The sequence below is a fragment of the Leuresthes tenuis genome, unplaced genomic scaffold, assembly GCF_036924035.1.
Source record: "Leuresthes tenuis unplaced genomic scaffold, fLeuTen1.0.hap1 SCAF_3, whole genome shotgun sequence".
Lineage (NCBI taxonomy): Eukaryota > Metazoa > Chordata > Actinopteri > Atheriniformes > Atherinopsidae > Leuresthes > Leuresthes tenuis.
Window position 1 is genome coordinate 40,814,334 of NW_027325357.1, and position 72,089 is coordinate 40,886,422.

Here is a 72,089-nt window from a genome sequence, read left to right on the forward strand (position 1 = left end):
TGACATGCTCAGGCCAGCTGCTGTCCTTGTTGTGTTCTTTGGATGTGATAAACAATGTGTGTATGTGTGAGTCCTGTTTTAGGTGTGGATCTAATGGACCAGACCTATCTGCCCTAATAGAGATGTTTTGTCTGACCCAGTTGTTTATGTCCTTCTAAGGTCTTGGACCATTTAAGGTCATCTGTTGTGCAGTATGAGCAGAGTGGAAAAGTACCAGCTAGGAACATAGGTTATTTAGGAAAATACAGAATATGAATTTATAATGTCTAAGATCAAAGCCAATTATAACACTTCCATGTAATACAAACTGGAATAAATCATCAACTGATCCATAACTAAGAATTAGAAAGCACTTACATTTCCTCAAGAATGCACACAAGGTATGAGAAACACACAGAAAGTCCATGCAGCTTCACGCAGTCTGGTCACTTGCTGGTCTGCTGCTTAGTGTGGCTGAACATGCCCTGACCTGTTCAGCCGCGTTAATGCTTTTCACCAGTAGATGGCGTTTCACCTATTGGCTGACCATAAGGGGAAGGGGCTGCCTGTTTTTTTTTTTTCAAATCAAAATGCAGAATTTTTCACTTCTGGCCTCACATCTCCTGAACACTTTGAGGTAGAGGGACATCTGAAGTACCATTGAAATCTGTCACGTTTTATGTTTTGATTCGTGTCTTGTCTCATCATTTCCTGTTTTTTTTTAGATATTAACTTCCCTCTCGTTTCAGGTATCTTGCTCTTCTTCTTGTGTCAAGCATCTGATTGTCTTCCCTGATTCCAAAGTGTTTCCACCTGTTCCCCATGGCTCCTCATGTGTTCAAATAGTCTGTGTCTCCCTCGTCTTGTGCCTGTGTGTTGTAACTTGTCACGTTCCTCACTCTAGCGGCTTGTACCACAGAATTCCCAGCCTTGAATCCTTGAGCCTGCAGTTGAGCGATCCTTCTGCAGAGCATTCCTTGTTTGTAACCTTTTTCATAGCTTTAGTTAGTTTGTGTAATTTCCATAGCCTGTTTTTGTTCCTCCCTATTGGAGTGATTTTTGGTTTCCTACTGTTTCACAGACAACCTCCGCTAGAGGAGCGTTGCATTCAGTAATTGGTTAAAATTGGTTCAAATCCCCTGCATGAAAGGTACTGCCTCCAGTAGGGGTCCTTAGGCAAGACCCCCTTACCCTATCTGCCTACCTGTAAGTCGCTTTGGATAAAAGCGTCTGCTAAATGCATAAACAATGTAAAGTTTCATAGTTCCTCCATTAGTGGAGAGATTTTGTGTTTTGGTTTTCAGATATCTTGTTACACCTCCGTTAAAGGAGTGCTTAGAGTTAATCTTTAAGTTCTATAGAGCCTCCCTTCGTGGAGTGATTTATGTTCTTGAGCGTTTGTGCCCCATTACCAGGACAACGTCCTTTGTTTAATTCCACCTCATCAGGAGAGCGTGTACGTTTATTTGTAATCATTTATAGCCCTTTCTGTTTTCCTCCTGGAGTGAAGAGAGTTTTTGGTTTTGATCATTTTCATAGCTGCACCCTCCTCAAATGTAGTTATTGAGGAGAGTGCTTCAGGTTTTTCACAGCTTCTTGTTTTTGCTCTGTCCTGGAGAAACACAAGTTGTTTATTCTAAATAAACATTCTGACTTTGAAAAGACCCTGCATCTGTGTCCTGTGTTCTGCCGGTCCATGACAAAATCGTGAAATAGAGGGCTATAAGCTGAACCTGTTTTTTAGGCGAGAGCAAAGCGTTGAACCTCAAAATTTTTATACAAAAGTCTCTTTTTCCCACACCCAAGTTGGATAGATAGAAACTTGGAAGCATTTGCATCACAATTACTCTGCACAGGAAGCACTTGGACAAATGGGACTTGGTTCTTCTGAAAGTTTATGATGAGCATATGAGCGTACTCAAAGTATATGGAAATAGCAAAAGCATAGTGAGAAATATGACTGTTCATTATGAGTCAGAAATAAGACACAATTTTCACATTGAATTTTGGAAACATATGTCCATCTCTACACATATTGGGGGCATTGTTGCGATCGGCAGATCGACGCCTACAAGTGTGTGCCATATAGAATAGAATAGAAAAATACTTTATTCATCCCTTTGGGGAAATTCAAATTGTCATGTTGCTCAATTAAAATATTCACAATGATTGTAAATTAGAACAATAATAACAATAACAAATAAATAAATTAAATAAGATGAATAAATAAATGTGAGAACAACATTTTAGCAGTCACTGTTAAAAAGCCTTATTGCTGTTCGGACAAAGGATCTCCTGAACCTCAAACTGAGGTGAGCCTGTCCCCCAGCAGACAATAGCATAGGACAGTGCACTCTCAATGATATTGTGATAAAGCAAGCATAAAGCATGGCATGGAGTTTTAGATCTCCGGAAATCCACCACCAGCTCCTTGGTCTTGGAGGTGTTCAGGAGAGGACCTCAGTGACCTCAGCAACCTGCAGTCTCATGCGACAGACAAGGAACTGCTCCAAAGTCTTCACTATGTGTGATGTCAAAGCCACCATTCTGTAGTTATTCAGCTCCACCAGTTGCCCTAATTTGGGCACCGGTATGAGACAGGAAGTCTTCCACAGCACTGGGACTTTTTCCATCTGAAGGCTCATATTGAAGAGCCTCTGAAGAGAGACTGCTAGTTGACCAGCACAGACCCTCAGAAGCCTTGGACAGACACCATCTGGGCCTGCAGCCCTCCCTGACTGAAGTCTCCTGAGCTCAGCTCCAACCTCTATAGTTAGACAAAGAGGGAGCCGCCCAGGTTGCAGCGGAGGGATGGCGACAAGAGTTTTTTTTTTTTTTTTGGTCTGTTTTTTTCATTTATTTTTTTTACGTACATCCCAATGACTTGGATTGTTAATGAGGAAAGGGGCAACTAAAAACATTTGCTATCTTACTGCTGATACAAGGCAGTGTTGAACTGACTCCAGATGTCTGGAACCAATTTTTTTTTCTCTGTATATATCTTTTGTCATGTCATAAATCATTTTTATGTTAATTGTTATATTGAACAGAATTAAATTAAAATATTGGCTTTGGCATCCTTAACCATGTCATTAAAAACTGTTAAAAGTTATTGTCTAATGGACAAGTCATTTCTAAAAGGATTACTAAAAGTGTTCAATTTTATGACATGATCGTTTAAAAGCATGGATATTGCCATTTAGAGGGACACATTAGTAGTCAGGACCAATCGAGATTTGAGCTCCATATGAGCAGATGTGTGTAAAATTAAGAGACAATTGTCATTGAAAGACTATAACAGCCTATCATTATTTTGATAGATTTAGTTAACTTTATATCATTAGTATTATAGATGGCAACGGGAAACTTTCCTGCTGATAAACGGTTGAGGATGTGAGTTTATTTCATGGCAACATGGTAAAAAAATTCCAAATTCAAAAACACATTAATTAAAACACAACGATGATCTGAAATTAAATTATCGTCAGGAGAATGGGTTCTTATTCTTCAAACAGACGGCCTTGATGAGCCAGACAGCCTTGTGGAGCGTGCAAAACAAAATGAACAATGAAAAAAAGAAAAGATTTACTGGAACTTCCTGTTTCTCAGAAAAGAAGACCAAGTCTCACAAGTACTGTAAACAAGATGAGACACAAGCAGAAGGCTAAATAAAATTTTCCATTACACCAGTAAGCCACATCACAACTCTCACACACTGCTTTTCATTCTGAATTCACAACACTCATCGACATCTCACCTACATCGTTTGCCTGGGAACTAACATGTCAGTAAAGTCTCTAGGGTCACTGTCATGTCACTGATAAAGATTCCTCTACTGGCAATCGGTATTAAAACTGACTGCTCTAACAGGCAGAAACTGAAGATATATATTATGGTTTTCATTTCTATCTTAATTAAGCTTTATTAAAAAGGGAGGTTTTCAGCCTAATCTTAAAGGTAGAAAGGGTGTCTGCTTCCTGAACCTGGACTGGCAGCTGGTTCCACAGAGAGGGGCTATTCCTCGAACCACAGACAAAGAAGGAGGAGTGGCAGCAAAGTTCTAATCAGAGTTACTAATCAGTCCTAGACCCAAGATTAGTTTGAGCTCTTTTGAATCTCTGATTCTCATTTTTTTTAGTTAGGGTCATGAGTACGCCCACAATTCTTTAATCAGCTCCGCCTCTGGCAAATCCCCTTTTGAATGTTAACTTGGATACCAACCACCATTATTTCCCTCTCAGGAACATGACTGGTTGTCAGTTTGGTTCAACATCATCTAAACCATTGTTGCAAAATCTGGAGAGAGCCCAGGACAGCTCTATTGAGTTCAGTTGAGAAATCCCAAGACTACGCCAACCATCATTTCTCACAGGAACCACCTAACTGTATTGGAAACAAGGTCCCTTTATCCAACTGTGCATAGACAGGAAAGTGGCCAGAGACAGTGGAGGAAAACATGAAGGAAAGCACCCCTGGCCAGGACTTTAACCTGGACTGGCTGCATTAAGGAACTACAGTCTCTGTACATAGGACATCTACTCAACCAGTCAAACTATACAATATTCTTTAAACTTTGTTGTTTATAAGTTGTGCCTCATAAATAAATTTGACCTTATGATGCTTTTAATGAGAATACAGAATGGAAACTTGTAATGTCTAACTGGAACCTGTACTAACCAAATGATTCATTCTTGTATCTTGTCACTTACAAGCCATATTTAGCTTTTTTGGACATTCATTTTTTTGCAAATAAAGTTTGTGCCTTTTGGCTGTGTGTAGTAGTTGATATAACTTGTAGACTATTTCAAAGTGGAGATTATATATCATATACCAAAGTCTACAACCCCTCCCCCAACCTGAACCAGTCTCCCTCAGATTCTTTAAATAGACCTCCCTGATCTGTGAACTGCAGCTGCTTGTGTGCTTGTGTTTGACCCAAATGAACCTTTAAAGGTTGGAGCCAACACTGATATTTATAGAATGAACAGCTGATCAAAAATATTTTACTCTAAGTTCATATATAAATTTACAAAATGCTAATATGTGCTAAAAGTCAACATCCAGCTTTCGGTGGCCCCAAAACATTTGCCTGTTCTTTTTATTATATTTTACAAAGTTTTCCCTGATCATACCAGGTAGATTGACCCAATAAAGCATCCAGCAGATTAATGACCAACTATGGATTTGTCTAACTAAATATTGTATTACTAGCCGTATTACATGAAGAAAAACTCTTCTCCTTTTACTTGCTCTCTCATTGGCTGCTCTTCTTCCACTCACCCCTGCTCTCTTTGCCATCCCTTCTCCCTCACTGAATGCTTCTGCTTATGTTTAGTCATTTCTGTAACAGGTCAGCTGTCCTTGGCATTTGTCTTTATCCAGTATCTTTTTTTAAAATCACTTCAAATTGTTCAACAGATTTTTTTTAAAGACTAATTCTTTAGAGTATTTTTTTCCCTTATGGCTGACAAAGGTCGTGTACTCATGAAAAGAAAGCAAAAAGAGGCTGAGGAAGAGACAGAGGAAATGAATAAAGAAGGAGATAAAGCAGGGGACAATGGAGAGGCTTCACCTGCTACCAACGGCACTGTGGCTAATGGTCAGAATGATGATTTTCAAGTTGAACCAATCGAACCTCCTCCATTTGAAATCATCACAGGGTAGGTCCCCATCATCAGATTCATGGAAAACAGTTGAATAGAGCAAAGGCTGTAGATAACAGTGACGTCATTATGATCATACAGTACATGTTTTGCATTTACACAATCTTTGTAATATCATGTCTTTCCTCCGAATAGGTTTATCTGGTCATACCAGTAAGTGGGTAATGATTCCACATTGTAAAATACAATCTATACTTAGAGAAAGCATCCAAACAAAGTGCTTTTAAAAATCTAATCGTAATAGAGATTTTACATTGAATTAAAAATTATTCATTAAATTCATTAAATCAAATTATTTAGTTTATTACTTAAACTAAACTCAAACTTTAGTTTAAGTAAAACAAACAAACAAAAAATATATATATTTTGGAGTACTCTTTAGTTTACTCCAGACACGCTCTTGACTTAGAACAACTCACTCAAAAATACCATTTCAAAAAGCTAACTATGCATGTTATGTTGGACTAACAATTGTGATATTCACTGCAACTTAAAGTGTACAATTTGTACTGATTTACTGGCTGCAGCCATGCAATCTGTTTCCCTACAACAAAAAAAAATCAAGTAGTTGTACCTCATGTAAGTCCAGTCTTTAAAATGTCTGGTAAACATATATCAATAATAGGTTTATTTGTCAAAATAAATTACATATATATATATCAAGGTGGAGAAACAGTTAGAATTTTGTTTGTCTGTATTTTTTCTATATTTGTCTTTCTTCAACAACAATGGATGTTCTCCTTTAACATTCTGATTAACATGATCAACAACAGTGAACCTCTTGAACCAATTTAAAGCTAAGCAAAATTGAATGTCTGTTTGATTCCAGGGGTGCTTAATTGAAACTGTGGAGGTGGTAGGAGATGCGTTCATGTGCCATTGTTTTTTATGATCAAAGGACAATGTTGCTTCATACAAGTGGACACTAGTTTCAGTCATTACACTTAAAAAGGCAAAAACACACATTCATGTCAAGTTAATCAATGCAAAATGCTAGTTTAAAATTGGATTATTGACCAACTGGCATACATTTTTTTTCTTTACACCACCCATTTTACAACTTAAAAGACAAGGCTAACTTAATCATGCAGCTCCTAACCAACAGGTAGAACAACTACAACAAAAAGAGACCATTCAATTTTCAATTTAATTTTATTTATATAGCGCCAGATTACAATTGTTATCTCAAGGCACTTAAGTAATATAGTCCAATTCAAGCCAATTGGAATTCAATTCATTGTAATCATAATCCAATTAATTCATATAGAGCCAATTCAAAAAATAATATCCTAGCTAAGGAAACCAACAGATTGCACTGAAACTTGTCTTCAGTCCAATCTCCCGTCCTGAGCCTGAGGGACTGTGGAAAGGAACGACTCCCTTTTAACAGGAAGAAACCTCTGGCAGAACCAGAACTAGGAAGAAACCTCTGGCAGAACCAGAACCGGGAAGAAACCTCTGGCAGAACCAGAACCAGGAAGGGTGGCCATCCGCCTCGACCAGCTGGGGTTTGAGAAGACAGAAAAGAGGGAAAAAAGGGGGGAAAAAAACCATAACGCCATTCAAAGGATACCTGTTGGAACAGGGAAACACAAGTTAATAACCACAATAATGTCACATGTACATAAAATCTATTGAGAAATTAAATAGGAGGAAAAAGAGAGCAAAGTGAGGAAAGGTGTGACAGATGAGGTCCTCAGGCAGTCTAAGCCTATAGCAGCTTAACTATGGGATGTTTCAGGATTACCTGAGCCATCCTTAACTATAAGCTTTATCAAAAAGGAAAGTTTTAAGCCTAATCTTAAAAGTGGAAAGGGTGTCTGCTTCCCGGACATTTACTGGCAGCTTATTCCACAAGAGAGGGGCCTGATAACTGAAGGCTCTACCTCCCATTCTACTTTTAGAAACTCTGGGAACAACAAGTAAACCTGCAGTTTGGGAGCGAAGTGCTCTGTTAGGAGAATATCTTACAATGAGATCTTTAAGATATGATGGAGCTCGGTCATTAAGAGCTTTATATGTGAGGAGAAGAATCTTAAATTCTATTCTAAATTTAACAGGGAGCCAATGAAGAGAAGCTAAAACTGGAGAAACATGATATCTGCTGCTAGTTCTCATCAGAACTCTGGCTGCAGCATTTTGGATCAGCTGGAGGCTTTTCAGAGAATATGTGGGACAGCCCAATAATAAGGAATTACAGTAGTCCAATCTTGAAATAACAAATGCATGAACTAGTTTCAGGATATTCCTGATTTTAGCAATATTACGAAGGTGAAAGAAGGCAGTCCTAGAAACCAGTTTTATATGTGCGTCAAATGATAATTTCTGGTCAAAAATAACTCCAAGGTTCCTCACTGTAGAACTAGAAGCCAAGGAAATACCATCTAGAGTAACTATATAACTAGACAATTTCTCCCTGAAGCGCTCAGGTCCAAAGAGAACAACTTCAGTTTTGTCTGAATTTAAAAGCAGACAGTTCTGAGTCATCCAGGTCTTTATGTCTTTAAGACAGGCTTGTAGTCTGACCAACCTCTTGGTTTCATCTGGTTTCATAGATAAGTACAGCTGAGTATCATCAGCATAACAATGGAAATTTATGCCATGCTGTCTGATAATGTTACCTAATAGAAGCATGTATAAAGTAAAAAGAATCGGTCCAAGCACAGAACCCTGAGGAACCCCATGACTTACTCCAATGTGTGAGGAAGATTCTTCATTTACAAGAACAAACTGGAATCTATCAGATAAATATGACGTAAACCAGCCTAATTTAGTTCCTTTAATCCCAATAACATGTTCAAGTCTCTGTAACAGAATGCTGTGATCGATTGTATCAAATGCAGCACTGAGATCCAACAGGACAAGCACAGAAACAAGTCCGCTATCAGAGGCTAAGAGGAGATCATTGGTAACTTTCACCAGTGCCGTTTCTGTGCTATGATGCACCCTGAATCCTGACTGAAACTCTTCAAACAGATTATTTCTATGTAAATGATCACAAAGTTGAACTGCAACTATTTTTTCAAGAACTTTAGACAAAAAAGGGAGATTGGATATAGGTCGATAATTAGCCAATACTTCTGAATCAAGAGTAGGTTTTTTAGGTAAAGGTTTAATTACAGCAACCTTAAAAGTCTGAGGTACATATCCTGTCAACAAAGACCGATTGATCAAATCCAATATGGAAGTGTCAATTAAGGGGAAAACCTCCTTGAACAGTCTGGTTGGGATTGGGTCTAACATACAAGTTGATGGTTTAGAAGAGACTATTGCTGTTGTTAGCTCAGAAAGATCAACTAGGCAGAAGCCGTCTAAATACAAATCAGGTTCTAAAGATACATCTAAAGCTGCTCTACTTGATGATACATCAGATATGATAGTGGGAAGGATTCCATTAATCTTCTCTCTAATAGAAACAATTTCATTGATGAAGAATCTCATGAAATCATCACTGCTGAGAGTTAAAGGAATACATGGCTCAACAGAGCTCGGACTCTTTGTCAGCCTGGCAACAGTGCTGAAAAGAAACCTGGGATTATTCTTATTCTCTTCTATCAATAATGAATAATAAGCAGTTCTAGCTTTACAAAGTGCTTTCTTATACGTTATTAAACTATCTTTCCAGACTAATTGAGACTCTTCTAAATTAGAGGAACGCCACTGTCTCTCCAGCTTTCTTGCAGTCTGCTTTAAAGCAGCTGTGAATTATACCAAGGAGCCAACCTGTTCTGACTGATTACCTTCCTTTTCAGAGGGGCAACATTGTCCAGTGTTGTACGCATTGAAGCTGTAGTGCTGTCAACAAGAGAGTCAAGTTCTACTGGAGTAAAGTTTAGGTAGCCGTCCTCTGTCATATCTGCACATGGCAGTGAAGAAAAGGATTATGAAATCAACTCTTTAAATCTGGTTACAGCATTCTCTGACAGACACCTTCTATACGTAGAATTCTTCTCAGAAGCCGTATAGTCAAGTAATGTAAATTCAAAAGTTATTAAAAAATGGTCAGACAAGACGGGTTTATGAGGGAACACTGTTAACTGTTCACTCTCAATGCCATAAGTCAGCACAAGGTCAAGGGTATGATTAAGGCAGTGAGTAAGTCTGCGAACATTTTGAGACAATCCAATAGAGTCACCCACTACAATGACTTTATCTGTACTCAGAACTAACTGTGATAAAAACTCTGAGAATTCAGACAGAAACTCAGAATAAGGGCCAGGTGGACGATACACAACAACAAACACAAGAGGTTTTTGTGATTTCCACTTTGGGAAAAACTGAGAATCAGAGATTCAAAAGAGCTAAAACTAATCTTGGGTCTAGGACTGATTAGTAACCCTGATCTGAAGATAGCTGCCACTCCTCCTCCTCTGCCTGTGGTTGGAGGAACATGAACATTTAAATAGTCAGAGGGAGTTGATTCATTAATGCTAACATGATCCTCCTGCTGCAGCCAGGTTTCTGTAAGACAAAATATATCAATATGATGATCACAGATCAAATCATTCACTAACAGATACTTCCAAAGGAGAGATCTAATATTCAGCAAACCACATTTAATAGTTTGATGTTTTTGTTCAGTTAAAGTTTTTGTTTTAAATTTTTTTTGCACAAGAGGATTTATATTTCTAGAAATGAGAGCCGCTCCTTCCAAAGTGGGATGGATGCCGTCTCTCCTCATCAGACCAGGTTTTCTCCAGAAAGATTGCCAATTGTCTATGTAGCCCACGTTGTTTGCTGGACACCATCGAGACAACCAGCAATTGAATGAGGACATGCGGCTAAACATGTCATCACTGGTCAGATTTGGCAGGGGTCCAGAGAAAACAGAGAGTCCGACATTGTTTTGGCAAAATTACACACCGATGCAACATTAATTTTAGTGACCTCCAATTGGTGTAACCGGGTGTCATTACCGCCGACGTGAGTAACTATTTTACCGTATTTACGTTTATCCTTAGCCAGCAGTTTTAAATAGGATTCTATGTCGCCCGCTCTGGCCCCTGGAATACATTTGACTGTGGTCGCTGGTGTCTCTAATGCCACGTTTCTGACTATAGAGCTGCCAATTACTAGGGTTTTGTCCTCAGCGGGTGTGTCGCTGAGTGGGAAAAATCTATTTGAAACGTGGACAGGTTGATGGTGAACCACGGGCTTGACTTTAGGACTATGACTCCTCTTCCTGACAGTCACCCAGCCACTCTTAAGTCCCGGCTGCTCGGGATCTGCTCGGGGACGACTAACAGAGCTAGCTACGCTAGGTGGCTCCGCACTGACTAAAGGGGCCTGGCCCGCTATCGGGTGGTTTTCAACAGTGCAGAGCCGAGCTTCCAATTCAGATAACCTTGCCTCCAAAACTACAAAAAGATAACATTTGTTACATGTACCATTACCACTAAAGGAGGCAGAGGAGTAACTAAACATCTGACACACGGAGCAGGTGAAAGCAGGAGATGGAGGAAGAGAACTGGTAGCCATGCTAAGCTAGAGAACCAGACACACCGCTAAAAAGTGAAAAATAAAAACTAAAGATCTGTAAGAGTGAGCGTTAGAATATAACAAGTATGCGATAGAGTTAACTATGCAAGATGTGCAAATTATATAGAAATAAGGTGATTATTAGTAGTTCAAGAGGAGCGAGAACTGTCACAGTGCACACACAATGCAACAGGAAGTGATGCAATACATCTTACCGCAAAGCAACCAGATACTAGCTAATTATCTCTTTTTACAAATGGAAAAAAAGTAAAATTTGGCACTTGAGTAATTAAGTAGACATGGATAGATGTTTTCAATGTTGTTTCTTTTTTCTTTATGAAAAAATAGACAAAAAAATTTAATTACCTTCAGAACAGCATTTTAAAACATATGATACTCTGCAAACTCAATGCAAAAAAGCTGATTTCTTAGAACCCATTTTATGATATGTGTCTTTTCAACTGTTCATCATCACACACAGCAAGCCCATACTCTTAGACTTGTAAGTTTGATGAAGGTGACCTGCTGAAGGTCAAATTGAGCATCAGATGGAAGAAAAAAGGCACACAATGAGGACTGGCAAATTAGAGAGTCAGAATTAGTTCTAAACCTTGGAGCTCCGTGTTAGACTGTATCTAATGCATGTAAACATTGTGAAGAAGCATGCATGTAAACAATTTCAACATAATCCAGCAAAGCATGAAAATAGCAGCCTCAAACCTCTTTTTGGCCTTGAATGGATGACATGACTTGATTCTGAAATAGAAAGATAACATTGCATTATGTTTTTGTACTATTTGCTAGATATGAGGCATTAAAGATTAATAATCTTCTATTACAATGACAAGGTATTTATGATGAGATAGAGGTAAAATAACAGAACCCTGAGAGGTGTTAATAGAGGGACTATTCAGTTGCTAACATAAACATACAAATTTCAAACCAAAGAATTTGTATTGAACTGCATTGAGGCAGGCACGGTGTATGAAGTGGGACGACGTGGCGCTGCTCTTGTGGCGATTTGTAGCAGGTGTTTATTGCTCTGCAACTCTCGTGTTTTTGTCTGTTTTAAGCGTATTATCTGAAACCCGCACATTCAGTGACTTGTTTTAAAAGAGTTCCTGCCGTAATGGAGATTTTCTACCTTTTATTTGCATTGTTTATTGTAACTTTACAATTGTTTATTGTTACTAGTACTCAAACAAGGCTCTCATGGGATTAAGATGGAGCTACCTTGTTGGGAGAGATCCTTCACATACTTGATTGGACAAAAACCTTTTTTAAGGATTTATCTTTTGAAACTCGGGAGAACTTTGGAAAGCCGCGCTGTCGGAAACGAGGAAGGAGAAGCGACGTGCGCCAGCGCATCAGGAGGCTTCAGAATAAGAACCGTATTCTTTTGGCATCTATTATTATGGCAAATGTCCAGTCTCTGAGAAATAAGACTGATGAACAACAGGCAAATGTTCTTCACCTACGGGAATTCAGGGATGCATGTGTCTTGGTGTTTACTGAGTCATGGCTCTCTGATTCGGACTGTGACTCTTCTCTGGAAATTAGCGGCTTTGTCACTGAGGCCGTTCTACATTCCATGGGAATGTACAACATTCGTCACAGTTGTATACATCCACCCCAAAGCTGACGTCAGATCTGCTACCTTTAAAGTTACGCACGATCTGGAATCTATTTCTCCTGATGCTCCCAATTTATTTTAGGTGATTTCAACCATTGCAATCTCAAGCTATCACAAAACAATTTCTGTCAGTACGTCACCTTATGGATCTATTAAATGTGCGTACAAATCCAAGGCAGGACCTCCTCTGGGCTCTTCAGATCACAACACTGTTCACCTCCTTCCCACGTATAGATCGGTGCTGAGCTGGGAAAAGCAGGTGAAAGTCTGGAGCAACAACAGCTCACTTGCTCTACAAGGGTGTTTTGATTGCACAGACTGGTCTTTATTCCAGGAGGACTGCTCTGATATTGATGAAGTTACTAACGTTGTGTGTAGCTACATCACATTTTGCAGAGACAATCCACGGCCTCTGTTGGGAATCCAGCCTTCATGCCACCAGGAGCACCTGAAAGCAGACAAGCAAAGAAAAAACAAACAAAAACAAGTACAAGTAGCGGCAATCGCATACAACACATATAGATGACCTGAAACCACAGGATAATACATCAACTGCTTAGCAAGCATGCTACTGGGCTAATGAATGTGTGTGTGTGTGTATGTGTTTGTGTGCGTTAACATGCAACACCCATGGCACAGGACCTACATGATAACTGTGCTTAGTTATGAGTGTATAAGTGTACAGAGCCACAATCCACAGTGCCCCCCAACAATCAGAAGCAGGCAGAGAGGGCCACAAGACCCAGGCCACCAGCAGCCCCCACGGAGCACAGAACCCAGGAAGCCCACCGCAGGGACAACCACGCATCCACCCAGAAGACCGCAGAGGAAGTCCCCGGAAATAGCCCCCATAAGCATAGGGCAAAGGCCCCCCGACCCCGCCAGGCCCCAGTCGCCCAGACATGGGCCACGCACCGCACCCAGGCCCCAGGAGCCCGAGTGCCCCACCAAATACCCAAGAGGGCCAAGCACCCCTGGCCAAGTGCCCCGGGAGTCAAGACGTGTTCACAGGAGGGGGAAGTCGCGAGCAGCGGGGAGAGGCAAACGCAGCAACCAGGAAACAGGGGTGTGGGAAGACCCCTCCCCTCACCCTTCTGGCTCTTCAATATTTTCTAATAGTGAGCGATTAAAATTGAGGGGCAGCCAACCTTGTAGAACTGGGCCGCCAACATACCCAAAGAGCCCCGCCCACCAGATGCCACTCAGTGCTACCACCCTCCAAGACCTAATGTGTGTGTGTGTGTATGCGTGTTTGATAAGTAGTAATGTCTAACGTGTAATTAAAATAGGGGCGGGGAACTGCAGAGTGCAGTCAAGGAGCCCACCTACGTGGCCCCATCCACTACACCCCACAGAACACACACGCCCCCAAAACCCTACATGTGTGAGTGTGTGCTGTTTACAGGAGCCAGAAGGGAAAGGGGTATGGGGATATAGACCAGGGGAGAGAAGCTCCCCCGGAGAGGGCAGCCAGAGACTGGCTGCAATAGGCACCCCGTTACCTGGGACCCGCCACAGGGCAGGAGGGCCTGATGTCCTCCAGGCTCGGGGCCTACAGCGACCGTATATGGGGAGCTACTGTACCCCCAGAAGGTACCCACCCACCCCTCCTTACCCCAGAGGACCTCTACAAAAAAAAAAAAAAAACAAACAACCAAACCATGCAGTCACACCGGTCGCAGTAGCCCGGGCCTGAGACCCACCATCACCCAGGCCCCCAATAGGGGAAAAGCACCGCCCCACCCCACCGCACGCCCCAACCCCCTAAAAAAACAACAACCTGCGGACACATCGGAGGTCCCAGAGCAACCAGCCCGGCACCAGGACCTGCACCAACCCATACTGTGGCGTGCCCAGGGCAAACCAGACCCGCCAGGCACAGGAGGGCCTCCCCCCCCTGGGCGCAAGGCAGCGCCCAAACAACAGGGCCCAGGCCCAGCACCACCACCCATGCCAGAGCGGCCCGGCCACCCGGCATAGAGCCAGCAGCCACCACCCCAAGGCTCCTAAGGGACCCCACCCCACGCCGCAAGCCAGCCCCACCCACAATCCCCCAACACTGCCCTCCAAGCCCTACTCACAGTCCTCCCCAGCAACCCGGTTCCCACGACCCGAGAGACCACCAGATGCCCGAAGCCACACAGTCCCCCCCAGCACACACTCAACCGCCCAGAGCGACAGGACAGCAACCCACCACCACCACTATGTGATAAAGCTAATCAGCGGGGACCAGAGAGAATGAAATTCAGCCAATTGATGTTTTGAGGAGGCAGACATTGTTTCCATGCTAATATAATATAAAAGAAAATTTCTAAACTGGCTAATACACATATTGCTCTTCGCTTTCCAGTTCATGAGAATAGTTTTCTTTGCGATACATAAAACTGTGAGGACCATGTGTGCTGAGTTAATTTCCACGTTGATATTGTTTAAGTCACCCATGCAGGAATGCTACACGAAAGCGATGTTGATAGGTCCTCACAGACGTCGTGCCAGAACTTCTGGACAGGTGCCCAAAACCACAAACCGTGTGCATAATCATCAGGTGTGTTATCTGTGCAATGTGAGCAGATGTTTCAGTGTGTTAGACCCATTCTGAACATCCTTTGTCCTGTATAGTGTGTTCTATGAAGAATTTTGTTTTGTATGAGCTGCAAATTAGGTTTTCGAGTCATTCTGAAGGTGTTCAAACATATCTGTGGCCAGAAGCTATGACTAGAACTGATGGATAAATCTGCCTCCCATTTTGAGGATGGAAGAGACATTGTGTCATATATCTTAGACAATAATTTATATATTTCTGATAGTAGTTTTGGGGTGCAGATGCTTAGAAATTCTGCTACCCTAATCGGGAGTTGTAAGTCTGGTTGGTGGAGGATATATTTCTTTGTTATTATAGACTTAAGTTGTTGATATTCTAGGAATTTATTGCTGCCTATCTCATGTTGTGACATGAGCTCATCAAATGAAATAAAATGTCCATTTTGGATTATATGTTCCAGATGTTTGATTCCTTTGATCTTCCACAGTGTAAAGTTTAGCATTTTTTTGTTTTGCAGGATGTCAGGATTGTTCCAGATGGGTGTAAGCTTACACGGGAGAAGTGAAGACTTTGTTATTTTAAGAAATTCCCACCAGGCTGTCAGAGAGGTGCTGATGTTAATGCTTTTGAAACATTTGTGATTTTTTACGTTTTGACTAATAAGTGGCAGGTCAGAGATTTTCAGATTATACACAATGCTTGTTCTATATTTATCCATGGTTCATCTAGTGGGCTAGGTTTAAACCATTTTGATATATATTGTAACCTATTGGCTAAGAAATAGTGCTGAAAATTAGGTAAATCTAATCCACCACTGTCCTTTAATATTTCTATCTTGTCTGATAGCAGCTGCTAAAGGTTCGATGAGAATAGCAAAAAGTGAGGGGGAAAGTGGGCAAGCCTGTCTTGTACCTCTCTTCAGACTGAAGCTTGGAGAAGTTTGATCATTTGTCCTGACACATGCATTTGGGGAGCTATATAATATCCTTATCCAGTTGATGAAGTCTTACCTAAACCCGAATTTGTTTAATGTTGCGAATAAAAATTTCCAGTTCACTCGATCAAATGCTTTTTCTGCATCTAGAGAGACTATTGTGGTTTCCAGGTTGTTGATCTACCTTCTGGATCTATAACTGTGTTGTTTACGGTGAAATTTACTCTTCTGTTTATCAGAATGGCTACACCTCTTTGTCTGGAGTTGTAACAGGCTGAGTACACATGAGGAAACTGTGCTGTGGTGAGAACATCAGCTGCAGTCTTTGATAAATTAATCTCCTGTAATAAAACAATGTCTGCCTGTAGATCCTTCAACTTATTGGAGATTTTTCATCTCTTCTCCCTGGACTCAGCTCCATGCACATTCCATGAAATAAACCTCAGCGTGGACATGCTCAGACTAACGCAGTGAGTGCTGGATGCTTGCTAAAAGCATCCCGTGCGTGTGTGTGCATATATGCTTGCATGAACATGCAATTGTTTGTGTTTCTGTTCGTCACTATGGGCTTGTTACAATATGTACGCCTACTGTCAATGCTGAGTGGTATTTGATTGTGTGCTCTGCTCAAATCTCTATGTGTGCCGTGCTTGTTAACATTACTTATTAAGGTGGAAACACAGCGGGTTGGGGAAGAAAGACAGAATAGAAAAACACTGCAAAAGAGTGGAAGTGTGAGATAGAAAAAAGAAAAAAAAAACAGAACAAACCCAAATAAACAAATGTGACCTGCATACATCCTATGCTGGTGAGACTGGCAGTGAGCTATATATTTTTCTTTGACAGATAACTGTGAATTGGATTGACTATTTCAGAATTACTCATATACCATCTACAGTGAAATGATTTATATAAGTTCATGAATTCTGATCACCTGGGGTTTAGAAGAGCCAAGGAGTGGTTTCCTGGTTGCGGTACAGCTGCCCGTTGATGAATAATTTATCCACCGCGATGACAGCTCGGGAGCCTCCTTCCATGAACTTTCTCCGGATGGGGAACAGAACCCTGCGTCTTTCCAGGATTTCTTTCAGAAACTGCTCGTTGACGCTGAAGTGCATTCCTCTCAGCTCCCTGCCACGGCCCCTCACCTGGACCTTCTTTTGGTAGTGCTCGAACTTGGCCACAATCGGTCTTGGTCGGCAGGCATCGGGTCTCTTCCCTCCCTACCTTTCAGAGTTCTAGTTCCAGAACAGGAAAATTGTTCGCATAAGTCATTAGAGGGTCCTAGGTTTTGTGGAATCTGCTGATGGAACCGTTGAGAGTTCATCTGATTTTTTCAATCTTAAGATTCTGCATAACATCCCTAATCCAGTGGTGATGTGATGGAGGAGTAGCAGCCTTCCACTTGAATAAAATTAAGCGTCTAGATAATAAGGAGGAAAACGCAATGAGCCTTTGTAAATGAACAGGGGGAACAGATTCCGTTGGATCAGAAAACCAACGAAAAACAGCAACCAAAGGAGAAGTTGAGATGTTATAAGCATAAACATTATAGATGACTTCAAAAAAGGATGACCAAAAAGGAACAAGTTTCAGACAAATTTAGAACAAATGATAGGAAGTAGACAGGGTCTGTTTACATCTGTCGAATAATGGGCCTACATTTGGAAATATTCTTGCTAATTTAGCTTTTGAAAAGTGCAATCTATGCAACACTTTAAACTGTATTAAATCATGTCTAGAACATATGGAAAATTACATACTACTTTTATTCAGCATATTGACATTTAATAGGGAATCCAGACAGGAAGGAGGGGGACGGGAGTAGGAAAATTAGCAAACTTTTTAGAGTAAAATCTCTAATCTGCTCGTATCGCAAATAAATATTATTGGTCAGACCGACTGGAAAGCTGTTCAAAGCTAGCAAAAGTGTTATTGACATACAGGTCCTCAATACTACGCATACCCCTATCATACCAATATTGAAGCCATTGTCCAATAAAGATGGTTGAAATAAGTGATTAGGTATTATTGGTGAGTGAATAGAAATACTCTGAATACCCACTTATCTTTTGAACTGGTTCACGATACATAAGGATTGAGTTACAGTTATATTGTCTTTAATATTATTAACTAGTGGTGGTAGGTGAGCATAAAGTGAAGCAGGGAGTTAGTGTGGGATGCTTGTAGCCTTTTCAATATGGAGCCATGAAGGAATCCTGTCATTCCAATCTTTTAACCAGAGAGAGGTGGCATTACAATTTGCAGCCTAATAGTAAGCGAAAGCCCACCTACACCTTTTGGTCTTTCCATAAATTCTTTTCTGATGCAAGCTGGTTTATTATTCCATATAAAGGAAGAAATCATTTGATTAAATGTCTTCAAAAAAGATTGTGGTATGAAAACAGGCAACGCTTGAAACAAATATAGAAACATTGGCACAATATTCGTCTTTACAGAATTTGTTCTCCCGATGAGAGATAGAGGCAAAATAGACCATCTTTTAACATATTGTTTATACTGTTCCAGCAGAGTAGTGAGGTTACTTTTAAATTGACTGTAATAGGATTTGGTGACTTTGACACCTAAATATGTAAAGGACTCGACGGATAACCTAAATGGCAGATTGGGATATTCTCTAGCATTACTACTGATGGGGAAGTATTCACTTTTATTAAAATGTAGTTTATATCCAGATATGTTTCCAAATTCCTGCAAGACTCTTAAGAATTTCAGGGGTAGATGTAATCGGGTTGGTGCCATATAGCAAAAAATCACATAAAGCGAGACAGTGTCAGTTAAGCCACCAACTGAAATACCTCGTATACTATTATTGCATCTGAGAGCTATAGCAAGTGGTTCTATAGCTAGAACGAAAAGCAAGGGACTCACTGGATCTCCTTGTTTCATCCCTCTGTGAAGAGGAAAGTACTCGGATAAAATGTCATTGGTATAAACTGAACCAGTTGGGTAAGTGTAAATGAGCTTGATAATTTGAATGATGTTAGGGCCAAAACCAAACCTGCTAAATGTATGAAAAAAGGTAATTCCACTCGACCCGATCAAACGCCTTTGCGGTATCGAGTGATATTACTGCTTCTGGGGACGGAGTGCTAGATACAATATAGATGATATTGAACAATCGTCTCAGATTAAAATAAAATTGACTGCTCTGGACAAACCCAATCCGGTCCCCCAAGATGATATGAGGAAGAATTGTCTCAAGCCGGAGTGCAATGACCTTTGAGAACACTTTGCCATCATAGTTTGTCAAGCTAATTGGTCTGTTCGATGAGCAATCACGAGGGACCTTATTCTTTTTTAATAACAGTGTAATAGATGCCTGGCAAATCGTAGGCGGAAGACTGTAATTCTCCAGTGCTTCTGCATTAACTGAGAGAAGAAGAGGGGCAAGTTTATCTCTTATTTTTTTTAAAAATCAGTCGTAAACCCTTCTGGGCCGTGGGCTTTTCCACTCTAAAGGGACATTATCGCATTGTTAATTTCTTCCAGCATCAAATTTTGTTCCAATCGCTCTTTAGAATCAGAGTCAATTTAGAATAGAACTCTTTAAAGCAGTTGTTAATAGTCTGATGATCCTCTGTTGAGGAGCCATCAGAAAGCATAATTTGCAAAATAACACGGGACGCCACTTTTTGACGGAGTTCACTGGCTAATAATTTAGAAGGTTTATCCCCCTCTTCATAGAATCTGCTATGGGATTTAAGGATGAGCCTCTCTGCTTGAGAGGTGATTAAGAGATCAATTTAAGAGATCAGGGTAGTGATGCTATAGGAGTAGTGATGCTTTAGGGTAGTGAGGCTGTAGTGTCGCGAGATTTTGTGAGACTATCGGCAGATTCATACATGACGCGCCTCCAGTAGGGCAAACAATATAGTAAGATTATAATTACGTCAATAACTATTGTTTAAATAAATATATTATTGGGTAAAACAAAAACAAAACACTGGAGTACAGTGAAGAAAGCCTGGAGAGCCTCACGGATTACATCGACGAGTGTTTTGACAAGATCGTCATGGGGAAAACTAACCAAACCCCATCTGCTAGCAGCAAGGCTTCAACCTCCAAAAGAAGTCGTAATGAAGAGTCACCCGGAGCGACGTCTCCAGCTGGTAATGATTCAGACGGACATTTTAACATCGATCGATGAGAAATTATCTAGTTTCGACGCCCTGTCTCTTAGAGATTCTACACATTAGATAACAAGATTATCTGTCAGTCGTCTCACTCAACCTCCACCTCTGTTCAGGTGTGGGCTATTTTTTACCGGAAAAGGTTAACATTCTCAAGATTAAGAAATTATCCAGTTTCGACGCCCGTAAGTTTCAGGCATTACGGGAGTCGTTGGAGTTCAGCCAGCAACAGGTGCAATCGCTGGCTGCAGAATATGCAGCCCTCAGAGTATCGATGAAATCACTCACCAAAGAAGTGAGCCGGATCTCTAATGATAACAAGAGAATGAAAGAATCAATTATTGATCTCCAGGCTCGCAGTATGAGGGACAACCTTGTGTTTTCTGGAATCTCGGAGCAGGCAGACGAGGATCCTTAACTCACAGTAAAAAACTTTATCCAAAATCAGCTGAAACTTCCAGGAGATGCAGTGAAAACATCACTTTTCACAGAGTCCACCGCCTGGGAGGGAAGAGACCTGATGCATGCCGACCAAGACTGATTGTGGCCAAGTTCGAACACTACCAACAGAAGGTCCAGGTGAGGGGCCGCGGCAGGGAGCTGAGAGGAACGGACTTCAGCGTCAACAACCAGTTTCCCAAAGAAATCCTGGAAAGATGCAGGGTTTTGTTCCCCATCCGGAGAAAGTTCATGGAGGGAGGCTCCCGAGCTGTCATCGTGGTGGATAAATTATTCATCAACGGGCAGCTGTACCGCGACCAGGAAACCACTCCTTGGCTCTTCTAAACCCCAGATGATCAGAATTCATTAACTTGTATAAATCATTTCACTGTAGATGGTATACGAGTAATTCTGAAATAGTCAATCCAATTCACAGTTATCTGTCAAAGGAAAATATATAGCTCACTGCCAGTCTCACCAGCATAGGATGTATGCAGGTCACATTTGTTTATTTGGGTTTGTTCTGTTTTTTTTTCTCTTTTTTCTATCTCACACTTCCACTCTTTTGCACTGTTTTTCTCTTCTGTCTTTCTTCCCCAACCCGCTGCGTTTCCACCTTAATAAGTAATGTTAACAAGCATGGTTCACATAAAGTTTTGAGCAGAGCACGCAATCAAATACCACACAGCATTGACAGCAGGCGTACATATTGTAACAAGCCCATACTGACAACTGAAACACCAACAATGGCATGTTCATGCAAGCATGCAAGACCTCAAAATAATTTGTAAAGCCCTCGCCAAAAGAATAGAAAAAATAACTCCCCTTCTAATATATCTCGACCAGACAGGTTTTATAAAGAGTAGACACTCATCCACTACCACATACAGGCTAATTAATCTCAAATAGACTATTCTACCATCAACAGCTTGGAAGCCACAATCGTCTCTTTCGATGCAGAACAAGCATTTGATCGAGTTAACTGGAAATTTTTATTCGCAGCATTAAACAAATTTGGGTTTGGGTCAGACTTCATCAACTGGATAAGGATATTATATAGCTCCCCAAATGCATGTGTCAGGACAAATGATCAAACTTCTCCAAGCTTCAGTCTGAAGAGAGGTACAAGACAGGCTTGCCCACTTTCCCCCTCACTTTTTGCTATTCTCATCGAACCTTTAGCAGCTGCTATCAGACAAGATAGAAATATTAAAGGACAGTGGTGGATTAGATTTACCTAATTTTCAGCACTATTTCTTAGCCAATAGGTTACAATATATATCAAAATGGTTTAAAAGTAGCCCACAAATTATCAAACTTCTCCAAGCTTCAGTCTGCAGAGAGGTACAAGACAGACACACACACACACACACTTTTTGCTATTTTCATCGAACCTTTAGCAGCTGCTATCAGACAAGATAGAAATATTAAAGGCATCCAACCCCAAAATATTGAGCATAAAATAAGTCTTTATGCTGATGATGTATTACTTTTCCTTCAGAACTCACAGACGTCTCTCACTCACACGATCACACTCATAAATAAATTCTCAGCACTTTCTGACTACTCTATCAACTGGTCTAAAACCAAAGTTCTGCCCATTAACTGTCGGGTCCAGAATATACCTGCCATCACTTTACAATCAGGAAACAGATATTTAGGCATAAACATTTCCACCAGGCTCTCAGAGCTAACAAAGTTAAATTATGTGCAACTATTAAAGACAGTAGAGGACGATCGTTAGAAGTCCCTAGCTATATCACTTATGGGAAGAGGTGCAACCATTAAAATGATAATACTACCAAAAGTTAACTATTTGTTCTCCATAAAACCATCTCCTACTTGGTTTAAGTCACTAGATTCATGTATCTCCAAATTTCTGTGGAAAAATAAACCACCACGCATTAGTTTAAAAACACTACAGAAGACCAAGGACTGTGGTGGATTAGAATTACCTAATTTTCAGCACTATTTCTTAGCCAATAGGTTACAATTTATATCAAAATGGTTTAAACATAGCCCACAAGATGAACCATGGATGAATATAGAACAAGTATTGTGTATAATCTGGATATCTCTGACCTACCGCTTATTAGTCAAAACATAAAAAATCCCAAATATTTTAAAAGCATGAACATCAGAACCTCTCTGACAGCCTGGTGCGAATAACAAAGTCTTCACTTCTCCCGTGTAAGCTTGCACCCATCTAGAACAATCCTGACATCCAGCTAAACAAAAAAATGCTAAACTTTACTCTGTGGAAGATCAAAGGAATCAAACATCTGAAACATATAATCCAAAATGGAAATTTTATTTCATTTGATGAGCTCATATCACAACATGAGATAGGCAGCAATAAATTCCTAGAATATCAACAACTTAAGTTTATAATAACCAAGAAATATATCCTCCACCAACCAGACTTACAACTCCTGATTAGGGTAGCAGAATTTCTAAGCATCTGCACCCCAAAACTACTATCAAAAATATATAAATTATTGTCTAAGATATATGACACAATGTCTCTACCATCCTCAAAATGGGAGGCAGATTTATCCATCACTTCTTGTCATAGCTTCTGGCCACAGATATGTTTGAACACCTTCAGAATGACTCGAAATCCTAATTTGCAGCTCATACAATACAAAATTCTTCATAGAACACACTATACAGGACAAAGGATGTTTAGGATGGGTCTAACACACTCAAACATCTGCTCACATTGCACAGATAACACACCTGATGATTATGCACACGCTTTGTGGTTTTGAGCGCCTGTCCAGAAGTTCTGGCATAAAGTCTGTGAGGACGTATCAACATGGCTATTCCCATGAACTGGAAAGTGAAGAACAATCTGTGTATTAACCAGTTTAGAAATATTAGCATGGAAACAATGTCTGCCTCCTCAAAACATCAATTGGTTGAATTTTATTCTCTCTGGTCCCCTCCGATTAGCTTTATCACATAGTGGTGGTGGTGGGTTGCTGTCCCGTAGCTCTGGGCGGTTGGGTGTGTGCTGGGGGGGACGATTCTGGCGTCTGGTGGTCTCTTGGGTCGTGGGGACCGGGTTGATTATTGCTGGGGGGTACTGTGTATCGGGCTTGGAGGGCAGTTTTGGGGGCTTAAGGGTGGGGCTGTATTGCAGTGTGGGGTGGGGTCCCTTGGGGGCCTTGGGGTGGTGGCTGCTGGCGTTGTACCGGGTGGCCGGGCCGCTCTGGCATGGGTGGTGGTGCTGAGCCTGGGCCCTGGTGTTTGGGTGCTGCCTTGGGGGGGCTGGGTTTCCCTGGGCACGCCACAGTATGGATCGGCTGGTGCAGGTCCTGGTGCCGGGCTGGTTGCTCTGGGACCTCCGATGTGTCCACGGGTGTTGGGGTGTTTTTTTTTAGGGTGTTGGGGGGGCCTGGGTGATGGTGGTTCTCAGGCCCGGGCTGCTGCGACTGGTGTGACTGCGTGGTTTGTTTCTATGTTTGGTTTGTTTGTTGTTGTTTGTTTTTGTTTTTTTTTTCTTTTTTTTTTCTAGAGGTCCTCTGAGGTGAGGAGGGGTGGGGCGAGTGGGTGTCTCCTGGGGGTACAGTAGCTCCCCGAGCCTGGTGGACATCAGGCCCTCCTGCCCTGTGGCGGGTCCCAGGTAACGGGGGTGCCTATTGCAGCCAGTCTCGGGCTGCCCTCTCTGGGGGAGCTTCTCTCCCCCGCTCTATATCCCCATACCCCTCTCCCTTCTGGCTCCTGTACACAGCACACATTCACACTTGTAGGGTTTTGGGGGCGTGTGTGTTTGGTGGGGTGTAGTGGATGGAGCCATGTCGGTGGTCCCTTGGCTGCACTCTGCAGTTCCCCACCCCTGTTTTAATTACACCTTAGACAATACTACTTAACAAAAACACACACACACACATTAGGTCTTGGGGGGTGGTTGCACTGAATGGCATCTGTTGGGCGGGGCTCTTTGGGTATGTAGGCTGCCCAGAGGGCCGCGCTCCCAGTTCTACATGGTTGGCTGCCCCTCAATTTTAATCGCTCAGTATTAGAAAATATTGAAGAGCCAGAAGGGTGAGGGGAGGGGTCTTCTCACACTCCTGTTTCCTGGTCGCTGCCCGGGGCGGGAGCGGCCAGGAGGATGAATTATTCTGCTGGTTCGGGGTTTGTGATGACTGGGGGGCTGCTGATCCCCTGGTGTGCCCGCTGCGCCACACCCCAGCGGAGTGGAGGGAGGGTGGACGTATGAATGTATGGGACGTGCAAGAGTGTGTAGTGATGACTGGGTCTGGGTCTGGGACTTGCTGTCATCTGGCCTGCTTGTGCTGCTCCCGATGGGGGGGAGCGTTGCCTCTCCCCACTGCTCGCAACTTGCACGTCTTGACTCCCAGGGCACTTGGCCAGGGACACTGGGACAGGTGATGGCCCTGTGTGGCTGTCTGGGGCGCTTGGCCCTTTCGGGTATTGGGTGGGGCCTCTACCCGGGGGTTTGGGGGCGCTCGGACTCCTGGGGCTGTTGCCCCTGGTTCCCGGGGGGCCTCTGCTTATGGGGGCTCTATCCGGGGGCTGCCTCTGCGGTCTTCTGGGTGGATGCGTGGTTGTCCCCACAGTGGGCTTCCTGGGTTCTGTGCTCTGTGGGGGCCGCTGGTGACCTGGGTCTTGTGGCCCTCTCTGCCTGTTTCTGATGGCTGGGCGGGGCTGTGGATTGTGGCTCTATACACTTATACACTCATAATTAAGCAGGGTTATCATGTAGGTTCTGTGCCATGGGTATTGCATGTTCATGCACACACACACACACACACACATTCGTTAGCCCAGTAGCATGCTCGTTTAGCAGTTGCTGTGTTATCCTGTGGTTTCAGGTTATCTATATCTACAGTTGTGTTGTATGTGATTGTCGCGACTTGTGCTTGTTTTTGTTTGTTTGTGTGTTTGTTTTTTCTCTGCTTGTCTGCTTTCAGGTGCTCCTGGAGGTGCTAAGGCTGGATTCCCAACAGAGACCGTGGATTATCGTCTGTTTTGTTTTTACAGGTGTAGCAGCTGGTTGTCTGGTTTTTGTTTCTATTTTTGTTCTGTTTCCTCTTTCCTTGTTCCTCGGTCCGGTTCGGCTCTATTATATGTTATGCAATGTTTACAAAAATAAATAAATGGGCGGTTGATGGTCATCAAAGAGAGCTTTATATTTATAAAGCTTCCCTTTCCAAAGAAAATCTGCTTGGCATAAAAGGTATTCAGATTACAATTCTGATGCCATAATGCTGGACAGGACAAGGGGAGGAAAAAAAACAAAAACAAAAAAAAAAACAGATCAATTTCAGTTTGTAAGACTACTCTTCTCCTAATCAGATCAGGGGTCGGAGAGGCAGCTATGAGTCCATCCAGAGTCTTAATTTGTGAAAATAGCGCCTCTATATTCTTAGTTTATTTTCCTAAAATAGGCAGAGCAAGAAATAATCTGCCCTCTGAGATATGCTTTAAGTGTTTTCCAGAGAGTTGAGGCTGAGATACTATCAGTCCTGTTTACCTGCGGAAAATATCTATTCGTTCTGTAATTAACTTTATAAAGTTTGAATCTGCCAGCAGAATATTTAGCTGCCATGTCCGTTTTGTCCTCTGAATCGGAAGAATTACTTAAATACTCACCGGGCATGGTCAGAAATAAAAAATGGGTCATATTTACTGACTTGACTTGTGTACATTAGAGTAATATGAATAAAATCTCTATGGCTCTATAATTTTATGTATGTCCATGAATGATTGGATTGTTTGAATGGATTTGGACTTTCTCGGTACAGACTGGGAAGAGAAATCCCAGGTAGTATGGTTGTAATCCCCAGACACAATCAAGTGATGACTATCTAGATTAGGGATAGAGTTTAGTATCTTTTTGAAAAAATGATCATCGTCAAAATTCGGGCCGTAGATATTAACCAATTTTAAGCAAAGTTCGAACAGCTCTCTCACAATGAAGGGAGTCTTATTGTGAATGAGTATAGCTACTTTACAGTTTACCTTTACAGTTAAATTGCAAGTGAAGCATTTGCTCTATCCATTCTTTATGCATTTTTGACTGGTCTCGATTTGGAAGGTGGGTTTCCTGTAAAAATGCAATACCAACCCCGAGATGTTGTAAATGAGAGAGAACCCTTTTTCTACTGATTGTGGTGGTGATCATAAAATAAAAATAAATAATTAGGAGGGCGTACATATGTAGCGTTACGTGTGATGTGTACACACATTCACAAAAAAAGTACATTGCCACATAAACAATACTAATAAAATAATACTATGAGATGAAAAAATACTGTTATATTTTTAGAGTAATATTGACAGAATAACGATATCTAGTGATATCACCACCTCTCTTAATTAGTTATTTGCATTTTCACCCGATCATTAACATTACCTCAGTCACCACCTTCTTTAGTGTGTAAATCGGCGCTTCCGTTATCAGCAGGAACATTTTTGTTGACATAAGTCAGTGCTGTCGCAGGGTCGGTGAACTTCATGCACCTCTCATTATGTGTAAAGTGCAGAGTAGGTGGGTAGTAGAGGCTGAACTGGATCTTTGCAGCGTGGACCTTCTTTTTGAACTCGAAGAAGGGTGCGCGTCGTTTGTTGACATCCAGGCTGTAATCAGGAAAGATGTGAAATCTTGATCTGTTGTAGGAGAGATCCGTTGTCTGTCTGGCGAGGCGTAGGATCAACTCTTTAGTTTGAAAGTAGTGGAATTTGACAATGAACAGCTGTGGTCTATTGTCGCCATCTGCTGGTTTTGGGGCCAAACTTCTGTGGGCTCTCTCCACCGACAGAGGCGTCTTAAAACTGTCTTCCCCAAGCACATCAATGAGCAGCCAGTTAATAAACTCTGATGGTCGCGGGCCCTCTGTCTCTTCTGGTATCCCCCCAATAGGTATATTCTGCCGTCTGGTGTAGTTTTTCAAGTATGCTACCTTCTCCTTCAAGGCATAGTTTTACTTAGCCAGTAAAGTTTGAGAATTTATGTTTCCAATGAAGTTTGAACGTTTACAAGGTTCAAAATGTAGAAATTTAACAGATTACTGCGAGAGCTGTGGAAGACAGGTCTACTCACTACTCATGCTCAAGCGCACCCCTCTTAATTTGGGGCTTTTAATGATTTATTTTAACCATTCTTTTTCCATTATGTAATGTCTATGCAACATAACTTGAATGATTTTCTTAAAACAGTAATATGGTGTACAGGATTGAATTTATTTAGGAGTTTCTCTAATCCACACAGTGTCAAAATTATACACACAGGCTCAAATATATACATACATCCCCATCTAATATTTGGTTGGAGGACATTTAGATGTCCTTTAGCAAGTTTTACCTGCACCAGACACTTTTTGTTGACATCAATAAGCTTTTGACATAATTCCGATGGTATATATTTGACCACTCTTCTTGGGAGAATTGGTACAGTTCATTTAAGTGAAATGGCTGGTTTCCTGGCACAGATCTTGCACCTCAGTATAGTCCACACATTTTCAATGGGGTTGAGGTCTGGGTTTTTGGAAGGCCATTAACGTGCTTTATCCATTCTGAAACTAGTTTTGATTTATGTTTAGGGTCATTATACTGTTGGAGCAACCAATTGTGTCCAAGTTTCAACTGTTCATTTAATGTACAGAATAAGTAACACCAGCCCAAGAGCATGATGTTACCATCACCATGTTTGACAGTTGATACAGTGTTCTTTGATTCAAATGCCTCACTTTGACTCCTCCAAACATACTTCTTGTTGTTGTTGCCAAAAAGCTCGATCTTTGTCTCATCTGACCATAAAATATTCCTAGATCTGGCTTATCTATGTGGGCAGCTGCAAATTTTAGTTGAGCTTGCAGGTGTCGATGTTGGAGCAAGGGCTTCTTTCTTGGCTGGCATCCTTTCAGTCCATGGCGATGTAAAACTTGTTTCATTGTGGACAGTGACACTGATGTTCCTACAGATTCCAGTTTATGGCAGGCTTGAGCTTTTTTGGTCCAACTAGTTTCCTTTCATCTGAGGGTGACAGTTTGGGTCTTCTTCCAGACCTTGGCAAAGTGGTAACACATCCAAATAACTTCTACTTAGATATAATTGTTTCAACTGATGTTCTTGGAATCTGCAGTTGTTTTGAGATGACTTTCCCAACTCGTGTAAAGTTCTCCTTTTAAAATCTTCACTAACTCCCTTGGACTTTCCCATGAGTCTCAGTATTGGTCAATCCAACAAGTCCTAGGGGTGGGCGATATATATCATTATGGGTGCCCCATGCCAAAGGCAGGGCACACATATTATGGGTGCCCCATGCCAAAGGCAGGGCACACATATTACTATTGCTCATACTTATTATTCTCCCGCTTCCGTCACGTTTTTCGGCGCGCTACTCGTCCCACAGCGAAGGTCCGACTAAAATAAAAACACATGGCTGCGTGCGCGCCGATCGGGAGAGGTGTGCTTGTATTTTTCTCTCTCATTACTCGACCGGAATAGCGGATAAATGGGAAAAAGCGGGCAAATTGTCAATGGGAAAATGAATGGAGAAGGCCTTAACGAGGAAGTTTTGGGCTCGAAGAGCCCAAAAGTGCCTCCCCTTGGAGGCCTCTGAACTCAGCCATACATGGTCACACACACATCATTCAAAGTTTGTGTGTGACAGGAAAGACTCAGCTTTAACTGTGGTAAAGGGCTTGTCAATAGCTTATACGGCTTTGACACAACGGCAGTTTACGTTTTAGGTGTCCAGAGGAGCTAATTTCCTGGCTCCGCACTCTAATCCTCACTCTAAAAATCTTTAAAAAATTATTTTTCAAACAAATGCCTCTCACGTCCAGAATATCTGCCTGATCTGGATAAATTATACATCAAAACGTAGGTATTTTAGTTGTCTTTCACCCAATGTGACTGTCATTGATCTGGGCCTCACAGATTTCTCACAAATCCCCTCTGAGCGCAGAGAGGGAACATTAAATCCCATTATAAAACGGGCGAGGCCTGAAATCAGTCGGAAAAATAATTTTAAAACTGCCATAATAAAGGAGCCACGGGGGTTAGAAGAATTCTACTTTTCAAACAGCAACCGTTTGTTCCAGATTTCTTCCTCAAAATCAAAACCCCATGATTTTAAGGGGACAAAGTGAGGTGCAGATTTGTCAGTGGGCACGTGCAGCTGTTGCCCACAGCAACTAATTAGGAGGCCACACTCAACGAGCCCCAAACTGTCCTATTTTAGAGGGCAGTAACTCAGCCATACGGTATCACAGAGACATCATTCAAACTTTAAAATGTTCACAAGACATTCAGCTATTATGTGATTATACAGCTTTTTCAAATATTAAGCCAATTCTGAAATATGACAGTTTAAAAAAACATGAACATTTTTGCTCCTTCTTGATTTTTATGAATGAGAAGATTAGAGTGGCAGACAGATAATTTTAACTTTTTCTGATATTCAAACAAATGCCTCTAACTTTCATGCTGTTTAACTCTGACAAACAAATTATACCTTAAAATGTAGGTACACTTATCCTCTTTCAGCTGATGTAACTACTAAATAGCTCACATTTACAGAATTTCAGCTATGAACCTTGAAGCGAGAGAAACCTTTCAATTTCTCTCACTAACTCCAATGGAAATTTGGTGGAACGCCAGAGACAGGTTCAACTGTGTTCAGCTCGCTGCCGTTTAAATTTTTTTCACTCCATTGAAATAAAAACTACATTGCCGCGTTCCTCCAAGCCTTCTGCTTCTTACGGTCTTCAAATTATTTTCCTCGCTCTTCCAGTTTTCTCACAGGAGGTCATAGTATCCAAAATGCAATTTCTGCAGGTTATACAGGGAGAGAGCTCGTTAAGCTGCAGCTGTTGACAAACATTGCTATCACTGATGACATCACTCTTCCACTCCCTGCTGTATATTACACTGAAGCCATTTTAACTATTACTCACTTGATTTCTGATAAATTTCCACTACATTCAGCTTTTTGAGCATGTTCAACTAATCCCATTCAGCTACTTTTCTTTCTTAAAGCTCCAGCTCCTTTTGAAACAACATGGCGGCCCTATTGTAAAAGCTTTATGCCAGCCTGTGTTCACTCATGTTTTCCATTATTCAGAACATATTAACAGGTTCATGCCAGCCCCTGATGAGACAAATGATTCTATTCATGCAGCGTCTGCAGCAGCAAGAAAGCAATTTGAAGACTGTTGTAGAATTACTTGTTGACAATGTTAACACTCAGATTGACAAATTGACCAGAGAGACACAAGAGCTTAGAAGAAAGCCTGCAATACTCCCAGAAGGACATTGATGATCTAACAAAGAAAAATGAGAAAATTTAATCAGAGAGAACAATTGCCTGTGCTGAAACCAAAAGAATGCAGGAGAAATTGGCGGAGATGACTGAGAAAGCAAACTACTTAGAGAGTCAAACAAGAAAGAATAACCTTGTTGTGGATGGTATTCCTGAGGCCCAAAATGAAAGCTGGAAGGAGACTGAAGAAAAAGTCAGATGTGTGATCAATGAGAAACTTCACATGGACAGTAGTCAGATGGTGTTTATTGTTCTCATCCCCCTTCCCAAAAGTTTAAGGATCAGAAAGGAACCAAGGAGCCTCAGCGACTCAGGACACAGGGTCTTTTCAGATTCAAAAGGGTTTATTTAAATAAACAAACAGAGCACAGCAAGGCAGGATAGGATCTCCAAGCAGAGCAAAATAACAGGCTGTGAAACCCTAAGCGCTCCTCAGTAACTATGGCGGAGGATGAGCGCAGCTATGAAAATTACAAACATAAAACGCTCCAACTCAGGAGGAAAACAGAAATGCTATGAGCAATTTAACAAAACAAAGACTCGCTCTCCTAACGAGGCGGATTAAAACAAAGGACGCACTCGAAAAACAGAGGCTCTATGAAACTTTAACTTAAAGTTAAAGCTCTCCTTTATCGGAGGCGACTATGAAGGGTTGCAACGAAAAATCTCTCCTTGAAAACGGAGGAACAAACAAGGCTATGAAACTTACCATATTGAATAAATAAACTATTACTAAGAACAAGAATAAATTACAAAACAAGATAGCTCTACAGGAGGATCACTTTACTGCAGGCTCGTGGAAATTATATGGCTCAAGATAAGGCTGGTAATGAGGCTCATGAGAGGAAACAACATACTGGCACAAGACAAGGGAAACGTAGACTATTTGAACACATGAGGGACCAAGAGGAACAGGTGGAAACACTTGGGAATCAGGGAAGACAAGGAGACGCTCGACACAGGAGGAAGGGCAAGATACCTGAAACGAGAGGGGAAAGTCAGTGATTTTTCAAAATAAAACAGGAAATGACGAGACAAGACATGAAACACAACGTAAATCGTGACACATTGTCATTTTACTAGGTCAGTCGATGATGGCCAGATGACGTTACCACATCCAAAATCAAATGCATTAAAGAGAATAGTTATTTATCATGCCATCAATCATTGGAATAATTGCCCACTGAATATACGTATATTGAATAGCAAAATATCTTTCAAGTGCCATTTGAGAATGCTAATGAATACTGATGAATGTAATAACTTATTTTGGAATAATTTCGGATGAGGTTTATAATGATGTCTAGAATGTTTTATTGCTTTTATATTATTATTATTTAGTGATTTAAAAAAAAAAAAAAACTTTTGTTTGATTTGTGGACCCCATGAAGACTAGCTTGTCCCACTTTTGGTGACAGCTAAAGGGGATTTTTAAAAGGGGATCCTTTTAAAAATAAACAATAAACAGCTTAATTTGCTTCTCCGACATGGAAGAACCTGTTGATCTGACCATCCATCCTCTACTTTTCTGCTTCTACATTAAGTGTGCTAGTGAGTTTCTATATTTGTCTAATTGTAGTTTTAGTTTGAAAGGGGGCGGAAGTTCCTTTTGTTGATTCTGTGTCAGATTTCCTGTGCTTTGTTGAGCTTGATGCGGTTTAGCAACGGCTCCGTCAAAAATAGAAGTGCAACGTAAAGATAGCAAGAACCGCTGCTGATACGTAACGTGGTGCAACCGGTGGGTGCACTCTCACTGACTAGAAAGGCAGCGATCAGCAACGATCCCTGGTGGAAATCCTGGGTTAAGAGAGCAGAGTGAGGAAAGTTGCGTCATGGGAGGACCCCCAGTCTAGGCCTACAGTAGCATAACTATGAGATGTTTCAGGGTCACCTGAGCCATCCATTAAGGCTGAGAGGATAGGCAGCCTGTGTTACGGTTGAGAAGAGAGGAGAGAACCAGTCTGCCTTAAAGCTAGGAGGAGAGAATCAGCACAATTAAAGGACCAACTCAAAAAACGATTTAGGCCAACTCTGAGTGGGGTTACATGTATGCCATCGGATCGGATTAATGGCTAAATTACAATAAGACTGAGTTATTCAGTTCATGTAGACACCTTAATCTGACAAAAAAATGGATTGGATCAGGTTACTCGCGATCGGATTAAGACCCTGATATAACTCAATCCAAATACACACTGAACGTGCACATAGATGGCAGTGGGTCGGATTAAGCGTTCTGCACATGCTCGAGATTTTATCCCGGGATCATCACCCGGAAGTCGAAGGAGACGATATTACTGTTGTTGTCGCCACCTTCGGAAAGAAATAAACAACGTGATGGAGAATGCACCACTGTGCATCACGTTTGTGCCATAACCATGCTCATCACATCATATTGCTCTTCGTTTACCATCTTTCTCGAATGCCTCGAGTTTTGTTGTTGTTGGTGGTGAAGACGTCAACAGGAAGTGGCTCTATTAGCGATAGTTGAAATGGGTACAGCGCTACCTATCGTACTGGGGTATGACATGCTTTGTGCCAGTGATTGGATTCATTCACCCCCATATATCCAAGGATAATTACCCTTGCTCAGATAAGGAGCATAATCCAACTATAGGTATAATCGAGTTAATCTCATCCTGTAGACCCACTCACCAATTTGTTTGAATGTTAGAGAACATGACTCCAGAAAACCAATGATGCCACTGATAAAGAGAGAGGAAAATACAGCACTATTACCTGACCGGGCCGAATATTGAGATGAAATAGTATTTGATCAGCTCTTGATGAATGGCTGAAAGGAGAGTCCTCTTGTCTAAAATGAAATCCACTGAATCAGGTTTGGCTAAGCTTATTATTTGAATGATTAACAGACTGTAAAATTGGGAATAAAATATTTTGGACTGGTGAAATACACCAAATCTGTAAAAACTTGATAAGAACAAAAAACAGTAGCAGGATGTAGAGATTAAGAAAAAGAGAAGTTATCCAGCTTGGCAAAAACCCTATATTAACCATCCAAACAATGACGAACCCGATACAATGAAAACATTGATCCACGATTACAATCAAGATTTGGACTTCACATGGGTGAAAGAAAAACCACCTAAAGAGTAATCACTACAATAAATGATCATTTTCAATTAAATGATTGTGTAAATCCGAGCCTACAACCATACTATCAATGCAGGGTAACAGAGCTAAGACTGAATGAAATAATTCTTATATTATTAGATTAGATTAAAGTGAATGCAACAGACAGATATGGTGAAATGACAGAGTGGTATGGGAGATGAAAAAATGACAGCAAGATTTTGGCTAAAATTACACAAACTGAGAGAGCAGTGAAGCAGTCAGTGAATGCTGATGTAGTAAAAAATGAACAGACCTGAACCTTTAAGGAAATGTGTGGTTATTGCTGGAAGGAGGCTGGGTTAATTTTGAGAAAAGTTGACAGGAGCATAATTTCTTTTTTAATTTTATCTTTTTGAATACTGCATTGTATGGAAATAAATCTGTGTCATCGGATTTTGAAAGAAAAAAGTGATTGAATTTCTAGCACTGAATATGTATGCATTGAATGTATGTATCTGAATGTTTTTCAACGTTAAAATATTCAACTACAAAAGTATCAACTGTAAAAAATTCAACCTCAAAAAATTAAACTGCAAATAATTAAACCGCAAAAAATTTAACTGCAACATCTGGGGGACCCAAGGGAAGAGCAATTGATTCTAGATTCAAGATCGGGAGCGTGTGTCAAGGAGCGAGCACGAGTTACCCCAAACCTCGGCTTGTCGGCTGGCATGGTGACCGGATTTTAGCCATGTCCAGTAATGGGGCTTCGATGAGTGTTTTAACTCTTCTTTATACCATCAGTGTGGTTTGTGTCTGTTAGATTCAGTAATAGACAGCTGACATTTGTACATCAACAGACAGTTTTAACTCTATTATATGCCATCAGTGTGGTTTGTGTCTGTTAGATTCAGTAATAGACAGCTGACATTTGTACATTAACAGACAGTTTTAACTCTATTATATGCCATCAGTGTGGTTTGTGTCTGTTAGATTCAGTAATAGACAGCTGACATTTGTACATTAACAGACAGTTTTAACTCTTCCAACTTAGTTACTTACAGGTACTTGATGTGAAAAATCGAGTCATAACTACAACTTGATTGGCATCAACATGAAGCTACAATTTGCCTTGTTTGCATTTGAACACAAAGAGCTGTCTGAGATATGGCCAAGGATTTACTTGGCTTTCCGAACAATCTTTTCCATGGGAAATCGATGTCTCTGCTTGGCAATTTTCAGCCTCCCCATGATCTCTTGCTTGGTCAAGGGGGAATCTTGAAAAATATTTATGGAGTGGCGAGAGGGGGGCAGGAATTTTTGAGGGGTGGCAACATATGGCAGACATATATATACTGAATTTATTCACAGTTATGACAGACTGATGAGAAATAGCATGTACACACTACACAAGGGCACGGGCTGCCATTTACAAACTTATTGTCACATCGAGGTGAGGTCTTTTGATTTTTAGCTTGTCTTGTCTCGTCATTTCCTGTTTTATTTTGAAGGATTAACTCTCCCTCTCGTTTCAGGTCACTTGCCCTTTCCTCATGTGTCACCAGTCTGATTGTCTTTCCTGATCCCAGTGTTTCCACCTGTTCCCCATTTCCCTCTGTGTATTAATTGTATGCATCTCCCTCTGTCCTGTGCCAGTGTGTTTCGTTACAAACTTTGTGCCCGTGCGATCATCCTAGCCTTCCAAGTATTCACAGTCTTGAACCAAGTCATGGCGAGTAAGCTTTTTCCCTCCATCAGAGTGGTTTTTGTTTGTAACCTTTTGACTCATAGATCTAGTCTAGATTTTTTTAAGTTTATACCCTTTGTTTCCTCCGTAAGGAGTGACTTTGATGTCGCTAAGTTTCATAGTGCCTCCAATTATAGGAGTGATTTTGGTTTTGTTAAACTTTGATAGTGCCTCCGTTTATAGTAGACTTTTTTATTTCTTATTGCCTCTTTAGGAAGAGAGCGTCTTAGTTATTTGTTAACATTTATAGCTCTTTTAGTTTTCCTCCTGGAGTGGAGGATCATTATTTTTCATAATTTTTGTTTTATAGACACACTTCACTCACTATAGTTATTGAGAGAAGTGTGTTAGACTTTCATAGCCCGTTTATTTCTCTGACCTGGAGAGTCATAAGTGGTACAAATAAAACTACTTATTCTGAAAATCCCTGCGTCCTGTCGGTTTCTGACGCTTATACAGACAAACTTAGTCTCATGCAATCAATGTCATGCATTTGAGGTTTCATGTGAAACAGTTTATTAGGAATAAGTGGCCATACAATGTGATCTCACTTAATAGGAGATCAGTATGGTAACACTATTGTAGGTATGGCATTATCACAGGAAATGTTTATTAAGGCAAGAAACAGGTGATGAGTGGCAATGACACATTCTCCCCTCAGTAGCTTGAATAATTGAACAATATGGGAAATTTCATGCATTTAAATCTAAGCTGCTTTATTAACAAATTACATAAAAAGGAACAAAGGTATGTTACATCAGAATCTCCACAAAACCTGAAAAGAAAATACATTTTGTCCCCCCCCCCCCTTCATACTTTAGGTTTTATTAAAAGGTAATATCAGATTTTCTCAGTTGCCATAACAAAGATATAAATCAAAGTGCAGATTCTGTTGAGGTCATCATTTTAACAGCTTTGTAAAGGCTCACCAGTTGAATGCGGCGAGTTCCATGTTACTCAGCAAAATGCTTTTGTGCTTTTGATTCAATGCTGAGTACAGCCAAACTCAAGTCTTTTTTCTGTCATATTAGAGCACAAATAAGTTTTTATGAGCCAGAGGGATGAAAAACTTTGTTCACAGGATGCACAACTCACAGATAAAACAACTGCGATTTTACACAACCTGAAGAACTAAAAAAAAACATCCTGATATGGGTCCAAAAACTGACTGAACTCCATTAAAGTGGAAGGACACTCCCCCAAAAAAGTTGGACTTGATGGATTCAGTGCCTGGACATCCTGCATAATGTTACAATTTGTGTTAGAAATCTTCTTCCTATTTCTCCAATCATGTTATCCAGAACTGGATAGTACACGGAGACACAAAACGTGTGTTTGTTATGTCATGCTGTCCCAAGGTGGAGTGGATGACAGTATCCTGAAGCACCTTTGTTGTCTGTCTTGGCCTCTTTGGTTTTCGCCGAGTTGTAGCAATGTTACGTTCATATAAATCAAGTGTTTCATTCAATGTTTCCTCAAAAGAGGCTTGACTACGGTACTGGACCAGTGTCTCTTTAAGTGTTTCAATAAGTTCAACAGTTTTAGACTGGAGCATGTCTGATAAAAACTTGGAGTCTCTCAGGACCTCAAGAGATCCAGCAAAATTCAGATCAATTTGAGCCAATATCCCTCTTGCTTCACCAGCACTTTGTGGATGGTTCTCAGATGCGATCTCTTCAAGCACCACAATTCAAGCAATTCCAGCAGGCAGAAATCTGTCCTTAACATTACGACATGCTAAGTGCCTACAGGCCCAACGTGTATCACTTAGCTGTTGGAGTTCCCTTGGTGAACCATCAAACATCTCCCATCAACAGTTCCAGCCATTTGTTATGTACATAAGACCCAGACATGAATACATACAGTCGTTCCAATAATGAGAAGAAGTTTCCTGCATCTGCCACACTTTTTACAGCATCTTCTATAACTAAGTTCAAGCAGTGTGCGCTACAGTGAACATAGAAGGCATATTTGGCTACTTTTATTTTTGCTTGAACACCTGCATGTGCCCTGCGCATCACAGCTATGCCATTGTATCCCTGGCCTACAAGTTTTTTCTTATACTCCAGCCCATGCTTCTCAAAGAAGCATATAATCTTATAATCTTGTTAAAGCGGTAGCATCCAGGTGTTCTGCCACTTCAAACTCCAGAAAGCTGTCATGAGCCACACCATTGTAAAAATATCTCAAAACAAATTATATTTTCTCTTTTTTCTGAACATCTTTAGTTTCATCAACATTAACTGAAAACTGCTTGCTCGTTTTAAATTCCTTGATGGTTTCCCCTTTGACCATTGCAGCAGAGCAATCAAGTATTTCATTCTGTTTTTTTTTACTGGTGTATTTTGCATTTTTAGCTTGTTGTTCAAGCTTTTTTTTTTTTTTTTTTTTTTTTTAATGATGGGGTTATGGTTACCCCATCATGATAAAAGAAGCTCTGATTTTGCAACTCAAGAAGTTGTTTGCAATTACTCACGTGAGCAAGCCTCTACATGTGCTTGGATTTTGAAAATAACAAAAAATAAAAAAAATAAAAATCACTAATCACGCGTCTAATGGAGGCACAATGAAACATTAATCAAAAACCCAAACGCAACGCTCCAGGTTTCTATGAAACATTAAGAACTCAAAATCTCTCTAAACGGAAGGAACAAAACCAGGCTATTAAACTTACCGTGGTGAAAACTAAAGCTATGGTAAAAGAATAAATTACAACATAAGGATATGCTCTGCAGGAAGATCGCTCACTGCAGGCTCGAGGATTCTATGGCCGTGGAAACTGTGGCACAAGACGCGAGTAATAAGGCTCATAACAGAAACAACACTCTGGCACGGGACAGAGGGAGACGCAGACTATTTGAGCACAAGAAGAGCCATGGGGAACATGTGGAAACACTTTGGAATAAAGGTAGACAATCAGACACTTGACACAGGAGGAAGGGCAAGGTACCTGAAACGAGAGGGAAGTTAGTGATTTAAAAACAAAACAGGAAATGACGAGACAAAACTTAAATCGTGACAAAAACCCTCCGTTACATATAGTTTTATCCTGATGTTTGCCCTCTCTAAAAGTTTTCAGGACAGATAAAGATATACATTTGTGTACTTGAATAACTAGAATAATATAATATATACTTCTATTACTCTTACTTTTCTGCTTTTTGTCATTTCATTTTAAAAGTTACAAAACTATTATAAAAGACATCATCTGTGAAATTACAATAATTTTAGCCGTTCAATGATAAAAACTGTATTTTGACAGTTTATTGATGCTTTTTGTTGTGAAAACCGCCATAATTACACAACATATCTGTCAATCAACAAACAAATCCATGTAATATTAAAGAACTTATAATTCTTTTACTATTCATTTTTACGAATTACATCCAATTTTAGAATTATTTTTAATACTCTATTTTCAGTATTAAACTTGAATTTAACAGTTTAATCTATTACATAAACAATATAGATTTGTGAAATTGTTAGATTTGCAAATTTCTTTTAAAAAATAAAGCTTTTATGTTTATTTACAGTTACAGGTTTTTCACATTATTTTACATTAGACATGTTATTTCACAGCCTAATAATTAATAATTAATGTAATTTTATTGATATTTCATGTATTTTTAAAAAGGTGCCTCCTATCTATCACCCAAAGTAGATCATGTAGGCTTTTGTTGTAAACTGGTACCATATTTTAAAAATAAAAATAAAAAAATAACCCAGAACTGAATTCAATGAAAATTAAATGAAAAATTACCCTTTTAATCCTGAAGTGAACTTATAATGTTGCAGTACAATCTTTATTTCTTTATATGCTGTTGTTTTTAATGTCTCTGTAAAGCACTTTGAATCACCTTGTCGTTGAATTGTGCTATACAAATAAACTTGCCTTGCCTTGCCTATTGCTGCTGGTAGGAATGACCTGTATTTAGGTCAGAGGCTCTGATGCTGCTGCCCTGACAGATAACTACAAAGCAGACTGCCCTCTCCACCTTTAAGAAGATAAGCAATATTTTGCTGCAAATAATGAAGGACCAAAGCTTCTTTATTATTTTTTATTAGCCTTTATTTAACCTGGTCGGCCCCATTGAGATACAATGACCTCTTTTTCAAGGGATATATAAGAAGTATAATCTGTACTGTCCTCTCTTGGAGACAGCATCAGGATTTTGTTTCCAGTCCAGCCTTAAATCCCCAGGTATCTGTACTCCTCTGCCACCTCCAAGAATGGGAATGATATTTGGCTTATTCCTGGTGCGCAATAATCTCTCTTTTTTTTGTTTGTTTGTGTTTAAGATAAGGTGATTGTTCTCAAACCATGCCACAAAGTGGTCGACCAGTTCCCCATATCCAACAATTGCAGAGTCTCCAGTATTTCTAGAGATGACAGGTCTTTGAGTTGTAACTGAAGTCTGAGATGTACAGAGTGAAGAAAAATAGTTGCAGAACAGTCCCCTATGGTGCTCCTGTGCTGCTGATCACCTTCTCCTTCAGTCTCACAAATTGTGGTCTGTTTGTCAGGTAGTCAGTCATCCAGGTGGTTGTGGTGGCACCCACATGCTTTGGGCCTGTTGCTGGAGCTCAGGAGGAAGAGCAGTCACCTGCCAATTGGAAAGGCAGTGGTTCAACTCCAGGCTTCTCCAGGCCACATGTTGAAGTGTCCTTGGGCATGACACTGAACCCTACATTGCCATCCATTGTTGTGGAAATGATTAGGACAAAAAGCACTGTGTAGCATACTGTATGAGTAGTAGAGTAAATGGGTGAATGTGACATGTAATGTCAAAACACTTTGAGAGGTCAAATTGACTGGAAAAGCACTATGCAAGTATGGTCCATTTGCCATTTTGTCCAGGTGAGAGTGAGTTCACTGAAGCAGGTAGATGATGGCATCTTAAACATCAATTCCAGGCTGATAAGCAAACTATAGTAGGTCCTGAAGGGTTTTCACTTGTTTATCTAGGTTAGTCTCTCCAGGACTTTCATGATGTGAGATGTTAGGGCAATTGGTCTGTAGTTGCTGAAGGCAGATGGGTGAACTTTTTTAGGTATTACAACAAGAAAGGAGGTCTTCCACAGCACTTGAACTTTGTCCTGACTCAGGCTCAGTTTTCTTCTTTCTTCTCGTTGCAGAAGTGTGTCTTGTATGGTTTTGTGTCTGTAAAGTGTCTGCATAACATGACACACATTCCCAAGAAAGCAAATTTTCAACTGTGACTCACTATTATGAATTAATCAATCATCAATCTATTCATTAACAACAATACTTGAGAAAATCAAATTTGAATTCACCTGGCTAATCCTACTTTTTTCGTTCTTTTTTATTGATAAATAACAAACCTTGGACCAGTTAAAAACACACACACACAAACAAAAACCTATTAAAAACTCAAATTAGTTTTTGGAAAGGATGGGTGGACATGGGAAGACTGCAAATAAAAAACACATCCCCGTTTGTGTACCTGGGAGTCCAAGAGCTGGGCCTGCAGGAGGATGGACAGTGCTCTTCTCAACTCCAGCAGAGATGGGGTTAGATTCCCATTTACTAACTGTTGTCTTTGTCCTTTGTGTGACATTTTTTAAAACCATTTCTATGCCTAGTAAGATTAATATAAGAAAACAAGAAAATAAAAAAAGCGATTGTTTGTTTTGAATGTATGGATGTGAACATTAAGGAACCATTTCTTTTTTTGTTTCATACAGAGACCGGATAGATCCTTTTGTCTTTAAGTTCCAGTTTAAGAACGTGGAGTATTCCTCAGGCCGCAACAAGACCCTCCTGTGTTATTTGGTGGCTAAAGGGAACACAGCTGATGGGCTGCTGAGAGGCTATCTTGAAGATGAGCATGCTGGCACTCATGCTGAAGAAGCCTTCTTCACACACTGTCTGCAACACATTGACCCTGCACTACAATACATAGTTACCTGGTAAATGACTGCCTTGAAACATATTTTGCAATGCGACCTAGACAGTGTCAGTTCGCAAGACAGCTTTTCATGATTGTGGATAATGTTTTTCTTTTGCACAATGTAAACATTTACGCTTAAAGGGGACACATTCTTCCCTTTTCCTCCAAGTTGACACTTTCTTTAGGTCTTAATGAAATACCTGTGACGTGCTTTGGACAGAAGTACTTCAAAGTTGCAGTACGTCTGCCCCTTTTTACGCTATAAATTTACAGTCTATTCATAGCAACTGGTTTTAGGGAGTAGAGTTAGCCACTCTACTCTCCCCCTTTCCGCTGCAGTGTCTTTTTTGGAGATAAATGGATACAAATATTACTCAGCAACCATCACAGCATGATGTTACTGTATGAGTCCTCATTCGCATTAATATAGCTTGAGAGCTTACATTAACACACAACAACCTAATTAAAAGAAAAAAAAAACTTAATAGGAATTGTTTTATTTTTTTAAAAATACCAAACACATTTACCTTATCTATAGTTCAACCACAGAGTGACCTGTGTTTGTACTTATCCCTCTTTATGGTATGTTTTTCTCACAAATCATGTGTTGAACTGGTCCTGTTTTGAGAAAGCGCCACACCACAGAAAGTATGACCTGTCTGCATCATGATAACATGATATAGATAGATAGATTTTCTGTTTCTAATGGCACAGGGAGGTACATTCAATCACAAACTTTGAAGCATGAAAAAAATTAAAGAATGACAATGAGAAGTCAAATGTTCTAATCAGGATTTATAATATTAGGTAAAATAGAGTCTTATTGGCTCATTTTTTTCTTTTCAAGGTTTGAAAAATATTTACATTTTGGATAAAGCACTCACAACTGTAACTGTACTGGTTTCTTTAGCCTTAACTGAAGATGATTTAGACATCCTTGCTGCCTCTTGTCTGCATTTGTAGCCATAAAGTGATGTGTGAGTTACATCCTCATTCATCTATACATGTACACGTCCTCTGATGGGACAGCAACCAGAAGATGACAGCGTGCCAAAAAGTTGATGTTTTAATGAGTACTGGTGTAAAAACAAGAAATTTGATCAGGGTACATTAGCCCTAAGTCAGGTAGCTGACAACTTCAGGGTCACAGTGATTTAGGTTGATGCTGATGTGAAAATAACTTACTCATCTCTGACACAGTTATCTTTGTTCTTCTCATTCTGTCACCCTCAGGTATGTGTCCTCCAGCCCCTGCTCTGCTTGTGCCTCAAAGATAACTGATGTTTTAAAGACTAGAAAAAATGTAAAACTGAGTATCTTTGCTGCTCGGCTCTTTGAGTGGGAGGAGGCAGAGATCCAGGCTGCGCTGAAGGCCCTGCATAGTGCTGGGTGTAAGCTAAGAGCAATGAAGCCTTTGGACTTCTCCTACACCTGGGACACATTTGTGGAAACAGAGGACCAACCTTTGAACCTGTGGGAGGACTGCAAAGAGAATTACGAGTATTACCATGAAAAGTTGGCTGAGATTCTGCAGTGACCACAGTAAGTGCTCCATTGTGCATTTTTGCTTTTAGTGACTACACAAACAGGTAGTGTAGATAGTTAATTGAGGAAAAGTGTAGCATGCAACAAACCTTTAAATTCAAATGTTATTGTCCATGATACTATGGTATCCATGACACACTATTTAATTTCCTTATTCATTCAGTTGAGCTCAAAGCAAATGTCAAAGTGCATTAATAAGCAGACGTCCCCATACCAACAATAGATGCAATAAGACTGGAGTACTGTAAAGACTCTTAAACTCAACCACATTAAGAACATGTGTATTAATCCTGAGATCAGAACCAAGTCAGACACCTTTCTCTTTATAACACAGTGACTCATGGACATAAAGACAACTGTCAGGTTTTTCTAGTTCTTCTAGAAAACATTCATTAATTTTTCAGCAAGTTTTTGTTGGGGGATGCTGCAGTCTGTCCCAGCTGCTTCTGGTAAAGAGGCAGATCACACCTGGATAAGTCACCAGTCCATCACAGGGCCAACACAGAGACAAACAACCATAAACACTCACTCCTAGCATCAATAGATAAGATCACCAATAAACTAACATCTGTGTTTTTGGACTGGAAGGAAGCCAGACTGAACCCATGCATAGGGAGAACATTCAAATCAATTTCCTTTTATTGTCATTGTACAGGATACAACGACATTGCAAAAGCTCCCCACACATTACATAGAACAATAAAAACGACAGTAAAAAAAAAAGTGGAAAAACAGTAAAACATTGACTCAAAGACATACTTTTCATATAAATGAATAAATAAAAACCTCATTTGATCCATCCATCATCTGCCGCTTATCCGGGGGTCGGGTCGCGGGGGCAGCAGCTTGAGCAGAGAAACCCAGACGTCTCTGTCCCCGGCCACTTCCTCCAGCTCTTCCGGGGGGACCCCGAGGCGTTCCCAGACCAGCCGAGAGACATAGTCTCTCCAACGTGTCCTGGGTCTCCCCCGGGGTCTCCTCCCAGTGGGACGTGCCCGGAACACCTCCCCAGGGAGGCGCCCAGGGGGCATCCTAACCAAATGCCCGAGCCACCTCATCTGACTCCTCTCAATGCGGAGGAGCAGCGGTTCTACTCCGAGCCCCTCCCGGATGACTGAGCTTCTCACCCTATCTCTAAGGGAGAGCCCAGACACCCTGCGGAGGAAACCCATTTCGGCCGCTTGTATTCGCGATCTTGTTCTTTCGGTCACTACCCACAACTCGTGACCATAGGTGAGGATGGGAACGTAGATTGACCAGTAAGTAGAGAGCTTCGCCTTCTGGCTCAGCTCCCTCTTCGCAACGACGGGTCGGTGCAGAGCCCGCAACACTGCAGACGCCGCACCGATCCGCCCGTCAATCTCATGCTCCATTCGTCCCTCACTGTGAACAAGACCCCGAGATACTTGAACTCCTCCACTTGGGGAAGGATCTCATTCCCGACCCGGAGAGAGCATTCCACCCTTTTCCGGCTGAAAAACCTCATTTGAGATACTGTAAATTGTATATTGCACAGAGAGGATGTATAGTGCAGTATGTTACATTTGTAACCAGTGTCTGTTTAAGATTTGGATGGCTTTTGGGAAGAAGCTGTTCAGCAGTCTCTTTTTCTTTGTTTTTAATGTCCTGTATCGCCTCCCCGAAGGCAGGAGGTAAACCAGATGATGGCCTGGATGGTGAGGGTATTTCAATATTCCTGGCTCTGGGCAGGTATTGTGAGTCTGCTGGGTATACAGTCATATGCTTACAGTGAGTAGAGCAGTGGGCTCACCACGCAGCTCTGAGGAGATCCAGTACTGAGAGAGAGTGTGGAGGTGTAACTATGAGGAGGAGGTGGTCGTTGGTCGTCATCCCCTGCAATAATCAACCGACGGCTTGCAAACCACCCCTCTCCACCGATTGCAGTTCTTTCCTACCAACTACGATGGTGACCAGTACTGATGAGCCACAGCTTAGATGCATACATTTATTATAAAACCCAATGTCTCCTCTTTAAAACGAGGTGGGATGCCTCTTTAAAAACACAATAAATAAAACTTTACTAAAAAGACCCAGGTCGTGCGCCTACGACCATTGTCTAGGCTTTGTGCCGTGCCACGTTCTCCGCCACGCCAGTTATTCCCGCGAGCTGTCCTCTACACTGTTCCTTGGCTGTTCAGCTCACCTGGCCTCCGGTGCTCCCCACTGGTCCTAGCAATGGATGCGGACCTAAAAGACACAGAACATGGTCGGCAGACAACTATACGGACGGGAGGGTCACTCGCTCTCCTCCTGAGTGGGTCTGAGCCTACAGCTAACAGTGCATGTACATCAGGGACTCACAGCTTTCGGGCAGAAGCTCTTGCTTCTGCGTCACAAACGCTCCTGCCGTTTCTTCTTGTCTCTTTCCTCTTTCACTTCCGGCTACCTGGCCTCCTTAAAAACCAATCTAGGCGCCAGTTCCAGCACATGAATGGCTGGAGCCACGGTCAGCCAACAGGTGTATCCACTATTACTAATTAACCTAAAAACATACTACATGCAATAACTCAAATCATAATAAACACAATTGTAACGAAAAATCCAAAACACAAAATATAAATAAACATTCAACTTAAACCAAATCCAACACACAGCACATATCAGAAAATATAAAACAAGTAGTGGATAACACTTATGGCAGAGGACCAAGTTGAACCAAGCTTTACAGACTGGGGACAGTTTGTGAGGAAGTCCTGGATCCAAGAGCAGAGTGAGGAGAAACAAAGGAGGAGTTTCTTGATGAGTAATGCTACCCAGAAGACTTAGAAAAGAGTTTAGAGTTTTTAAGTCCCAGGCTAGCCTCAGACTAAAAGATTTTACAAAGACTGTGAATCTTGTAGGGTCACTATTACAAGACTACTACAACTAAATTTTTTAGATTTTTTTCCCATCATGCAATTTTCCCCCACCATGCTCAGCAGAAGTTTTACAAAAATGGAGGAGAAGCAACTTTTAGCTACAGCTGCTCTTGTCTGTGCAGTGGTTTGTAGTGAAAAACCCTACAAAAAGAAGAGAAAACGCCACAGAATATCGCTCGTCCTTCTATGTCCGCCGACATGTCTGCTTTCCTATTTCGTCAGTGCTCATCTATTGGTTGTTGATTGTGTTACGTCACTGCGACAATATTAAAAAATGTTTGATATGATCCCAAGCCCAAGGGAAAGACTGGTAACGAAACGCGATCGCAGACTGCAGATTACCACCTTAAACTCAACGATCGAGATGACGGGAGCGCGCCGAGACTCCAGTTAGACTCCTAAAGACTGTTAGTTTTTAATTCAATTAAATTCAATTCAATTTTATTTATATAGCGCCAGATTACAACAATTGTCATCTCAAGGCACTTAAATAATATAGTCCAATTCAAGCCAATTGGAATTCAATTAATTGTAATCATAATCCAATTCATTCATATAGAGCCAATTCAAAAAATAATATCCTAGCTAAGGAAACCAACAGATTGCACCGCAACTTGTCTTCAGTCCAATCTCCCGTCCTGAGCGTGCCTGTGGCGACTGTGGAAAAGAATGACTCTCTTTTAACAGGAAGAAACCTCTGGCAGAACCAGAACCAGGAAGGGTGGCCATCCGCCTCGACTAGCTGGGGTTTGAGAAGAAAGAAAAGAGAAAAGAGGGGGGGGGGACACCATAACACCATTCAAAGGATACCTGTTGGAACAGGGAAACACAAGTTAATAACCACAATAATGTCACATGTACATAAAATGATTGGAGAAATTAAACAGGGGGAAAAAGAGAGCAAAGTGAGGAAAGGTGTGACAGATGAGGTCCCCCAGCAGTCTAAGCCTATAGCAGCTTAACTATGGGATGTTTCAGGATTACCTGAGCCATCCCTAACTATAAGCTTTATCAAAAAGGAAAGTTTTAAGCCTAATCTTAAAAGTGGAAAGGGTGTCTGCTTCCCGGACATTTACTGGCAGCTTATTCCACAAGAGAGGGGCCTGATAACTGAAGGCTCTACCTCCCATTCTACTTTTAGAAACTCTGGGAACAACAAGTAAACCTGCAGTTTGGGAGCGAAGTGCTCTGTTAGGAAAATATCTTACAATGAGATCTTTAAGATATGATGGAGCTCGGTCATTAAGTAGTAACAAATGCATGAACTGGTTTCTCTGCATCACCCTGAGACAGGATGTTCCTGATTTTGGCAATATTACGAAGGTGAAAGAAGGCAATCCTAGAAACCAGTTTTATATGTGCATCAAATGATAAATTCTGGTCAAAAATAACTCCAAGATTCCTCACTGTAGAACTAGAAGCCAAGGAAATATCATCTAGAGTAACTATATAACTAGACAATTTCTCCCTGAAGTGCTCAGGTCCAAAGATTATGACTTCAGTTTTGTCAGAATTTAGAAGCAGACAGTTCTGAGTCATCCAGGTCTTTATGTCTTTAAGACAGGCTTGTAGTCTGACCAACCTATTGGTTTCATCTGGTTTCATAGATAAGTACAGCTGAGTATCATCAGCATAGCAATGGAAATTTATGCCATGCTGTCTGATAATGTTACCTAATGGAAGCATGTACAAAGTAAAAACAATTGGTTCAAGCACAGAACCCTGAGGAACTCCATGACTTACTCTGTTGTGTGAGGAAGATTCTTCATTTACAAGAACAAATGTATCAGAAAAATATGACTTAAGCCAGCCTAATGCAGTTCCTGTAATCCCAATAACATGTTCAAGTCTCTGTAACAGAATGCTGTGATCGATCGTATCAAATGCAGCACTGAGATCCAACAGGACAAGCACAGAAACAAGTCCGCTATCAGAGGCTAAGAGGAGATCATTGGTAACTTTCACCAGTGCTGTTTCTGTGCTATGATGCACTCTGAATCCTGACTGAAACTCTTCAAACAGATTATTTCTATGTAAATGATCACAAAGTTGAACTGCAACTATTTTTTTCAAGAACTTTAGACAAAAAAGGGAGATTGGATATAGGTCGATAATTAGCCAACACTTCTGAATCAAGAGTAGGTTTTTTAAGTAAAGGTTTAATTACAGCAACCTTAAAAGTCTGAGGTACATATCCTATCAACAAAGACAGATTGATCAAATCCAATTTGGAAGTGTCAATTAAGGGGAAAACCCCCTTGAACAGTCTGGTTGGGATTGGGTCTAACATACAAGTTACAGCACACAGCAACACTTAAAATTAAGAAAGGAAACTTAAGTGGCTCGGATTTTGTTTTTATTTGAACAGTACTGATCCCCTATTTTGATCTCTGTAGAAAATTACCAAAATGATATTTTTGCTACTTTAGCTTTTCAATGATGTTACAACATTTTATGTTTTATTTTGAAAGACTTGAGACATTTATGATTAGACTTGATGTTGTGTTTCTCAAAGAATTTCACTGTTTCATTTGAATGAATCCATTTATATCAGAAACATTAAGATGTTTGTGGTGCACATTTTAATTACAGTGATATATTTAATTTCTGTGCAGAGAAATGTAACTATTATCCCTGAGTAATAGATCATATTTTCATGGTGTGGTTTGACATCAGCTAAAAAAGAAAATGTATCTCATGGAAAGACTTATAGATCTGATTGTGAATTTACATATTAAAGTTTCAAATGACTTCAACAGGACAGAGATCAAGGCAAAACAGCTGCAAATCCAGGCAGCAACCGTTTTTAGCCATTTGGAGAACTTTCTGCTTTAGCTACTAACCAAAGCTAACCCAAGTGTTGAGATACTGTAGATACTTCAGACATTGTACACAAATCATAAAAGCTAACTGCAGCATGCATCTTGAAAGAGCCTTTTATTTTAATTTTAACACTGCTTTCAATCACTGTTTCATCAGATTTAAGTAAAATATATATTTTTAGAATTTATGCACTAGACAGCCTCTGTTACCACAATAGGAAAATGTGTGGTTTGAGTAACCTAATCATACTTGGGAAACTTTCTTGATTAATAAACCAACACTGTCATCTGAGGCTAAACAGAAAGAAGTGAAATAACCTTTTTATCAGGCTTAAAGCAATGAACGATATGCTTGTCAGTTTCCATGGTTCCAGCCCGTAATTTTAATTCATTACATACTTCGACCATGCAATAGAGTTTTAAGAAGTAATATGTATGCTCACATCACATATTTCTTTCATATTGTGCCATAGATAATGCCCAATCTCAGGACAAATATGCCAAAGGGGAGTAATGAGCAGATTACAGAGTACTGCAGCTTTATCATTCAGCACTGAACTCCACTTGAGCTACTGTTGCCAGGTAAAGTAACAGAAACAAACAACCCAAATTATTGAAAACAAACTAAAAAATCCAGTTAACCTTTGTACCACCTGTGGTGCTTGGGCGTAACAAGCAAGGCTGTTCTTTAAAAACAAGTGGACTTGCAAACCTGTTGCCCAGAGCATGAGTTGTAAAGCGGTATCACAAGATACAAGAAAACCCTGGTAGGATGTAATATTCTGATTGAGGATGTAGTATTAAGGTCTTAACCAAGTTATTATTGGGGAATTGTGCCTGATAGTTTAGCTCACCAGCAAGCCCTGCAAGTAACGTCAACAACACCTATTCGAGAAAAGGACTATTTCCTCTATGATAAAGGTAAAAACCAGCGAGATAAGAGTAGTCTAAGCTGAAGATGAATTATCTCTGACTGCATTTTTAGATTATTTAGCTTCTCTGGATTTGCAGTCGCAGTTGAAGAGTGGTGCAGTGGCTTCAGCATGTTATTAATCTAATTGGCTGCACCTGTTAAGGTGTGGATGTAAGTAAACAAGACTTGTTGCTGTAGCTCAGCTTGTAAGTACATGTCTTTGGTAAGTACTTTGGTAAGTAACTCAGTTGCAGTCCACTGTGGGGACATAGGCTACTGTATAAGAACAGCTGTGGACATCACAGATGCAATTCTTTGAAACTCCATTAGAGTCTAGGAGGACATGTTTCATCCATGTGCAATAGCACAACAAGATGTGTCCCCCTCCCAGGTTCATCGTGACATTGATTGTGTTTTTCTAAATATGAACTGTACAGAAGCATGTTCATCTTATCAGTCTCATAGATATGGTCAGGCTGTCCCTTTTCTTCACTGCCTGGAAGGCTCAGACCCGTATCACCAGTTCTAGTCTCTAACAAATAGAAAGCCAGCCACATCACACAAGGGAACCTATGTTCATCATGAATAAGTGGACGAAAAAAATCCCATAAACATACAGCTACTGAAAACTAGTAGTGTCTTGGATGAAAGTCTAAATCTAACAAAGTTGTAGTGCTTCTCCTAACATGACAAAGTTTACATTGTGTATGCAGAAAGTACAACAACTTGGTGTATCAATGATCTCGAAATGCCTGCTGTTTCTCCCTTGAAGGGTGAGTCTGTGTAAGATACCGAGAGTGTACATGTCCTGATCCAGAACAGCAAGTAACAAGCTAAAAAGCAAACTCTATATCAGTCACAAAGGGAAACCCTCTCTTCACCACATCAATTTGGCAGTTTTTTTTGCCCACTTACTCAAGCTGAAGTTTTACAAAGTCAGTTATGTGTTGAGTGAGTTTCATGACCTCTGGGCCCATGAAACCTGTAGGAAAAGCATTCCTTGCTTCCTTCCTGTAAAAAGGTCCTTTCTGCAGATATGTGACTTCTGTCCGACAGCAGCGATACACGCCAAGAGATTAACTTGTGGCCTGATAAGAAGCTTGTAAAACCAGCAGAGTATGTCATGTGATGGATCCCAGAGCTCCCACACTAATTCTGCCCTCTTAAAAATAGATGGAAAACGCTTCACTTCTTCACATCCTGAATTATACGCAGCAGACCTTCCGCATTATCCATTTACACTTTATACTCAGTTTCTAGGGTGGTTGTGTGTTTTGAAAAAGTAACAAAAATCATTAATAAAAAGCTCTATAAACGTCTTAAATATCTGCAGTATATGTTCTTACGAGGATGTAAAATACAAACTATTACATGACACAATTGTTTTTTATTGTGTAGCACCACCCTCTGTGCTGCCAGCTCTGTCTGATTTAGGACTTTAGTTTGCAAGAGGAGGATTGAACGCGGATCCTTTAGCTACCAGACCCACTGGCTCTTGGCTGTTTCCCACACAGCATGATGCATTCTAGTGAACATCATATATGTTCATTTGTTTACTTGCGAACTAAGACAACGACACAGACTGTTTACCACACTGTACTTTGCATTTTTATGAACCCCCCCCCCCCGGCCATTTGTTCCTACTGCCCAGTGTCACAGCATGCATGCAGTTGAGTCTCATGGTATGAGTTGATCAGTCAGAGAGAACCAGATGTAAACTTTATGGGCAACCTGGTCTATTAGTGAATTCTCTGTAGATTAACCCTTGATACCATATACACCATGTGTGCAAACTAAGAGGGAAACCTTTTTGTGTAATTTAAACCTACCTCTATTTGCTATAAACACCCCATCCTCCGTTCAGTGTCACAGTATGGTGCAGCCAGAGAGAGCCAGATGTCTGTTACCACCCCCACCCCACCCATATCGTTGTAGTGCTGCATTCTTGCAACCCTACCTGTTAAAATGTTGACCGCTTCTACAAATTTTCTATTAACCCTTTCTCTTATTTAAACATTCAACTAATATATTTCTCACAACCTCCTGACTTTAGCTGTAATCATTCTTAACCCTAACCATAAACACCCCCTTCCTTAGATGTCAAAGGCCTCCTCAACAGATGGCTGATCTATGTCAAACAAAGGTCACACGTCAAAATAGCTTGATCGATCGATAAGAGGTCAAAAGTCATATCCCCAGATGTCAGCAAACGGATGTCAAACAAAGGTCACCTGTCATATTAATTTGATTGATCGATAAGAGGTCAGAGGTCACCTGTCAAAATGAGTTTGATCGAAGGTATCCTATTTTCTCTCTAATGTAAAGCAGATAATGGCAATTGCTGTTGACGGTTGAACGGTAACGATGGCGGTGCGTGCACGATGGCAGCTCAGCGTCTCTCCAGACTTATCGAAATAGTAGTTATCTGCCTACTTCTTTCAAGTCTGTTCACTCAGAACTGTCTTGCGAACACATTCTACAGCCGCCAGGAACTTTTGGACATTGTATCTCGCAATTCTGATAACTTTATCGATGGACTACAACTTTTCCCTGAGATCGTCAGGACCACCAAGACAATCAACCCAGCTCTGCCGACCGGAATTGCTCGCAGGCGGCATCGAGATTGTAAACAAAGATGGGCTAAGGGCTAAGCTGAAGCTAACACCTCACCGGCTATCACTACCCAGGATTTTCCTCGCTAATGTACGGTCTCTGGCGAACAAAATGGATGAGCTATGACTGTGGATCACCACGCACAAATGGATTATGGACTGCAACATCATGATTCTAACAGAAACATGGCTTAACAACAGCGTTCCTGATAGCGCCATTGAACGAGCTGGTCGCTACATGCTCCGGGCAGACAGAACAGCTGATGACACCGATAAGACCAGAGGCGGGAGTCTGTGTATCTCTGTAAACAAAGCTTGGTGCACGGATACTGCCATCATCGGAAGTCATTGCTCACCTGACCTAGAATATCTCATGGTTAAGTGCAGACCGTTCTATCTGCCCAGGGAGTTTACATCTACTATTGTGACTGCAGCCTATATCCCACCTGATGCTAACGCTAAACTGGCAATGGAAGAACTGCATGCGGCCATTAGCAAACAACAGACATCACATCCGAAGGCAGCCTTTATTGTTGCGGGTGACTTCAACCACTCCAACCTGAAGACTGTCCTCCCTAAATTTCAACAATATTTCTCCTGCCCCACAAGAGGAGCCAAGACTTTGGACCATGTTTACACCAACATGGCTGATGCTTACAAAGCAGTCCCCCTCCCCCACCTTGGACAGTCTGACCACCTCTCTTTGTTTTTAATCCCCAAGTACTCACCACTCATCAAAGTGTGAAACCCACTGTGAGGACAGTCAAAGTGTGGCCAGAGGGAGCAGACTCTGAACTACGCAGCAATTCGAACACAGACTGGAGTGTGTTTGCTACCCAGGCCACACTGGACTCCAACACTGACTGTTATGCCTCCTCTGTGCTGGATTTCATCAACACTAGCATCAACAGTGTCACCACTCACAAACAGATCACTACATTCCCGAACCAGAAGCCGTGGATGAACAGAGAAGTCTGTCTACTGCTGAAGACACGAGATGCCGCTTTCAGATCTAGTGATTCTCAGGCCTACTCTTCATCCAGGGCTGACCTGAAGAGGGGCATTAGGGAGGCCAAGCACAGCCACAGGCTAAGAATTGAGGAGCACTTTAAGAACAACTCCGACGCAGGTGGCAGGGCATCCAGGCCATAACTGATTACAAACCCACCAACACCACCCCAACATCCAAAGACGCCTCCTTCCTGAACGAGCTTAACAGCTTTTATGCTCGCTTTGAGAGGGACAACCAGGAGCCAACCACCAAGGCTGTGCTCACGACAGAACACCAACGCCTCACACTCTCCCCCACCGACGTGTCTGCTGCATTGAGCAGGACTAATGCACGTAAGGCTGCTGGTCATGATGGCATCCCTGGATGCGTGCTCAGAACCTGTGCTGGGCAGCTAGTTGAGGTCTTGACTGACATTTTCAACCTGTCGCTGGCCCAAGCAGCTGTCCCCACATGCTTCAAAGCCACCTCCATTGTGCCAATGCCAAAACATTCCAAAGCTGAGAGCCTCAACAACTTCCGCCCTGTGGCACTCACCCCCACCATCATGAAGTGCTTTGAGAGGTTGGTCCTGGCTCACCTCAAAACCTGGCTACCACCCACACTGGACCCCTTCCAATTTGCCTACCGCCAGAATAGGAACACGGAGGATGCCATCTCCACAGCACTACACTCTGCCCTTGCTCACCTGGACAATAACAACACTTATGTGAGAATGCTGTTCATAGACTTTAGCTCAGCATTCAAAATCATCATCCCCTCCAAACTGATTAGCAAACTCAGTGACCTGGGTATCAATGCCTCCCTCTGCAACTGGGTACTGGACTTTCTAACCAACAGACCCCAGTCTGTTAGGCTGGAGAACCACACCTCCTCTACACTCATCCTGAACACCGGCGTCCCACAGGGATATTTGCTGAGTCCTCTCTTCTACTCCCTCTTCACCTACAACTGCATGCCTGTGCATGTTTCTAATATCATTGTCAAGTTTTTCGGACGACACAATGGTGATTGGCCTCATCAGCAACAACGATAAGACGGCGTACAGAGAAGAGGTTCAGCATCTGGCAGAGTGGTGTGCCGACAACAACCTGACTCTCAACACCAAGAAGACCAAAGAGCTCATTGTGGACTTCAGTAAGAAGAGTGGCACACCCACCCCCATCCTTATCGACGGGACGGAGGTTGAGCATGTCACCAGCTTCAAGTTCCTGGGGGTCCACATCTCAGAGGATCTCTCTTGGTCTCTCAACACCTCAACCCTGGTCAAGCAGGCACACCAATGTGTCTTCTTCCTGAGGAGGCTGAAGAAGGCCCATCTTTCTCCTCAGATCCTGGTGAACTTCTATCACTGCACCATTGAGAGCATCCTCACCAACTGTATCTCAGTATGGTACGGCAGCTGCTCTGTTGCAGAACGGAAGTCACTCCAGAGATTGGTGAAAACCGCCCAATGCATCACAGGTTCCCCACTCCCCTCCATTGAGACTGTCCAGAGCAAGAGGTGCCTGCGTAGGGCGCGCAGCATCCTCAAGGACAGCTCTCACCCCAGCCACAGACTGTTTGACCTCCTCCCCTCCGTGAATTCACTTTAGATACACACATACTCTGCACTTTAACTGCTGTTTTGCACTTCTGGTTAGATGCTAACTGCATTTCGTTGTCTCAGTACCTATACTTTGTGCAATAACAATAAAGTTGAATCTAATCTAATATTGCACATACAGTTAAAATATTGCACATCTTATAAAACATGATGTAATATAGAAATATATTGCACATGATAATGGAAGATAATATTGCACATGAAACATGGAATGACATGACCTTAAATTGCACATGAGAATGAAGATAATATTGGTGTTGTTATTCTCATTCAGGTGTGTCAGAAGGGGAGGAGTTATAAAGTTTGATGGCCACAGGTAGAAAAGACCTCCTGTGTCATTCTGCGGTGCTCCTCGGTGGTCTCAGTCTACGGCTGAAGGTGCTCTGATGTCACCTGATGGATTCCAGTGTGGCGTGCAGGGGGTGAGAAGTGTTGTTCATGATACTGTGCAGTTTCCTCAGCATCCTCCTCTCTGACAACTCCACTAACAACTCCAGTTCTATTCCTAGGACAGGACCAGCCTTCCTGATGAGCTTATTGAGTCTGTTAGCGTTAGCTGCCTTCAGCCTGTTGCCCCAGCACACTACAGCATAGAAGATGATGCTGGAAACCACCGAGTGATAGAACATCTGCAGCTTGGTTCTGCAGACGTTGAAGGATCCGAGTCACCTGAGAAAATACAGGCGACTCTGACCGTTCTTAAATACGACTTCCGTGTTTTTAGTCCAGTCCAGTTTGTTGTCTGTGTGGACACCTAGGTACTCGTACTTGTCCACAATGTCCACCTCTGTTCCACTGATGGAGAAGGGCTTCGGATGGGTCCTCTGTTTCCTAAAGTCCACCACCAACTCCTTCGTCTTTCCACACCACTCCACAAACCTGTCCACCACATTCCTGTACTCACCCTCCCGGCCTTCGCTGATACAGCCCACGATGGTAGAGATGGTCATCCGAGAACTTCTGCAGGTGGCAAGATGGTGAGCAGAAGCTGAAGTCTGGGGTGTAGAGCGTGAACAGGAAGAGAGACAGGACCGTCCCCTGTGGTGCCCCTGTGCTGCTCACAATAGTGTCTGACACGATTTTTTGTAGCCTCACATACTGCAAGCGACCTGTGAGGTAGTTGGTCATCCAGGCCACTAGTGGAGCACTTCACCTGCATGTCTAGTAGCAGGGCAGGTCGAATGGTGTTAAAAGCACTAGAAAAGTCAAAGAACATGACTCTCACAGTGCTTCCTGCCTTCTCCAGGTGAAAGATGACACCATCCTCCACTCCAATATGGGGCTGTTATGCAAACTGCAGGGGGTCCAATGATGGTTCGACAGCTGCACGAAGGTGCTTCAGGACGAGCCTCTCCAGTGACTTCATGGCATGTGATGTCAAAGCCACCACTCTGTAGTCACTGTGTGTTTTCAAGTGTTTTGTTCTTTGGCACAGGGACCAAGCATGAAGTTTTCCACAGCTCAGGGACAACCATCATGCTCATATTCAGGCTGAATATAAATTGAAAAACACCACACAGCTGAGAAGCTCATCCCATAAGCACTATGGGACCAAGGCCATCAGGGCCCACAGACTTTCCTGGCCAAAGGCTACTGAACTCTCTTCTCACATCCTCTGTGGTGATTGCAAGAGAGGACAGCGGGTTGTTAGAGACCACCAGCGGGGGAGGGGGCAAAGCTGAGGTGAATAGATGGGAGCCAGGAGGGTCGTTGAGGAGAGATGGTGTGATGTAGGTGCAGTGAAAGTGAAAGGAGGGGGTGAATGGTGAAGAGGGGTAGAGGGGTGATCAGAGGTTGAGGGGAGGGGGGTGGACAACGGTGAGTGTGTCGGGGGAGAGGAGTCATGAGAGGAGTTGGGAGTAGGGTAGGCAGAGGCCATCTCATAAAACCTGTTAGAGAAGAAGTTTAACTCATTGGCCTCCTGTAGATCTTCTTCCATCCTCAAGCCACTCTTTTTTCATGACCAGTGATGGTTCTCAGACCACTCCACATCTCCATCATGTTATTTTGTTGGAGTTTACTCTCCAACTTCCTCCTGTAAGACTCCTTGCCCTCCCCAATCTTCTCCCTCAGTTCAATCTGCACCTTCTTAATTTCCTTCTTGTCACCACTCCTGAATGCCACCTTTTTCCAGTTCAGAATTGTCTTTATGTCCTTTGTCACCTAAGGTTTATTATTGGGGAAGCAGCATAGAGTTTTTGTAGGGATTGCATTGTCAGTACAGAAATGAATGTTCTCAGTTATGCAGTCTGTAAGTTCATCTGTGTCCTCCCCATATGCATTGCAGAGGACATCCCAGTCAGTCCCCTCAAAGCACTCCTGCAGAGTCTCCTCAGCCTCCTGTGACCACCTTCATACGATTCTGGTGGTCACAGGTTGCCGCTGAACTGCAGGTATATAAAGAAGCTTCAGATGGACCAGGTTGTGATCCGACTTGCATGGCAAATTACCTCACCAAATTCCTGCTGCAGCAAGCCACGATAACCATGCTGCTAAAGGAACTGAAGAAAGAAAAGAATGAATGGATATGGGCAGGAAACAGCCTTTTAGAGATTGAAAGACATACTGAGCTCTCCAGACGTGCTTGCCCAATATTCCAACACGAAGGTAGCTGCAGATGCATCACCATACGGCTTAGGAGCCATTCTCACCCAACAACAGCCTGATGGCTCATGGCGACCAGTGACATATATTTCAAGGGGATTCACAGACAGTGCTGTACACAAATTGAAAAGAAGGCCCTTGCAGTCACATGAGCATGTGAGAGACTCTCATCGTACCTTTTAGGTCCACATTTTACATTACAGACAGAATTGTTAGCCCGATTCTTTCATTGGAAGCCCACGAACAAGCTGGAGAAATCTTAAGTTGACCAAAGTATTTACTAGTGGTCACAGGTAAAGTATGTCAGCGCTGGACTCGGCGTGACAGAGCTCCCACAAAAAAAATCCATCAGCCCAAGCCCCGATATCCGGACAAATTTCATATTTATGTTCAGCTTTATCTTAGAGAGGTTGTACTAAAGTAAGTAAAACAATATAAAAAAAAGGTATAAAATTAACAAAATAGATAAAAAGCTTTTCAACTCATATAGTTAAATTGTCTAACTAAAACATGGAGTTTAAAACATTAAAATAATATAGAACAAAAATTAAATATGATAAAAAGTTTAATCAAAAGGAATAAAGAAAATCAAATAAAAGCCCAATTAAAAATGTGAGTCTTGAGCCTCTTTTTAAAAACATCAACAGTCTCTGCGGCCCTGAGGTTCTCTGGCAGGCTGTTCCACAATCGGGGGCTATAATAACTAAAAGCCGCCTTCCCCTGTGTTTTAGATCGAACACGTGGTATGGTTAAAAGGCCAGTGCTGGAAGACCTCAGGGTCCGTGAGGGTTGATATGATAAAAGTAAGTCCAATAAATAAGAAGGCCCAAGACCGTTAAGACATCTAAAAACGAGTAAAAGAATCTTGAAATTGATCCTGAAATGTACAGGAAGCCAACGGAGCGATTTTAAAACTGGTGTAATGTGCTCCCACCCTCTGGTCCTTGTCAGCACTCGCGTGGCTGAATTCTGGAGTAGCTGAAGATTAAAAATACTATTTTTTTGGAAGACCAGAGCTTACAGTAATCTAAACGACAAGAGATAAAAGCATGTATCAGCACCTCCGTGCTGGCCTGAGAGAGAAACGGGTGGACTCCGGCTGTATTCTTAAGATGGTAAAAATCTTTATGTTTTTGATCTGTGGAATAAAACTAAGCTCAGAGTCAAAAATCATGCCCAGATTTTTTACAGTTTTTGATGGTTTAAGATTTTGTAATTTTGTTAAATGTTTCTCTCTCTGGCCTTCAGGACCAATGACTAAAACGTCAGTTTTGTCCTGGTTGAGCTGTAGGAAGTTCGCTGCCATCCATGACTTGATATCTAAAATGCAGTTAAAAAGGGCATCAAGTGGCCGTGTGTCATCAGGAGACACGGCAATGTACAGTTGCGTATTGTCAGCATAGTTATGAAATCTGATGCCATGCCTCCTGATGACATCCCTGAGGGGAAGCATGTACAGATTAAAAAGAATTTTACCTAAAATTGACCCCTGGGGAACCCCACATTTGATCTCATGGGTCCCTGAGGTACATGTATCCATACTTACAAAGAAGTAACAACCTGTGAGGTAGGAAGCAAACCAGTTAAAAACAGTACCAGAGAGGCCGACCAGGTTCCTCAGTCTGTTTAATAAAATGTGATGAGCTACTGTATTGAAGGTGGCGGTAAGATCCAGTAGTACCAGGACTGTGAGTTTATGATTATCTAAGTTGCACCTGGTACCATTCAAAATCTTTAAGAGGGCTGTCGCAGTACTGTGGTGAGGAACTAAAACCAGACTGATACTTCTCTAAAATATAGTTCATATTTAAAAAATTATTTACTTTATATATAATATTTTACTTAATGGTAAGTTGGATACAGGCCGGTAATTGTTAAGAATGTTTGGGTCTACATTGCTCTTCTTCAGAAGGGGCATCACCACTGCTGTTTTAAAAGAGGTGGGGGAGACACCCATTTGGAGAGAGCAATTCACAGTGTTTAAAAGCTGTTCCACAAAGAATCCATAAAATGTTTAAAAAAAAAAAAGTGTGGGAATTGGGTCTAAAAGGCCGGTTGTAGGGTTTACCTGGGAGAAGACTCAACCAAGTGTCCTCGCATCAATCAGGCAAAACTCTCCAGTGTTTCCTCAGGTAAAAGCAATGAGCCAGGTATGGTGACGGCCAAAAACTGAGATAAAAGACTGGATCTAGTGTCATCAATTTCACTTTTGAAGTGGTCTGCAAAGTCCTCACAGAGAGGAACTCATGTTGTTTTGTGGGATCTGCTTAGATTACCGTTTGTTAAAAGAGCAATGGTGGAGAAGAGAAATTTGGGATTGTTTTTATTGTCAGAGATCAGTTTTTTTGAAGTGGGAAATTCTTGCCTGTTTAATTGCATTATTGTAGGTTTTGAGTTGTAAAAATTTGATAATGAATTGTTAGTTTTGATTTTCTCCATCTCCTTTCAGCACTCCTGACTTAAGACTGCTGCTAAAATTGTCAACAATAAAAATCACAAGGTGCTGGTAAAATCTGTGCAGGAGTGCTCTGTAAAACGTGGATAAAATTTGCAGCCACTTCAGGAGTTAGGTAGCATTTACTCACCGTTCTCACCAGGGCCTCCCGCTGATTGAAACTGGTTTTGTTAAAAAAAAAAAAACAGTACTGGTCAGACACAGCCAGGTCCACAACAGAGGACACATCTACCAGTCCTATCTGACCTAATAGAGACACTTTATTTTGTCCCGTTATGTCATTTTAAAGTCTTGGACCATTCAAGGACATACATTGCGTTGTATGAGCAGAGTGGAAAAGTACAAACTAGGAACATAGGTTATTTAGTAAAATACAGAATATGAATACATAATGCCTAAGAACAAAGCCAATTATAACAAGGGAAACTCAGAGAAGGGTCACGACCAGGCAGAACACAGGACACCGATGCAGGGTATAATAGTCTTTATTATCAAGACTATAGCTCTCCAAGACAGAAATAAATATCAGCTATCAAAATTATCTAGAACATCTTACAATAAGTGTGACTATAAAAATGATCAAACAAAAGATCACTCCGCTCTAGGAGGAAAACAAAAGACTTAACTTTATCCAAAATATTGTGAAGCACTCTTTAGACGGAGGCAACGTCACAAAACAAAAACTCTCCTTAAAAACTGGAGGCACATATGAAAACATCAAAAATCACTCCTTACGGAGGAAACAAAAAAGACGATACAAACTTTAACTATTAAACTAAATCTATGACACAAAACTTACCAAAATCAATCTCTCTTGGAGGAATGCAATGGAGCACAAGACGAAAAATACTCTGAAGAATACTCTGGCACAGGACAAAGGGAGACACAGACTATAAGTACATATGGAGGTAATCGGGAACAGGTGGACACAATTGAGAATCAGGAAAGATAATCAGACTGGTGACACATGAGTAAGGGTAAGTGACCTGAAACGAGAGGAGAATTATTATTTCAAAATAAAACAGGAAATGACAAGACAAAGAAATCCAACAAAATAAGACAAACCCCACAATTTCACCACAGAGTGACAAGAAGTTGGACAACCCTAACCCCCTTTGAATGATGAATAACTTTAGCTGAAAGGGGGAGGTGTAGTAGTAGAGGGACTACTATTCCCAGGAAGCTTAGCTCCCAGAATGCCGTTTGTGTAGGATGTCTTAAGGTGGTCAGTAATTGGAGTTACAACTCGAATGTGTACATCAGTACGCCATGTTATCATTATACATAATGTAATGTGGAATTTCTGTAAGCCCCTCTTCAAGCGTTGTTCCAGAGTTTTTACTAGCGAAGGTGGAGTTTGCATGCAACTCTCAGCCCATAAGACGTCCGCAAACTTTATAGTTAAGATTCTGGGCGAAGGGAGTCGGGCTTTTAATCTAAAGTTTTAAGTTTAATAAATTGAAGACTAATTTCTCTATTTTGTACCACTGACCTCTAGATGTCACTGTGGCTCCATAAAAAAAGTTAATGACAATGTTATGTAACGTCTTCTTTCTTGGTGTACCACGTACAACCTTGAGAAAAGAGTTGAAATGAAGCTTGAGATGTCAGTGAAAATTTTAATCAACTTGTAAAAAGGTATAAAGCATGCTTAAAGTAGTTCCAATAATCTGGTTGAGGATGGCTCTGAAGAAAATTGTTATTTTCCAAGGAGTAATGAATGGAAGTGTTTACAAGCCTGTTCTCTTGTCCGGTTGGGGTAAAGGCGGATCGGTGTCACTTTTGATTTACATTATATTTGGAAAATTTCTAAAACAAATCCTTACCCAAGGGGAAGTTTCATACTTGCTCACCTTTAAAGCCTTTGATTTTTTTTATTTGACATTTTTGACCACACATCTCTGGCGTTCTGCTGAAGCTTGCTTTCTAGGATTTGTCTTCACACCTCCTTGCTCGCGGTTATCTTCTTTTTTTAACTGTTTTTGAGTAGTTCCCAATAACTTCTTGACTCCCTCCTTGAATACGTTCTTTTTGATGTTCAGTCACACACACAGGCACTGATATCATCTCTGTGTGGCTTACAGAGTGCATTCCAGTCGGTGGATTTAAGGCATCTGTGCAGCTCTTCTTCAGCCTCCTAAGAAAAAAGTTTCAAAGCCTGTATGGTGACAGGTCCTCACTTATTAACATGTAAATAGTTGGAGGTGTGGAGAGCCAGATTGTAGTCTGATTTCTCTAGTGGAGGGAGGGCAGAGAAGCTGCATGCATCTTTAATCTTTTATGCATCACAGAAGAAATCCAATTTTTTATTTTCTTTGGTGGAGCAGTTGACAGACGGTTTTTATTTTTATTAACCTTTATTTATTATCTCATTCAGACATGGAGTCTCATTCTCAAGAGAAACCTGTGCTGAAATGTTGGAAGTGCATCAGAAAGGGAGACATGGTTGAAATCTTCACAAATTTGCCATGAATGCTATGGGATGTTCTGTTGCAGCCAATAACCTCGCTGTGATTAAGCTAATGATGTCAGACAGTATTGGCAGCAGCACCAGGTAATATATACACTGCCACCAGAATAACACAGGTGAACTCTCTTGGTAGATAATATGGACCTAAACTTACAGTTCAATGTCTGATGTCTGAACAAATATTCTCCTTTGCAGTGACATGGCCACGATTATACCTTGTCTTGCTAACACACACTGCGATATCTCCACCTTTTCTTTTTCGGCTTCTCCTGATGTCTTTTTTTGGGTCCTATTATCTTGAAACCAAGTAGAGGTGTTCAAGTTCAGAATATGCTCCAGCAGCCATGTCCCCGTGAAATCTATAATACTGCATTCTCAATATTATTTTCCTCCACTGACTACAGTACGGAGTCCTCCTGAGCACTTAAGCTTGCTCATTTTGTTTGCAAGAGATCTGATATTCCCTGTCAGTATTGAGGGAAGACCTTCTTCCTCCTGTTTCTCCATCTTACTACTGCCCGATATGTTTTCTCTGTTTTTTGGGGGGCTTTTTTTGGATGATTTCATTATGTGTTTCAAATAATGCAGTAAGCTAAATGCTTGTTTGAAGTATTTTCCTTGCTTCGCAATTAAATTAAAATACAGCACTGGATAGTATTAATTAGGACAATTTCTTGCAAATACTGGAACATGTCTCTGGGATTAAATAAATCTCGCTATGATAATATGAATCGGGTTTGTCAGATAGATTCCAGATTGTCAATTTCAGGAAAGATTCATTCATGCAAATAAGCCATAGGTTCTGTGAAATGAGCAAAAGTTTTTGTCTTACTTCCCCCCGGCGATACCATCAGAAAATGGTCCATATATGTTCTATGCCGACACCTGGTTGTGCTCTCTGTGAAGCCAGTTTAAACCAGTTAGGTACACTTCAGTCATGTCTCACATTCTCACATCAGAAATCAGCAAAGTTGGTGGTTAAATTCCTATTCCCTCCACATGCCATGCTCAAGACACTGATCCTCAATTTGTTTTCAGTTGCAGACAAGACCCTTGTATGGCAGCTCTGCTGCCACTGGTGTATGAGTGTATGAAAGGGGTAATGTGAAACATAATAAATTACTTGACAGAACCTTGTATACCCTTTATGCCTCAGAAACAGCTCTAAATTGCTAAATTGCATCCCTATTTCTAACTCCATCTCTAGACCCTTCACATTAGTCCTGCTTTTAAAAAGCCACAAGAACGACAATTTTTTTTCTTAAATCATCAACTTCTACCTGTCCACAATTGAAAGCATCCTAACTGAGTGAATGCTATGGGATTAGGGCAAAAAAATGTGTCTGAAGTTATTCTCTCATCAACACCACAGGTACATAGATATTATATAAATATATACCACTTACAGCAAGAAAAGTGTTGTGTGAAATCAAAGACGTCACCCAGTACATAGTCTTTTATTTTACTTCCCTACAGAAAGGCACAACATGTCATGACTTTGATCTCATGTTTAAGAGACAGTTTTTACTCTCAGGTATTTAGACCTCTGACACTGTGAATTGTTTTATGCTTGCTTTTTATCGATTAAAATTTTTCAACTATACTTTTTTGTTTTTATTCCACAACACAATACTCCAACACTGTTAGTTATAACTTTAGTGAATTGTTATGTATCCATTGTCAGTCATTAACATTGTGTGTCTCTCTCCTTTAGCTGTCCCCCACTTCAACCATTCAAAGCAAATGGCTGCCCTCCCTGATTCAGACCGATGGTGATTTCTTCTTGTTGAAAAGTTTGGACTGTTTGCTCCCACCATCCAAGTGCTTGCTCAAAGTGAACTGTTTGATTTCTCTCAATGGAAAGTTACTTTAGTTACTTAAAGTATTGTTATCGAGCATTTGAGGTTTTTAACTGTATGGACCACTGGAAGCAGCTCTGTTTGGCTTACTTAAATTAATAAAATAACGAAAATCTATGAAATAAAAATGTATAGAGACAAACCAAACTGTATTTGCTGATGATATTTCATGAAGCTCCTTACAATATCATAAAACATGTTCTGCTGAGAGCTCTATCGTTGGTCCACTATTGTTTACATTATACACAAATAAAATAACTCTTGTGAATTAATAGTTTTATGTCCGTTTCATTCTTTCGGTCGATGTCACTTTTATTTACGAAATGCTTGAGTTCATTCATCATTTTTATAATAGTAGGTTTCCTTTTAATGGAATTGAAAGATGCCTCTGCTCTTCCAACTATGAACTAACTTGTAGTCAACCTTCATATCATGCTTGACATTGGAGACATTATGTTTTGTAATACAGATACGTCAACACTCCAGCAATTGAGTCCTATATCTTATGATGCCTCAAAGTCAGCATAAAGTGAATATACAAGGAAACATGATTTATATATTAGACAGTAGGTGCATAAAACCTGTTTTAGGTGTGATGTAATGTGACTCCCAACTGTGTTTTACTAAATTGTGAAGATGGACTGGTAAACAGTTTATCATACAATTTTGCTAAAGATTTTCTAGAGCAGGTCTAAAATCATAATTCCATAATTCAGTGGGGTTGTATATATAAGACGAGTAAAATCAACCCCACTCCCCACTGGAACAAGATAAACAGGCTGACTAGATGTAGCTAACTATCCTTCTCTCTTGATTTAAGTGTGTCTCCCTTGAATGCCAGAATTGGCAGAATTTGGCCTGTCTATAAAAAAAAAAAAGTGTAGCTGAAATACAGAACCACTGCAGAGCTGGAAACACAACAGCAGCACATCTGCAAACCTACAGTGAGACAGGGGTGGCTGTACCTAGGAAGAAGAGTGCTTGTCTGCCAGTCAGAAGATCACTTGTTCAATCCCAGGCTTCCTCAGACTAAATGTTAAATTTTCCTTGTGCCAGACACAGTCCCTCCAATGCATCCATGTCTGAATATGTGTGTGATAGAGAAAAAGCATTACAAACCTGCAACACACTTTAGAATAAGAATTAGAATTAGGGGAGTGATGCTGGTAGTGTCGGAGTGATGCTGTAGTGTCGCGAGGTTTTGTGAGACTATTGACAGATTCAAAAATGGCGCACCTCTAGTAGAGCAATATAGTAAGATTATAATTACGCCAATAACTATTGTTTAAATAAATATATTATAGGGTGAAACAAAAACAAAACACTGGAGTACAGTGAAGAAAGCCTGGAGAGCCTCACGGATTACATCGATGAGTGTTTTGACAGGATCGTCATGGGGAAAACTAACCAAACCCCATCTGCTAGCAGCAAGGCTTCAACCTCCAAAAGAAGTCGTAATGAAGAGTCACCCGGAGCGACGTATCCAGCTGGTAATGATTCGACAGGCATTTTAACATCGATGATAAGAAATTAACTAGTTTCGACGCCCGTATGTCTCTTAGAGATTCTACACAGAGAGTTTCAGGCATTACGGGAGTCGTTGGAGTTCAACCAGCAACAGGTGCAAATGCTGGCTGTAGAAAACGCAGCCCTCAGAGGATTGGTGAAATCACTCACCAAAGAAGTGAGCCGGATCTCTAATGATAACAAGAGAATGAAAGAATCAATTATTGATCTCCAGGCTCGCAGTATGAGGGACAACCTGGTGTTTTCTGGAATCCCAGAGCAGGCAGACGAGGATCCTTAACTCACAGTAAAAAACTTTATCCAAAATCAGCTGAAACTTCCAGGAGATGCAGTGAAAAACATTACTTTTCACCAAGTCCAACGCCTTGGAGGGAAGAGACCTGATGCCTGCCGACCGAGACCGATTGTGGCCAAGTTCGAGCATTACCAACAGAAGGTCCAGGTGAGGGGCCGCGGCAGGGAGCTGAGAGGAACGCACTTCAGCGTCAACGACCGGTTTCCGAAAGAAATCCTGGAAAGACGCAGGGTTCTGTTCCCCATCCGGGGAAAGTTCATGGAAGGAGGCTCCCAAGCTGTCATCGCGGTGGATAATTTATTCATCAACGGGCAGCTGTACAGCGACCAGTAAACCACTCCTTGGCTCTTCTAAACCCCAGATGATCAGAATTCATTAACTTGTATAAATCATTTCACTGTAGATGATTTATGAGTCATTCTGAAATAGTCTATCCAATTCACAGTTATCTGTCAAAGGGAAATATATAGCTCACTGCCAGTCTCACCAGCATAGGATGTATGCAGGTCACATTTGTTTATTTGGGTTTGTTCTATATTTTTTTTCTTTTTTCTATCTCACACTTCCACTCTTTTGCACTGTTTTTCTATTCTCTTTCTTCCCCAACCGGCTGTGTTTCCACCTTAATAAGCAATGTTAACAAGCATGGCACACATAGAGATTTGAGCAGAGCACGCAATCAAATACCACACAGCATTGACAGCAGGCGTACATATTGTAACAAGCCCATACTGATGAACAGAAACACAAACAATGGCATGTTCATGCAAGCATATATGCACACACACGCACGGGATGCTTTTAGCAAGCATCCAGCACTCACTGCGTTAGTCTGAGCATGTCCACGCTAAGGTTTATTTCTTGGAATGTGCATGGAGCTGGGTCCACGGACAAGACATTAAAAGTCTCCAATAAATTGAAGGATTTACAGGCAGACATTGTTTTATTACAGGAGATTAATTTATCAAAGACTGCAGCTGATGTTCTCACCACAGCACAGTTTCCTCATGTGTACTCAGCCTGTTACAACTCCAGACAAAGAGGTGTAGCCATTCTGATAAATACAAGTAAATTTCACAGTAAACAACACAGTGATAGATCCAGAAGATAGATTTCTAATAGTTTATTTATCTACTCAAAATATGAATTTATGCATTGCAAATATATATGGTCCAAATGTTGATGACCCCTCATTTTTTCACTCCTTTTTCACTTCACTCTCTGATCACTCAGATAATACACTCATCGTAGGAGGGGAATTTAACATGCTTTCTGACTCAGGAGGAGACAGACTCAGTACTTCAGGAAGTCAGCGGAACTGGCAGTCCACAAATATTGTCAAACAGTATATGAAAGATTTTGGTTTTTGTGATGCTTGGCGCTGCCACCACCCAACTCTTAGAAAATACACCTTCTTCTCACCAGTACACCACTCATATTCAAGAATAGATTATTTCTTAGTTAGCAGTTCCTTGATGAGTGATATTTCAGACACCAAAATCCACCCCATCACTATCAGTGATCACGCTCCAGTTTCTATCACACTGAAGAATAACAGAGTTACACCACCAGCTAGGAATTGGAGATTTAATACATCATTACTAAAAGACCCTGATTTTATTAATTATTTCAAAAGGGAATGGTCTGTATATTTAGAAAATAATGACCTGCCAGGAATGTCAGCTTGTACTCTTTGGGAAGCCGGAAAAGCAGTTATGAGAGGCAAAATAATCTCTTTTTCATCAAATAAGAAAAAGAGGGAAGGTTCACGGATATCAGATTTAGAACTCAGGATTAAATCAGTAGAAGTTGTCTACAGTACCTCCAAAGAGGAACACATACTGAATTAATTAAGAAAACCTAAACTTGAATTAAACAAAATTATTGATAAACAAACAGTTTCTGATACAAAGACTTCGCTTGGAGAACTTTGAGCACGGCAATAAATCTGGGAGGTTCCTAGCTAATCAACTAAAGAGAAACAAAGAGAAAACAACGATCACTTCTGTTAAAGACTCAAAAGGAAATGACCCTGATGTAATCAACAATGCTTTCAAGGACTTCTATAAAACCTTGTATTCATTACAAAATGATCCATCAGACAGTAACACTTTCTTAGTAATAACAACCTTCCAAAAGTACAAACCAAAAAGCAATGGCTCTGGATTCACCTCTCTCAATAGGAGAACTCCATGAAGCCCTTCAACATATGCCTAGTAACAAAGCCCCGGGACCAGATGGTTTTCCATCATAGTTCTACAGGGAATTTTGGACTGTTTTGGCACCTACGTTTTACAAAATGGTATTACAAGTTAAGCAGAATGGCAGATTATCCCCACACATGAACTCTGCTAACATTATCCTGCTACAGAAACTGGGAAAAGACCCCATACTTCCATCCAGCTACCGCCCAATATCTCTAATAAATGCAGACCTCAAAATAATTTGTAAAGCCCTTGCCAAAAGAATGGAAAAAATAACTCCACTTATAATACATTCTGACCAGACAGGTTTTATAAAAGGGTAGACACTCATCCACTAACACTCGCAGGCTAATTAATCTCATAGATTATTCTACCATCAACAGCTTGGAAACCACAATCGTCTCTCTCGATGCAGAAAAAGCATTTGATCGAGTTAACTGGAAATTTTTATTCGCAGCATTAAACAAATTCGGGTTTGGGTCAGACTTCATCAACTGCATAAGGATATTACATAGCTCCCCAAATGCATGTGTCAGGACAAATGATCAAACTTCTCCAAGCTTCAGTCTGAAGAGAGGTACAAGACAGGGTTGCCCACTTTCCCCCTCACTTTTTGCTATTTTCATCGAACCTTTAGCAGCTGCTATCAGACAAGATAGAAATATTAAAGGCATCCAACCCCAAAATATTGAGCATAAAATAAGTCTTTATGCTGATAATGTATTACTTTTCCTTCAGACCTCAGAACTCTATCAACTGGTCTAAGACCACAGTTCTGCCCATTAACTGTAGGGTCCAGAATATACCTGCGATCATTTTACAGTCAGGAAACATGAGATATTTATGCATAAACATTTCCTCCAAGCTTTCAGAGCTAACAAAGCTAAATTATGTGCAACTATTAAAGACAGTAGAGGACGATCTCTCTCGTTGGAAGTCCTTACCTATATCACTTATGGGGAGAGTTACAACCATTAAAATGATAATACTACCAAAAGTTAACTATTTGTTCTCAATGATCCCCATAAAACCATCTGCTACTTGGTTTAAGTCACTAAATTCATGTATCTCCAAATTTCTGTGGAAAAACAAACCACCACGTATTCGTTTAAAAACCCTACAGAAGACCAAGGACAGTGGTGTATTAGATGTACCTAATTTTCATCACTATTTCTTAGCCAATAGGTTACAATATATATCAAAATGGTTTAAACCTAGCCCACCAGATGAACCATGGATAAATATAGAACAAGCATTGTGTGATAATCTGGAAATCTCTGACCTGCCACTTCCATCCATCCATCAATCATCTGCCGCTTATCCGGGGGTCGGGTCGCGGGGGCAGCAGCTTGAGCAGAGAAACCCAGACGTCTCTGTCCCCGGCCACTTCCTCCAGCTCTTCCGGGGGGACCCCGAGGCGTTCCCAGGCCAGCCGAGAGACATAGTCTCTCCAACGTGTCCTGGGTCTTCCCCGGGGTCTCCTCCCAGTGGGACGTGCCCGGAACACCTCCCCAGGGAGGCGTCCAGGAGGCATCCTAACCAGGTGCCCGAGCCACCTCATCTGACTCCTCTCAATGCGGAGGAGCAGCGGTTCTACTCCGAGCCCCTCCCGGATGACTGAGCTTCTCACCCTATATCTAAGGGAGGCCCAGACACCCTGCGGAGGAAACCCATTTCGGCCGCTTGTATTCGCGATCTCGTTCTTTCGGTCACTACCCACAACTCGTGACCATAGGTGAGGATGGGAACGTAGATTGACCAGTAAATAGAGAGCTTCGCCTTCTGGCTCAGCTCCCTCTTCACAACGACGGGTCGGTGCAGAGCCCGCAATACTGCAGACGCCGCACCGATCCGCCCGTCAATCTCCCGCTCCATTCGTCCCTCACTCGTGAACAAGACCCCGAGATACTTGAACTCCTCCACTTGGGGAAGGATCTCATTCCCGACCCGGAGAGAGCATTCCACCCTTTTCCGGCTGAGAACCATGGTCTCGGATTTGGAGGAGCTGATTCTCATCCCAGCCGCTTCACACTCGGCTGCGAATGGCTCCAGTGAGAGCTGAAGGTCACGGCCTGACGACGCTAACAGAACCACATAGTCTGCAAAAAGCAGAGACCCGATTCTGAGGTCGCCAAATCGGACACCCTCAACGCCCTGGCTCCGCCTAGAAATTCTGTCCATAAAAGTTAGGAAAAGAATCGGTGACAAAGGGCAGCCCTGACGGAGTCCAACTCTCACCGGAAACGTATCCGACTTACTGCCGGCAATGCGGACCAAACTCTGGCACCGGTCATACAGAGACCGAACGGCCCCTATCAAGGGGTCCGGCACTCCATATTCCCGGAGCACCCCCCACAGGACTCCACGAGGGACACGGTCGAACGCTTTCTCCAAGTCCACAAAACACATGTAGACTGGTTGGGCAAACTCCCATGCACCCTCCAAGATCCTGCCGAGGGTATAGAGCTGGTCCACTGTTCCACGGCCAGGACGAAAGCCACACTGCATCTCCTGAATCCGAGGCTCGATTATCCGACGGATTCTTCTCTCCAATACCCCCGAATAGACCTTACCAGGGAGGCTGAGGAGTATGATACCCCTATAGTTGGAACACACCCTCCGGTCCCCCTTTTTAAAGAGGGGGACCACCACCCCAATCTGCCAGTCCAGAGGCACTGTCCCCGATGTCCACGCGATGCTGCAGAGGCGTGTCAGCCAAGACAGCCCTACAACATCCAGAGCCTTGAGAAACTCAGGACGGACCTCATCCACCCCCGGGGCCTTGCCACCGAGGAGCTTTTTGACCACCTCGGCAACCTCAGCCCCAGAAATGGGAGGCCCCGTCTCCGAGCTCTCCGACTCTGCCTCTTCCGAGCACGTGTTGGTAGGATTGAGGAGTTCCTCGAAGTACTCCCCCCACTGACTCACAACATCCCTAGTTGAGGTCAGCAAAGCTCCGTCCCCACTGTAAACAGTGTTGACTGTGAGCCGCTTCCCCCCCCTGAGACGCCGGATGGTGGACCAGAATCTCTTCGAGGCCGTCCGGAAATCGTTCTCCATGGTCTCACCGAACTCCTCCCAGGCCCGAGTTTTTGCCTCAGCAACCGCCGAAGCCGCGGCCCGTCTGGCCTGTCGGTACCTATCAGCTGCTTCCAGGGTCCCACTGGCCAAAAAGGCCTGATAGGACTCCTTCTTCAGCTTGACGGCTTCCCTCACCACTGGTGTCCACCAGCAGGTTCGAGGGTTGCCGCCACGACAGGCACCGACCACCTTACGGCCACAACTCCGATCAGCTGCCTCGGCAATGGAGTCACGGAACATGGCCCATTCAGACTCAATGTCCCCCACCTCCCCCGGGATATGGTTGAAGCTCTGCCGGAGGTGGGAGTTAAAGCTCCTTCTGACGGGGGATTCTGACAAACGCTCCCAGCAGA

The 72,089-nt window shown here is 41.6% G+C and overlaps 1 protein-coding gene across 1 annotated transcript; it reads left to right on the forward strand.

Annotated features, from left to right (window-relative positions):
• The first annotated feature begins 5,113 nt into the window (after nt 1-5,113).
• apobec2a (apolipoprotein B mRNA editing enzyme, catalytic polypeptide-like 2a) lies at nt 5,114-43,483 on the forward strand. The gene is made up of 3 exons (XM_072383025.1): nt 5,114-5,639; nt 41,650-41,874; nt 43,089-43,483. Exons 1-3 carry the CDS (start codon nt 5,440-5,442, stop codon nt 43,390-43,392), a joined length of 729 nt encoding a protein of 242 aa, XP_072239126.1. The 5' UTR covers nt 5,114-5,439; the 3' UTR covers nt 43,393-43,483.
• Nucleotides 43,484-72,089: the final 28,606 nt, after the last annotated feature.

What these genes read in the sequence shown, in the direction of transcription:
- apobec2a (XM_072383025.1), top strand. Translation starts at nt 5,440, where the DNA reads ATGGCTGACAAAGGTCGTGTACTCATGAAAAGAAAGCAAAAAGAGGCT. An exon ending in CCATTTGAAATCATCACAGG is followed by an intron (nt 5,640 to 41,649) that starts GTAGGTCCCCAT and finishes TGTTTCATACAG; the next exon opens with AGACCGGATAGATCCTTTTG. An exon ending in CTACAATACATAGTTACCTG is followed by an intron (nt 41,875 to 43,088) that starts GTAAATGACTGC and finishes TGTCACCCTCAG; the next exon opens with GTATGTGTCCTCCAGCCCCT.